The sequence below is a fragment of the Chenopodium quinoa genome, unplaced genomic scaffold (assembly GCF_001683475.1).
Source record: "Chenopodium quinoa cultivar QQ74 unplaced genomic scaffold, ASM168347v1, whole genome shotgun sequence".
Lineage (NCBI taxonomy): Eukaryota > Viridiplantae > Streptophyta > Magnoliopsida > Caryophyllales > Amaranthaceae > Chenopodium > Chenopodium quinoa.
The window spans coordinates 3,348,870-3,420,958 of NW_018744537.1; the positions used below are offsets into that span (position 1 = coordinate 3,348,870).

The 72,089-nt window shown below is 32.9% G+C and overlaps 7 protein-coding genes and 1 pseudogene across 7 annotated transcripts in view; 4 read left to right on the forward strand and 4 right to left on the reverse strand.

Moving 5' to 3' along the window:
- The first annotated feature begins 2,553 nt into the window (after positions 1-2,553).
- LOC110698822 (protein FAR1-RELATED SEQUENCE 5-like) lies at positions 2,554-4,482 on the forward strand. Its single transcript, XM_021876341.1, has 3 exons — positions 2,554-2,604; positions 3,216-4,336; positions 4,425-4,482. The coding sequence occupies exons 1-3, from the start codon at positions 2,554-2,556 to the stop codon at positions 4,480-4,482; spliced, it is 1,230 nt and encodes a 409-aa protein (XP_021732033.1).
- Positions 4,481-5,927, forward strand: LOC110698823. The gene is made up of 2 exons (XM_021876342.1): positions 4,481-5,225; positions 5,305-5,927. Exons 1-2 carry the CDS (start codon positions 4,598-4,600, stop codon positions 5,925-5,927), a joined length of 1,251 nt encoding a protein of 416 aa, XP_021732034.1. The 5' UTR covers positions 4,481-4,597.
- Positions 5,928-6,151: 224 nt separating this feature from the next.
- LOC110698698 (protein MAIN-LIKE 1-like) lies at positions 6,152-9,984 on the reverse strand. The gene is made up of 3 exons (XM_021876199.1): positions 9,281-9,984; positions 6,515-8,221; positions 6,152-6,427 (listed from the first exon to the last, which is right to left on the reverse strand). The coding sequence occupies exons 1-3, from the start codon at positions 9,347-9,349 to the stop codon at positions 6,305-6,307; spliced, it is 1,899 nt and encodes a 632-aa protein (XP_021731891.1). The 5' UTR covers positions 9,350-9,984; the 3' UTR covers positions 6,152-6,304.
- Positions 9,985-20,408: 10,424 nt separating this feature from the next.
- Positions 20,409-22,111, forward strand: LOC110698824 (annotated as a pseudogene).
- A 161-nt stretch (positions 22,112-22,272) lies between these two features.
- LOC110698699 lies at positions 22,273-25,972 on the reverse strand. Its single transcript, XM_021876200.1, has 3 exons — positions 25,841-25,972; positions 23,378-23,890; positions 22,273-23,030 (listed from the first exon to the last, which is right to left on the reverse strand). Exons 1-3 carry the CDS (start codon positions 25,905-25,907, stop codon positions 22,489-22,491), a joined length of 1,122 nt encoding a protein of 373 aa, XP_021731892.1. The 5' UTR covers positions 25,908-25,972; the 3' UTR covers positions 22,273-22,488.
- Positions 25,973-39,008: 13,036 nt separating this feature from the next.
- On the reverse strand, positions 39,009-43,260 carry LOC110698825 (boron transporter 4-like). The gene is made up of 11 exons (XM_021876343.1): positions 43,156-43,260; positions 42,974-43,056; positions 42,566-42,755; positions 42,190-42,328; positions 41,900-42,068; positions 41,522-41,688; positions 41,222-41,395; positions 40,894-41,115; positions 40,180-40,502; positions 39,616-39,904; positions 39,009-39,511 (listed from the first exon to the last, which is right to left on the reverse strand). Exons 1-11 carry the CDS (start codon positions 43,257-43,259, stop codon positions 39,260-39,262), a joined length of 2,112 nt encoding a protein of 703 aa, XP_021732035.1. The 5' UTR covers position 43,260; the 3' UTR covers positions 39,009-39,259.
- Positions 43,261-50,845: 7,585 nt separating this feature from the next.
- On the reverse strand, positions 50,846-56,262 carry LOC110698896 (boron transporter 4-like). Its single transcript, XM_021876402.1, has 12 exons — positions 56,057-56,262; positions 55,652-55,734; positions 55,174-55,366; positions 54,906-55,044; positions 54,599-54,767; positions 54,229-54,389; positions 53,797-53,970; positions 53,467-53,679; positions 53,051-53,364; positions 52,655-52,931; positions 51,868-52,086; positions 50,846-51,704 (listed from the first exon to the last, which is right to left on the reverse strand). Exons 1-12 carry the CDS (start codon positions 56,158-56,160, stop codon positions 51,681-51,683), a joined length of 2,070 nt encoding a protein of 689 aa, XP_021732094.1. The 5' UTR covers positions 56,161-56,262; the 3' UTR covers positions 50,846-51,680.
- A 10,167-nt stretch (positions 56,263-66,429) lies between these two features.
- The window catches only part of LOC110698700 (coatomer subunit delta-like), a 7,793-nt gene continuing 2,133 nt past the window's right edge, over positions 66,430-72,089 (forward strand). The window contains exons 1-7 of the mRNA XM_021876201.1: positions 66,430-66,611; positions 67,008-67,078; positions 67,787-67,826; positions 68,511-68,734; positions 68,980-69,222; positions 69,341-69,509; positions 71,828-72,089. The exon at positions 71,828-72,089 is cut by the window's right edge and continues 40 nt beyond it. Of these exons, the coding sequence (XP_021731893.1) occupies positions 67,076-67,078; positions 67,787-67,826; positions 68,511-68,734; positions 68,980-69,222; positions 69,341-69,509; positions 71,828-72,089 (941 nt within the window). The 5' untranslated portion in view covers positions 66,430-66,611; positions 67,008-67,075. The remainder of the gene's footprint in view (positions 66,612-67,007; positions 67,079-67,786; positions 67,827-68,510; positions 68,735-68,979; positions 69,223-69,340; positions 69,510-71,827) is intronic.

Sequence of the window (72,089 nt, forward strand, 5' to 3'; positions counted from 1 at the left end):
TTTTTTTTATGTACAACTTTTGCCATTTTAGTCCGCTAATTATTATGTGCAACTTTCTATTTTCTTTCCTCTTTTAGTAAAAAAAAACTAGTCAAATGTCAACTTTACCCTCACTTAAAAAATTAAAACACAATTTACTAACTATAATCAGATTTTATTAATCACTAATTCTCACCCAATTTTCACCCCAACCACCCCAATCTAATTCATCAACTCTTCATCTTCCATTCAAGAAACCCAAAATCATCCTCATTCATCTTCATCTTCCCCATATTTTCTCTCTCCTCTTTCAAAACCATCTTCATTCATCTTCATCTTCCCCCATATTTGCTCTCTCCTCTGTCATCCTCATCTTCCCCCATTGATCTTCTTTCTCTCTCTTCAACTTCAACCGGTGGTTTCGTGGGTTTTCGTGAGGGTGGTGGTACTGGTGGTGGTGAAGCCCGCATTGACGACGGCGGTGGTGTTGGTGAAGGCGGTGTGGGTCGTGGTTTTGGGTTTGAGTTGGGGGTTTAGTTTCTGGTGGGTTGGTTTTCGTGAGTTGTCGTTTCCGGTGGGTTGGTTTTCGTGGTTAGTTCCGTTGATGGGTTTTGGTGGGTGGTCGTGGATTTGGGTTTTGGTGGGTGGGTGGTCGTGGATTTGGGTTTTGGTGTGTGGGTTTTGGTGGGTGGTCGTGGATCTGGGTTTTGGTGGGTGGGTTTTGATGGTTCCATCGGTGGGTTTTGGTGGGTGGTCGTTGTTTTGGGTTTTGGTGTTTGTTCGTGGAAGTGGTGGTTCCGTCGGTGGGTTTCGGTAGGGTTGTTTGGAGGTGGTGGCCTTGGTTTTTGTGGGTGGTACGGTGGTGATTTCGTGGGGATGGTGGTGGTTTCGTGGGGTTGGTTGTGGTGGTGGTTTCGTGGGGGTGGTGAAGGCGGCTGTGGTGTTGGTGAAGGCGGCGGTGGTGTTGGCTAGTTTTGGTGGTGGCAGTGGGTGGTTGATTAATTATCCAAACATTCTCTCTCCACTTTAATTACATACCCTTATAATACATTAATCACCATTATTAAGTTTTGCCTCGTGAACCGTAAAGTCTACCAAAGTTGCACATAAAAAAAATCGGAGGTGGTATATTACATTGTTCACTAACAATGAGCTGAGTCAGCTCAAATATTAAGTGAGAGGAAAGTTTTACTGATGTTGAGGAAAGTACATATTACAAAACATATAGTGACTATTGACTAGGTTAAACCCTAAGGAATTTGCATAATACTCACAAAACATAAAGTGGAAAAGACCGAAAATAGGCAAAAAAAATGAGAAGGTTTTGTGTGAGACCGGACTACCGTGAGTCCAATATGTCTGACAATAATAATCTAATACCAAACAATAATAATCTAATACCTGACATTATTTTCTCCTTCACCATTGACTCTCTTCTTCTTCCATGGCTATAATATTTTCTCTCTCCTCATTACATCCATGGAAACCCCTCCAGATTGGGATTTTTCACATTAAATCAAACAAAGCATCTCTTACACTCCAACTGTAGTGTTGCCGCCAAAACCACCACCATTTTCTCTCTCCTCCGTACTTGCCGCCACAAATCAAACCCACAAAACCTAACTCCATGTCTTCTCCGTCGGAAAATGCCGCCGAAAACGCTGCCGAAGAAACCTAGAACAAAGAAGACGGTGGAAGTGGTGGTGGAGGAAGACGGCGGAAGTGGGTAACGAGGTGATGATGGTTGGAGGATTTCGATTTTAGCGAGAGTTGATTAATAAATGGTGTTGTGAGTGTTGGCGGCGGACTCACGGTGAATCCGTCTCACCCAAAAGTTTACCAAAAAATATAAGTCGTAATCCACCTAATAACAAACACCGTATGTTTAGGAGTGTTGCACTGAATACCCATCGATGGCCAAATGATAGTCTTTCAAAGGGGACAAAGCATTTCAAAGCAAATTCTAACAGGCACATTGTCTAAGATTGCATTTTTTTTGTCTTACATAAGGCGGAAATTTTATATGCAGACCCTTGTTCGATGTGAGCTATATTCACCCATTTGAGTTAAGAAACTCGCCCCACGTAAATGAATAAGTCTTATTAGTGCGAGCTTTCATATAACATATCAAAATTAAAATTTAATTATCTCACAATATTTTAGTCTATTTTTTACAAGTTCAACGTTTGGAATTGAAGGGAACGAAAGGATACATAAGAGATCATCAACCAACTTCAAAGTACTTAACTTGCTTGGTTCGAGTGAGGTAAAATTGTTGTAATATTGCTTTTTATTTTCTGAATTGCTATTCGTCGCTCCCTTTTTACTAGGTATCGCTCCCAATTTTGACTGAAATGACTATTTTGCCCTTAGGTGATTTTGTGCTATTTAAAGGTTCACCGACTAGTCATAAAGAATCACGATCATATTAAAAACATTATCGAGCGGTTTCACTCAAAGTTTCCTTTTTAAAATTCCCGAGTCCAAAAATCCCGAGTCCCAAAATCCCGAGTAGTCGGTTTTTTTTAAATTTTCTTCACAAATTTTTTCTGGAGGTGAATTTACCGGCTTAAGATGTGGAATGACGGCAACGATCGCACACCGGAGGCATCGTCGGAAGATTCTGTAAGTTTCGCAAAAATTTTTTTTTTTCTGTTTTATGTAACATCCGGACAAAATTTCCGGATGATCCATGGAAGATCCGGAAATTTCATCCGGATCCTCCATGGAAGATCCGGAAATTCCATCCGGATGTTACATAAAACCGTTTTTTTTTTTTTTTTTTGTTTTTTTTAATATATTAGTGTTATTGTTGATGTTTTTGATTATTATTATTAGTATTATTTTATTATTAGTGTTGCTATTATTATTATGATTATTATCATCATTATGGTTATTATTAATTTTTTTAATTTTTTGTGCATTAATGGTTATTAGTATCGCTATTATTGTTGATATTATTATGTTTACTATTATTGTTTTTATTATCGTTATGTTTAATTTTGATTATATTATGATTAATTTTGTTATTATTGTTATGGTTATTATATTAGTGTTATTGTTAATGTTTTTATTGTTTATATTATTTTTAGTATTGTTATGATTATTGTTAACTTGTTTTTAGTATTGTTGTGTTTATTGTTAATATTATTTTTAATATTGTTACTATTATTGTCTATACTAGAATTAGAAGTAACGTGTTTGTGTTTTATGTGTGTCTTCATTTTTGTTTATAGGGTTCGGAGTACGAAGATGGTGCCGACGATGTAAATTATAGTGCGCATTTTGCCACAGACACGTTGTTTCCAACGTTTGATGAGGCAGTTAATTGGGCGAATGCTGTTGCCGTAAATCTGGGTTTTCTTTTGGTTAAATCGTCTTACAACAAAACCAGAGACGGTCGGCCGTACCGGTATTTGAGGTGTGATAGGGGCCGAAAGAGCCAGCCGAGAGATCTTGAGAATGCAATTAGGAGGGACACCAAAACCAAAGCAATTGGTTGTCCTTTCTACATCAAGATTTATTATGTCTTCGTCACCGACAGTTGGAAGATCCGGGCCAAGAATGATGCAACTGGGACCCATAACCATCCAATGATTGTCTATCCGGAGGGTCATCGTAAGATCAGTGGCTTGAGCCCGGATGCGAAGAAGGTTGTCCAGGACATGACAAAGTCCAAGGTTGCACCGCGGAACATCATGGCGACAATTGCTGAGCAATTTCCCGATGATCATCCAAACATCCGACATATCTACAACTGTCGGAATAACTTGAGAGCGGAGATGTCTGATGGGAGAGGAGTTGTTCAGCAATTTCTGCATTTAGCGAGAGAGAGCCGGTATATTTACTGGGTCATGTCTGATGATGTCGGCGTTCTGCAGCATGCGTTTATGGTGCACTCGATCACGGTGAACATACTACGGACGTACCCGTATGTGATCGGCATGGATTCGACATACAAGACCAACCGATACGGGATGCCGTTCTTTGAGATAGTCGGTGTGACACCGACAAATCAGAATTTCCTCGTCGGTTATGTGTTCATGCGCAACGAGTGCACGGGAAGCTACCGGTGGGTTCTACAGAGATTAAGAGAGTTGATTGGGTATGATAAGGAGCCGTCGGTATTTCTGACAGACCGTGAGCTTGGACTTTGTGCGGCATTGAGAGAAGGGTTTCCCGGGACGTCGCATTTGCTTTGTCGGTGGCACATTAACAAAGATGTGGAGGCTCGGGTCACTAGTATGTTCAAGAACAAGAAGATTGGGGCGCAATTCAAAAACGGTCCTTGGAAACGTATCATGGATGCCACGGCTGAGGCGGATTATAACTCAGCTATAGACAGAATGAAAACCCGGTGGGCCAGTTTTCCAAATGTGATTAGTTATGTCGAGAGAACCTGGCTTTGTCATAAGACCAAATTCGTGACATTCTGGACGAACCAGGTTCTGCACCTCGGTAACACGAGCACTTGCCGAGTTGAGAGTCAACATTCGGCCATGAAGATGTGGTTCGAATCTTCGACAGGTATTTTGTTGGAATTTTGTAGCCGGTGTATGTACTTTGTTTTAATTCCATTTTTTTGTAAATACCAATGGGTTTTTTATAATTAACTTCAATGGCAGGTTCTTTGGATATCGTATGGGCCCGAGTACATAGTCATATTGGCAACCAGATCATTGCCATTCGTAATTCATTGGAGGCGTCAAGGTCGAAGATCGGTGAGAAGTACAGACAGTTGCCACTGTCTCGTATTAACGGCAAGGTGTCTCAGCATTGTCTGAAAGTACTAGATGACGAGACAAGAAGGATGACGGAGCTGAGTTACCAGGTGCATGAACGTTGTGGATGTGCAATGCGTGTGACCCACGGTTTGCCATGCGCTTGCCAGATATATGACTCGTTGGTTGCGCAAACAGGCTTGTATAGAAGGAAAATTCATCCGTTCTGGAAGACCTTGGTCATCGGCGACGGTGTTAATGTACCGGAGTTCGTGAACGATTGTAACGAGGATGCTGCACATTTCCGTTCCTTGGTTGATGAGGTCGTTGCTAGTGATCCTGCTGTACTTCGAAATGTATCTCGCATTATTGAGGAGGAGCTGCATCCGGATCATTCAAACCTCGAAGAACCGCAAGTGAATCACAACGTTCGAGGTCGCCGAAGGAACAACGATACTAGACGACATCACAGTTACTTCGAACATGTGGACCGTCGATACACTGAACGTCGTACGCAGCAAACAGGTACGGCTTGCTATTGGTTTTGTGATTTACACGTATTTCAATTTCTTCCGTACTCATAACGAAAACATAAAATGTGCAGTGACAGAAGATCAAGGTGACATCCGCCAATGCCGATATTTGCACTTGCTCCCAGGACCGATGTTGCCTTACATCACGGGATGGAAGGACGTCATTGGCGATGGTAACTGCGGATTTCGTTGTGTGGCCGACTTCTTCCTCGGAGATCAAGCGAAGTGGTATGACGCTCGGGAAATACTAGCGAACGAGGTCGCCGCTCACCCCTTCTTGTACGAAAGGATATACGGGATAGGAAGGGTGTGGCTGAATGTGGATCGCATTCGATGGGATGGTGGGGCTGTTGATTCACGGCACTGGATGGTTGCTATTCAAGATTTATTTCCCATTGCTACTTGGTTCAACGCAGTGGTTATAATTCTTGGTGTAGGTAACGACCCGACCTGCTATTACCCTTGTCTCACCATCTTACCGCTGCAGGCACGAGCCGGGGTCAGAGCACCAACCCGGGAATTTGTCATCGCTACAGTTGGGGGGTCACATTTCATCTGCATTGATCTAGTCGACAATTCACCTCTTCCTCCGATCGCAGGATGGTGGACAGAGAACCACGAGCCAAGTGTCGGTGGATGGGATCAGCTGTATATCGCTAGAAGGAACATGTGGGATGCATTAGTTGGCCAGTGAACATTATTAAGGTAATTAGGTTGAACATATTTATGTAATTAGGTTGAATAGATATATGTAATTAGGCTGAACATATTTATGTAATTAGGTTGAAAGACGAACTTATGTAATTAGATTGAACACATACATGTAATTAGGCTGAATACATAAATGTAATTAGGATGAACTTATTTATGTTATTATGTTGGAAGACGAATTTATGTAATTAGGCTGATCAGATTTATGTAATTTAGGTTGAACAGTTCTACGGATATAATATAAGGAAATTAATCAAATTAATGATACAAAGTTGAAACAAAACTCGCAATTACATTATTTTTATTTACAAAACAAAGTTTCAGATGGACTAGCTAATGGTAAACAAAAACAGAAGTGGATCACAGCCCCATCCTCGCCTGCCAGTCCAAAATCAGCTGCTCAGTCATCCCCCTCGTGTCAGGCGACATGCTGGGATACTCTGCCAGTGCCCTACGGTGAATCTCCAAGGAACGACCCATCCACTACAAATAAGAGAACAACACATTAGTTACATAATTCACAGTTAGCGTACATGAAAGTTAAAGTATAAATAAAACACAAGTGCTTACGTAGTCCGTGTTAGTCCTCTCTAGAAGTCTGTCCCCAACTGAAGACCCAACCGGAGAAATACGAGGATGCGAAAATCGGTAGAGCCACTGCATGTAACCAGGACCGACCGTAGGAGCTCCACCGCCGAGTCGGGTAAGGGCACCGGGAACAACACTAAACGACGATCCAGGGACAAACCGAGTCCACATCACTGATGTCATCTCAGTTGGGAACTCTACCCGATACATCTTCAAGTTCGTCGGCCTCTTAGCCTTCTCAGGCCTGATAATGGTCCCCGGAATGTCCAGCACAAATCCCAGCTGACGAACGACTCGATCAGGCATGTATGGCTCAATGATACCTCGATACTGGATGCAGCCAATGAATAAAGTGGCTGGCACGCGACGTGCCGGATCAATCCCGTACGGGAGCCAGTTAACCTCATTATCGGTCAGCTGATCCAATCTAGATCTAAATGCGAGGAGGCGCTCCATGCTCTTGTTGGGGCATCCCGATCCCACATCCCAAGCTGAGGCACGCGGAACACTAAGCTCCCTAGTCAAGGTACCCTGCTGAGGCCGGAAGCATGAAAAATACTCATAGATCCACGCCTGCAGAAGTGTGAGACAACCAGCGATAGAATCGGCATCTTTCCTAGATGCCGTACCCAAATGCCGATACAAATACGCTAGAACAGCTGAACCCCAAGAGTACTCATCGATCGGCAGATCATCCACAACAAGCTCGCTGAGGAAGGACGGATGAGTACGGTTACCACTCTTGTCCAGAAACAGACATCCGCCCAGCACTAACCACAGGTAGGCACTGTAATGGACATTAAAAGGCCTCTGCGACTCCAGGGTCGACTCCGCAATCCTCTCCGTCAGCACCCCACTCCCCTGCCAGATGGTCTTGGTACCGCTCTTCTCATTCAGCTCCTCTGCAGTCAAGTCCATGGTGATCGAGCATGCGTCCCGTAGGGTGTCCGTGCTGGGAGTAGCGGACACCATGCTACCATCTACACGAAGCCCTAGTATGTAGTACACATCATGCAGCATGACCGTAATCTCCCCAAATGGCATATGGAACGTGTTCGTATCTGGTTGCCATCTCTCAACAAAAGCTGAAATCAGCGGCCAATCCAAACGCCTGAACATGATCCCAGGTAAGTGAGACAGACCGCTACTGTCAATCAACTCCAGATGCTCCTGTGCAAGACGACCTCGCCAGGCGACCAACTCAGAACACAACTGCGTCCTGCCCAAACAGCGCAAAACATTACGCTCCTGCCCGCCCCATATATACGCAGCCACGTGCCCCCCAAAGCTAGGGATAACGGTCCCATCCTCAGGACCTCCTGGCATCGCCTCCTGCACTACCCATGCCTCTGCTGTGCTGGTGGAAGGGTGACTGGTTTGACTACTGCTGAAAAATCTCCCAGTCTGACCCCGTTGCACCGTATGATAATAACGAGGGTTATACTCTTGATCGCGGGAAGCCTGACTTGCCTCGTCGTCCTCATCGTCAGATGAAGGTGAAGGCACTCCACCCGACGAGTACATGGGGATGCTACGTTCTGGCTGCTGCTCCCCCGACCAGTTACCAGCATACCCATACTGCTGCTGGTGATCGAACGGTTCGGCCGTATTTCCTAAACGGCCTGACTCCCGCCTAACTGAGGCGTTCAAACGCCTAGATATTGCGTGACGAGTTCCCGAACCCTCAATCTATGTTAAGTACGTACATAATAAAAAAAACATAAACAAAAATAAATTTTCCCAAGCAAAACCACAAAAACAAACCAAAAAACATAAACAAAAAAAACAATAAAAATCACAAACAAATAAAAAAAAAATAACAAGTATAAACAAATTACACGAACAACAATAAAACCTCACTAACATAATAACAACAGAATAAAAAAAAAAACTCAATACAAAAAAAAAACATCACAAACTAATATACAAAAATTAAGAAACATAAACGAATAACAAAAAAAAAAAAAAAAACCTCACAAACATAGAAACAAAAGGATAGAAAATAAATCGACAAAAAAAAACATCACAAACAAATTAAAAACAATTAACAAAGATAAACAATTTAAAAAATTAAGAAATAAAAAATAATTATAAAAAAAAAAATTACAAAATAAAAACTAAACAAAAACATACTAATATAATTACAACAACAACAACAAAGACAACAACAACGACAACAACAACAACAACTCCAACAACGACAACTCCAAGAACGACAACAACAACACCAACTTCAACAACAACAACTTCAAGAACAACAACAACTTCAAGAACAACAACAACAACAACAACAACGACACCAACAGCAACAACAACAACGACTTGAACAACAACAACAACGACAACAGCAACACACAAAAAAACAGAAAAAAAAAAGTGCAAAAAAAAAATAAACTGAAAAAAAAAAAAAACAAAACCGAAACTGAAAATTATAAAAAATTTATGCAAAAAAAACTGCAAAAATAAAATACAACAAAAAAAAAAACGAAAACTGAAAAACGTCAAAAAAATCGGAATAAAGAAGAAATACAAAAAACGAAAAAAAAAAATAGAAAAAAAAAATTCTGGAAAAACCCAGAATTTCTGGAAATAAGGGGACATCCGCCTGAAAAATCCGGATGTCCCTAGAACATCCGGATTTTTTAGGCGGATGTTCTAGGGACATCCGGATTTTTCAGGCGGATGTCCCCTTATTTCCAGAAATTCTGGGTTTTTCCAGAAATTTTTTTTTTTTTTCGTTTTGATTACCTGTTCGCCGGAAAATCCACCGCCGCCACGACCACCATGCGTGAACCTTATGTGCCTCCGGTCAGCCATTGCAAGTCGATTGTGGTTGTTTTCGGTTTTGGTTTTTTTTTTTTTTGGAGAAAATTACAAATGTGATTTTTTAGAGAGATTACAGATTTTAGAGAGAGAAAATTCAAGTGTGAAATGTGTAGTTCGGGAGTCTCGTGGCTATTTATAACCAAGGGGCAATTTAGGAATTTCAAGCAAAAAATGCGAGCGACGCCCGGTAAAATGGGAGCGACGAATAACAACACCCTTTATTTTTCTTGTTTTGTCACATGATTGGTCACCGTGGTTGAGTTTTCCCATGAATATTTGTATCTCATTACTTTCAGGGACAAATATAAGATTGCGATCTCGGGTTTTGCTCTAGATTGTAACAACTTCAACCTAGTACTTTTAATTAATACTAGGAAGTAGGAATACTTATTACTATTAATTAATATGAGAATTGAAGGCAGCATATATATGAAAACTAAGAAAATGGGGATTAAAAAGGCGAATTAGTTATAAACTTGTACTTTCGGTATGAATAAAGATCATGTACCATGACGGAGGGAATGACGAAAAAGTCGATGGAATAGTAAATCACAAATCATAAGTTACGAAGTACGAACTACTATTTCCTAAAGTTTATGCTTCATATATTCATGGACAAGTTGTCCCTAAATTAATAAACTAGCTTGGTTTCCCTCTTAAAAAAAAAAAAAAAAGGTTTTATGCCTCATATAATAATACTATATATGGAAATAAAAATCCGAACATGAAGATGGCAATTGTATTAGCCTTTAATACGAGTGATTTTGCTATCGGTTTTAGATAAATCACAATAGTAGTCTAGAAACATAAATTAAGAAATATCTATGATGGAGAATAAAAAGATTTTATAATATAAATAGAAGTAGTTGAGTTATGTTTAGTAGTTTAGTTGGAGATAAGCGACTAATGTGAAAAGGAGACAATAATAAAATATTAACAGCTCCTTACTGTATAAGGAATTGTTGCCATTATTACAAACAAGTGAAAAATACAAGTATAATTGTGGTTATTATGAATAGGAGGATACATAATCAATAATAAATAATAATTTCATTCAATAATTTCTTCTAAAGGTCTTTGAAAATTGACCACCTAATAGGGGTTGAAAGCCTTTATGCCATTTCTTGGTTGATTCAATGTGAAAAGAAGAAAGACTCAAAACTATAATGAAGTCAAAAGGAAGATATAAGGACTTTTATGGCTACTACAACCAAAAGTATAAAAGCATTACACTGTTAAAAAAAAAGAAAATTATCATTAAATTAAATCAATATGAATCTAGTACTGAATTCGTTGTTAAAGACTGCTTTATTGAGTTTATTTAGACATTTTATTCCTTAAATGCATGTAAAGGGAAGAATGATAGGGTTCCCTCCTCTCAAGCCTCGAGGTTCAACCCTAACGCAAGAGTTCATTAGGAAGTATATACGAAATTGAACCATAAACAAGGTATATATATATGATAAGTTTCGTAGTTTCATACATCAATTAGTGTTTTGACTACATTAGGGATTGCCCTCGTAAGGAGGGCTTTCTAATGATTATATCTTGCCTTATAAAAAATATTGTTTGAACTTTTCTAATAGTCCTGGATGAAACATTTTATTATGGATTAGACACATATAGCAAATTACTCTTAATTTCTGATTAATTGTTAATTAAGTACAAAACACCATCAAACTTGTCTAATACTTCAATGTTTATGAGCAAATGTTCTATGGATTGCCAATAAAAGAATTCTTAATCAAGTAATTAATGTATCAATTCTTAAACCAAGGATGTAATTGTGTAAAGTGTAATGTCTTTTAGAGATTTTCATAGTTCATACGTACACATTTTGCTTTTTACACGTTAAAATTCGTTATCTTCTCACTTTTGCTTACATTGGACGGCAAAAAGCTACTAAAAGTTTAAGAACAAAAAATAGTACGTACCAATATCCATATAATAAAAAAAAAACTTGGAATCGAGTCCTTCCTATTCTATGCAAGAGGTTGACAATAAAATTGTGATAATGGTATACCACCAACCCCCTAACCCAAAAATTAAAAAAGGAAACACAATATATTTAGTCATCCCAATTGCTTTGGAATAAGTTGGTAAATTTTTTTGTAAGTGATAACAAGAAAATTGTTGGCATGCATGATAAGCATTGCTCAAGAAAACGACCTGTTAATTTAACAACATAGCTGTATTTAATATTTGAATTTAAAATTGGTGCATGATTAATATGTTTCAAGTACCCTTTCTTAATGGTTAAGAGCTATGTCAAAAAAGTTGTGTTGCAAGGGCTCTCATCAAGTCATCATCATGAAAATATTTCTTAGAGTTAGAAGAGGTCAATATATGTATTCTTCACATTTTTATAATAACATTTTTCTCATTTTCTTCTGACTTTATGTTGTTTATCTTCAATACTTATTAGCTTGTGAGAAATATGATTATTTTTAATATTTAAATAATTGGTTTTAGTGGAGAAAAAAGGAAGTATAAAACACATTAAGGACCAATTATAGTTTCACCTTTTTAACCTAACAATCTATAATTTTAAACCAAATAAAGAATTCTAAAATTTAATGCACAATAAACTTACCGTTAACCATATATATTAATAAATTTCACTTGACCGACCACAAGCACGCACGAAAGGAGAATATGACCATATATAAGCCTATAGGATTCCTTCTTATATAATCAATTATATAGTAGATGAATTAGTTCACCAATCTAATATATTAGTCATTTTCTCAATCTCTTAAATTAGGACTAGTCCCAAGTAACATGCGGATTATTTTCCTCATACAACCAATGCAACAATAATATAAGTGTGCAGTGTTTTTTAAAGATGTATTTCAACAAAACTGTCATAAAGACCGAAAAGTTCTTAATGGTGGATTGGTTATTCTAAATTTTTGCACATTACTTCCCAAAGAGCTTTCAACTCAATGGCCTCCAATACTACTCCGTGTTTGTTATCATATAGATTGACTTTAATGATAATAATTAAGCTCATTATTAAGGTCAATGTTATGGCAGTGACCACTTCAAAAACTTAAGAATTGAAAGACGAACAACTCTTATCACTAGATGACCGCTTCAAAGGGTTAGCCTATGAAATCATATACTAGTATGAGCATTTCCTTTAAATTTTTTAATTCATAATATTTGAAATTTCATACTTGTCAATGGTTAATGATTATCTTTAAATAAGAACTATAAAACCTACTTCCTCCAAATTTTTTTTTATAGTTGCAACAGTTTGATTTTTACACTATTTATATACTCTACTTTGACTAGCTTTAACGATTTATGGTTAAACAAAAAATAGTCATGTGGGATCTTGTTAGATTCGTCTCGATTTATACTATTTTAATATCTAATGTTTATAATTTTACATATTCACAATTAAAGATATTAACAATTGAAATAATGTACCGACAAGCGTACAAAGAGAAGTGTTGTAAGTATATAAAAAAAAAATAAAAAAAAATAGAGGAAATATTATTTAAAAGTATAGATTGATCAATATGAGTTTATCAAAATTCTCACCTGTCAAATCAAGATAGTATATGTAAATAGTGCAAATTAAAGCCTGAATGATGTATTTCCCCATTTATAAATTTTATTTCTCTTTTGCACACATTTTTAGACAAGGTACATAAAAAATTGTATTAGGATTTGATTGCTTAAAGATGAAATAAAAGTCAAGATACAATAAACAAAATAATGGGGGTTTATATATATTAATGTCTCGCGATTAATTTATTTTATGTGGAAAAAAAATATTAAAAATGAACTTTTTTACTCTATCATCAAGAACAACACTTATGAGTGAAATGTAACTTTTATTTGAAGACGGAGGTAACAATTACATGTATATATTAACATACTTTTGTCATCCCTTATCTTTTACATTAGTAACATCACCACATAGCTCATAATGCTCTCACAAGTAGGCCTATGATGCAAAAAAGAGATTGAGAGAATAGTTAACTAATAAAATATACTTCGTCCTAAAAATATAATTTAGTAGAACATGGATGCTTGACCTAAAAATAAAAAAATAGTGACCAATCATGCGCATCATGATTAAAAAATCACGTCATGTATCAACATTATAGTAGAGTTTTTAAGATGCAAACCCTATACTAATGAAATGTTTATAATAATACTACGTAACTGGTTATCTGTAATGCAAAGAGTACACGTCTTCGATGTTTTTGATACTTATCCTTGGGTATAGCCAAGCTTCAAAAAAAAAAAAAAAAAATTTCCAGGAAAAAATGAATTTTACAAATTGACAACTTTAATATTAAGTCAGTGGTTTAAAGATTAAAATATTAAACCGTCCTCTGTTTTAAAACTCAAGTAGTAATCCCAGCTATTAGACTTCTAACTAGTGTATGTTATTTATCGGTCCAAAGTTAGAATGGATTGAAATTCAAATTTGATTTAATTAGAAATTTTAATATCAGACTGATTATATTTAGATCGAAACGATTCAAAACAGTAAAATCGGTTTTAAGCCTGAACCATACTTGCTGGTTTGGCTGTATAGAATTTAAATAATCAACTACGGAGTACAAACCAATACGATTGTCTTCAATCAACTTCGAATTCGATCAGCCTATATTTCTTGTTCATAGAATTATCCTCTTTTTGAACCTTTGTAATTTATATTTATGGATTAACTTATTATGGAAAAGGTTTGTCTAAGACATAATAATATAACTACCAATATCGTAAAACTTGAATTGTGAAAGATGTGAGTATTAAGATAACGTGACCACTAATTCTGAACCAAAAAAGTGTACAAGCTCGACCATCATTGCATAGATTGATGATGGTAATCTTTCTAATATAAAACCTAGTCTATGCCATTGGTGCCGTCCATGCCGTAATTCATAGCTTCAGGATTATGAAATGAAAGCAACCCTGCATACATGATTATCGAGCATCAATTAAATATTGTTACATTCGTAAACTTTGATCCATTAATTACGTACTTCTCTGATAAATTATGTTTGGAATTGGTACGTTCATTTTTTCCGCTACAGCATTTTGGACGTAAATTAATTAGTTACGTAAAAGAACGGTCCTTTATGTTTAATATAGCCTCTAAATTAACAACCATGAAGTAAGGTTTGTTGAGCAATAATGTCCATTAATCACAAACTAGCATCGCAATGGACGAAACATAACTTATAGGAATATGGTTGGGCACTTGTGCACACCATGTCAAGCTCTCTAACGAGCTAAGTCATAATGTATTTAAGTTATTGTTGCAAACTTCCAATATATGTTGCTGTTACTTATTATAGTCAGATCAGATGTACGTACAATAAGTATTTAGACCCGATAAACGTATGCAGGACCACTTGACTATATGATAAACAATCACGACGTACGTACGTACTACATGACTTAATTTTTTTCTCCAATTTAATGGGTTCCTGCTCCGACAATCAAGAACAGCTAAATCTTGGGGGTAACAATAAAAATGAGAACTTCAATAGAAGATATAGTAGATCAAAAATGGCGGTGGCATGTAAATTAGGCTAAGTACGTACAAAATGAAGTATGATTTACTAAACTAATTAAAATTAAAAGTACGTACAAACTTAGTTGTTGTATTTATTAGACATAGAGAATGAGTTGAAGTTTGAACAACTAACGTAAAAAACACAAAACATGAAGTGCAGCTTTTCAGAATTAAAGAGTGGAACACCATGTTATCTGTTCGTGCATTTCATTTAATTTATAAATCAAATTTATTTAAGATAATTAAATCCTCATTTTGTTCCGTACTCTTTTGTGTTTCTGATTTTCTCAAAGATTTTCTTTTAATTTCCCAATGTGCATTGTATTTGTAATGCTTTCATTAGCTAGATGAAGGAGATTTTATCTCATGTGAAGAGGGATAGGAATACTCTATCTCATCTCGTTGCAAGGTGTGACACAAAAGTAATTCCAAATTAGTTTGTATGAATTCTCTTTTTCAATTAAAAGATTCTTGTTTTGGTGAAATATGATTTGCAATAACATTTTCAATTTACTTTTTTTTTAATTTTATTTTGTTTATGGGATAATGTTAATTTACTATTTTTTATTTCTAATATCATATGTTTTCGAATAGACTAATTAAGAGTCTTCAAATGTCTTCAATCTTGTGCCATTGTACATCACAAGCTTCATTTTGTTAATACATTTAAAAAAAAAAAATCAAAACATATAAGAATTTAGAAAATTTTGGGAAAATAACATAACGAAAACCTGTCATCCGTCAATAAATTAAAAAGTCAAATGTAGAAAAATCACACCAAAATAAAAGAGAGACGGATCTCATATAACTCTTTAATGTGTACTCCGTATTATATATGATACAAAAATAAACATGCAATAGGGTAACACATTACACTTAATCAAAAGAGTATATTTAGTTATTTACACTAGCACAATAAGGGAAGTAATAAGATAGATTTTACCATAAAGAATATAAAAATTAAATTTTGCCCATAATGTCTTGTTCCTTGGCAACAATATTTGTCCTGGTGCCCTTGTTTGCTGCCTGACATTCATGCCCTGAAAAAGTCTAGTAATTTGCATCGATTGCTTAATAATGTTATATTAATAATTTCTTAATTCATTCTTGTAATCATATAGCTAGCTTTGTGTACGCACATACACCAATTTATCATAATGTAGTTTAATTGTCGAGTTTTTTCATGCATTGATATCACATTGTCTCACGTAACGAAAATGAATGAGTGCATGGTATTGGATAATTTATGATATAGATAAGTTAGCAATTTTTATTTTTATTTTTATGTGTATCAATATGTATAATTATTTAAAAGTATTATTTTTGGCAGTTGAGAAAATGATCGTCTTAAATATCTCATGCACTATGCACATAAATTTTTAATCTTGCTCTGAGTATACTACGTGAATCATTGGATTGGATTAAATTTTAAGTTGATATTATTGGGATCAAATCAATAATTTTGAAGTTAAACATTCTAATATATAACGTGATTTATCATTTAGGAATTGATAAAGTTATAATTATATAAATTTTTAATTGCCATTGGGATTACATTTATTATTGAATCATTTCATCATTTCATGTGTAATATATTGCAAGTAGTCTTTCATAAACTAAATCACTTGTAGAAAATAATGAATGCAACCAACTAACCAATTAAAATCTAGAATGCATGTGAAAAAATATACTTCCTGAAACTTTGGTTAATAATAATACTAAATTCCTCAGAAAATAATAATACTAAATTAACCAATGAAATAATTAATGAAAACTCACAAAACAATATAACATTTGTCGAACGATAATTAGAGTATATAATTAGGATAACATATCTATGAAAGTTGTCATAATTCTATTGAATTTCCAATAGTATATTTTAAGAATTGACAAGTGTCTGGCTAAACTGCATGTTGGGAGACATACCTTGTCAGTTGTACGTTGTGATGATGAAATGGAGGAGTTTACAAACATAAGAAGCTCTTCTCCTACCAGAAATGGAAATCTCTATTATCAAACAACAACAAAAGAATTTTAAATGATTAAAATAAAATAAATCTACAAGAATAAAATATTGACCATTACATAAACAAAAGTTTTACGAGAATTTTATTAAAGAGTAAAGAGTATATCTTGGATTTTGCATGAGTTAATGTGACTTGTTCGCTTTTTGTATAATTCGTAGTAGAAGAAACATTGAAATTTGTTAGAATGTATGTCAATATATTCTGTTATTGTATATTTGCAAATGTATGTTCGTTGTGTATTATCTCCTTAATTGTACGTAAGGTAACTATCAAGGAGATAAATGTGCAATGAACATAAATAGCAACTATACAATAAACTAAACAAAATATATTGACAATATATTCTAACAAAATTGTTTCTTACAAGAGTACGGAAACTTGAATTGTCCCGAGAGGATGAGAGATAGTACAAGATTACAAGTTAATAAGAATTAGAAAAATAAGTTTAGCCTTTATAGTTTTTATTTGTTTCCTTGTGTCAAAAAATAATATGATGTATAAAATAAAGATTAAGGATTATTAGAAATAATATCTTCTTTAGAATCAAAAATTTGATTTACTATCTTAGATTACTTGTTCGATTGTTCATCAATTTTTCAATTTGATTCTCGGACATTATTTTGTACTCGTAAAAAAACCACTAAAAAAACACGTATTTTTATTAATGATGAAGTCATTGGGACAACTCCTATCATATCATATCATATCATTAATAAATAAAGGCGGTCTTGCAGCCAGGTCACGAGACAGTGATACTTGGCATTCCAGTTTTTCGCCAAGTGTCGAGCCATGTAGGCGACAAATAAATATTATTGTGATTAGATTAGATGCCACATTAGATTAGATTGGATAGATTTGTTTAGGATAAAACTAGTATACATAAAATAATTTATAATTCTTTTGAAAAAAATTAATCTTTTTATTGACAATAAAATTTTACTTATAGCAACACACACATTAGATTAGATGCCAGATTAGATTGGATAGATTTGTTTAGGATAAAAAAAAAAAGTATAAATAAAATAATTTATAAATCTTTTGAAAAAATTTATCGTTTTATTGACAATAGAATTTTACTTATAGCAACATACCACATATTATAATTAATATGAATATCCAATTAGCAATATAATTTTACTCTATACGAATAACCACATAATTATAATTATACATATGGCCATGTATCATTAATTTTTTTAGTTTACCATTGATTTACCATTAAAATTTTTGAATCAGGTATTCCTCATATTCGGTTGTAATATTTTTGTGTATGTTTGTGATTTTGTTAATGAAATTAAGAAGTCAAAAACTACTAAAATTAGGATACAACAGAAATTGTACAATAAAAGGGAATCTTGAAGTGAATTCAGATCAATGTTAACAAGGTCTTAGAACTTTACGAGTTTTACAAAGCCTTCGTAGCCCATTTACCAGCCATATATTACAAATGGTCCAATTAAACCAAAATATAATCTGTTGATTTTACGTATTAAAAAAAAATTAATTTTAAAATTTTAACTTTTTATTTATTTTATTATTTTTTTTTCTAATGCACTCTTCTTTTCACAAAATTATACTCCCACTATTATTTTTAGTGTCTCATTGAAATTTAGCCCTATGTCGACATAGAACTTTGATAAACAATATCTTAATTATATATAAAAAAAACACATAAAATTAAACCACAATAAAACTGAACCACCCAGAACCACCACCCACGCCACCCAGAATCCACCCACCGTTCAAACCCAAAACCACCACCGACGAACCTTGAACCCCCAGCCACAAACCCATAAGCCAAAAGCCACGGACGAACACACCCACCATCGTGAACCCACAAACCCACGAACCCAGACCACCAGCCACAAACCTAGAACCCATAGGCGAACACACCCACCACCGTGAACCCACAAACCAAAATCATGCACCTAACCTACGGACCCACCTAGACCTACGAACCCAGACCCAAGAAACCGAGACCCTCGCACCAAGACCCAGACCAGACGTACTAACCCAGAACTCACAAACCCAAAACCCACACCCACGCAATCGAGACCATTTCTCCGGGTCTGAAATTGAGTGTTTTTTGCTTCAATTCATGAGAAGTGGTTGAAGGAGCAGAAAGAAAGTTAATTGGGAAGAGGATGAAGATGGAGAAATTAGATTATGGGATCGGAAGAGGAAGAAGATGATGATGGAGGAGAGAAAAAGATAATGGGGAAGATGAAGAGATGAATATGGAGAAATTGATTATTGTTGAAAGATAAAATAAGTTTAATTAGATTAGATTAGTTTTTAATCAATTATGTTTTAAGCATGTAATTGATGTTATAAAGTTTTAAGTAAGGTTTTTGTAATTTCATTAAAAAAATTTCATTAAAAAAATTACTAAAAATGAAAAGATTTGTGAATGTTGCAAATAATAATTAGCGCCGTTTTTTGATAAATGTTGCAAATAATAATTAACGGAGGTAGTATAAGAATAAATAATTAAGTGAGCTTAAGTGAGATGATATAGTATGGGCCTTTAGTAAAAAAAAATATATATAGTATGGGACTCCACTTCTAAGACCCATTTTGGACTGCTATTAAGCCCATATACTGAATTAATGATGCTGTTGGCCCAACGAGGGATTGGATTGTTTTCTCCTGTAATTGAAATGGAGTCTCCATCCAATTTAAAGCCCAAAACGTAATGAACTAATGATCAGCCCAGGTCTTATGACTGTGCCCAAAACTCATTCAACAAGTACAAAGTACTTACACACGCGGCAACACACTGTATAAAGCGGTCTATGTATGATAAGTCATAGGTGTAAATCGCCCACCTATTTGAAATTTGTATTGTATGTTAGTTCATTTGCACAATTGCACATAGGACTAGGAAGGGAAAAAAAAATGATTTCGACAAAAATTAAATATTGCAATTATTATGATCATAAGTGTACTAATACATTCTACATTTGAAAAGTAAAAAGTCAACTTTCTAAACTCTTCTAGAGAGCACAATCAACATTTTAACTCCCATGCACAGGGAAGTGCTTCGTAACACAGAAGGTGGCCACTTTATTCAATGGAAATCTAATTACACGTCTACTTCCTAGTTCGAATAATCTCTCGCCTCTATAGTTCGAGAGTATTAGGCAAACCCCTGAAGTTTCTTAGAGCAGATGATTGTGTTATCGCTACCAATTCCAAGGTAATCGTAAACTTGTTGTGTAGTTTGTCTATCACAAAGGATACTCCCTTTGTCCCATATTACATATGCGGTTTGACTTTTGGTTGTCTAAACTCATCATTTTGACTTACTTTGATACAATTTTTGAGATTATAAACTTATAATCTAACGAAAACATATGTTAAAGATAATCTAATTGCATCATATCACTTATAGGTAATTTTAGGCAAAAATACCTTGACACTTAGTTAAATAAGTAAGTTCGGCTATTAAAGTCAAATGTGACCAGTCTGTAGGGGACAAATGAAGGTAAATCATTGGTATCATGGATCAAATCATCAAATAATGTATGACAAAATCAACCTAGTAAGAAAATCAACCAAGAATCCATTAAATTGAAAAAACACATACGAAGTACAAGTTTAGAACTAGTACTTATCTGTAACAATGATTATCGCCTACCAAATAGACCGTAAGAATTTATGTTGTTAAGAACCCTTGTCATTCAGCATTACTCATCGCTCAGATTAAACTTCATTTATCTCACAGTTAACTCTGGATACTGCAACTCCTATATCAAAACAATTTTCCAAAGTATTCGCGCTAGTTGGTGCAGGAGTTACTGGACTAGTCAGTTTTGCTACTGTGGCCTCAGCTGACGAAGCTGAAGAAGGCCTGCATTCTGCAAGCTATCCATGGCCTCACCAAGGCATCCTCAGTTCCTACGATCACGCCTCGTAAGTAGAATTACTAGACTACTCTGCATTTCCTAATGCCTTATTTATAGAGAATTGATCATTACACCTTGTCCTAATTAAAGTTGTAATTTGGGGCTATTGTTGTTTTACTGAACAGGATTCGTCGAGGACACCAGGTGTATCAGCAAGTATGTGCATCTTGCCATTCAATGTCACTGATTTCCTACCGCGATTTAGTAGGTGTGGCCTACACAGAGGACGAGGTCAAGGAAATGGCAGCTGAGGTTGTTGATGGGCCTAACGACGAGGGAGAAATGTTTACTCGTCCTGGAAGATTAAGTGATCGTTTTCCTCAACCTTGTGCAAATGAGCAGGCTGCTCGGTATACTAATGGAGGGGCTTATCCTCCTGATCTTAGTCTCATTACCAAGGTTCATGCTTCAATATATTTCTATCATCATTCTTTGCACTGTAACTTCATTAATAATAAGTTCAAATAAGGGCGACTATTTTATAGTATTAGGAAAAATTAGCTTGATTAGAGAGTATATAGATGAACTTCCACTGTAAAATTATCTAATTTTTCGTATTTTAAGGAAATTTTCCACTCAAATAATCTGAATTTTCATACAAGGGCTACTTATCGTTTGTGCATTATTTTCAGGCCCGGCATAATGGCCAAAACTATGTTTTCTCTCTTCTTACTGGCTACCGCAATCCTCCTGCTGGTGTTTCGGTAACATTCAACTGTCTGAACTGTTTTTTTATGCTGTTTTGTCATTTAAATACAATTGAATCTATGTATTTGGGCTTATAAAATTTTTATCATAGGTTCGGGAGGGGTTGCACTACAATCCTTACTTCCCCGGAAGAGCAATAGCCATGCCTAAGATGCTGAGTGATGGTTCTGTAGAGTATGAAGACGGAACACCTGCAACAGAATCTCAGGTAAAACTTCTGTATACCTGTACTAGTCTGGTTGAATTTCTAGGCACTGGAAACTTATTTGATATCGAATATTGTCACAGATGGCGAAAGATGTTGTAACGTATTTGACATGGGTTGCTGAGCCAGAGATGGAAGAGCGAAAACTAGTAAGTCCCGGTTACTTTTATCCCCTGAAGCTAAGCACTATGATGAAAATTTCTCATGAAATGGCTCCTAATTTGGTTGCATTATTGGTAATTTCAGATGGGATTTAAGTGGATTTTCGTGCTTTCGCTTGCTCTACTTCAAGCTGCTTACTATAGACGACTAAAATGGTCTGTGTAAAAGTCTCGAAAGCTAGTTCTGGATGTTGTCAACTGATATCCTTCTGTTCCATACCCTGCTTCATGCTCATAATTCATACTGTAAGATGCAGAACACTGCTTGTAACAATATGGTCTGTAAGAATAAAATGACACAAAAATAGGAAAAATATATGTAAAGAAAGAAAAACTATATTTTAAATTGGTATTTGAGCCTTATTAAGAACAAATGAATAATTTTATTATAACAACAAATTTAAAAAAATTGTAAAAATAGATACATTGATCCTGAAACATACACTTAATGAACTCTGAAACCAAATTAACATCTAGAAACCTTGTAAAACCTCCTAGATGGGGTTGATGGGCATATAAAAAGTACTACTAAGTACTAGTATCGCGTAATAAGTAACAACCAATTATTTAAGCATTCTATCACACATGATTTGGAGTGTTACGGTATGAATGAGCATGAAGAACCTTGACATCGTCGAGAACAGGACCACACATAGACCCATCAATAGTCATGGTGTAGAATGTGCTCAAGAACCTAATGACTGTTTTATCCTTGTTGGCCTTAAACACAAGTTTACCTCTTGTAAATCCACCAGTACCCTTAGAGTTATATGTGACCCTAGTGGTTGCCCTTTCAGCGAATGCCTCAATCGCCAAAGGACCAACACACCCATTTTTGCCATCACCAACCATGAAAGTAAGAGCGTATGACCTGCCCGGTTGAGTCCTAATGGTTTGAGCAATGGCACTTTCTTTTCCTCCAACAAGCTCAACGGCTCTTTGGCCTTCTGGCACGAAGAAATGAAGGGAATCAATGTACTTGACGGCCTTAGAGGACTCGATCCTCCAGGCTGGTAGCGGGGAGTGACTGTCCTCGATGTTAGGAGGGATTAGGACACCCCATGATGAGCTATGGAACACGTAGGGCCCTTGTCCAAAGTCTCCATTCTTTACCAAGTTGCCTACAATAGATCAATAATTATTGGTCATTTAGTCATAGTAAGGCAAAAATGCGGAAGTTTCCCTTCCACATGGAAAAATTAGGATGCTTGGTCACTTTTTTGTTTAATCATGTGCTTACTATAACAATCAAATCTTCTCACATGTCATCAAATCACATGTTTTTAAGCTAGCCAACTTTTACATCATTAAACAGTAGTGGATTTGCGGTATCAATTAAAAAATAATTTTAGTTTAGTAAGAATTAGGTGATAAAAATGAAGTCTTATCTAATTACCTCAAACGTGCATATGTTAAACAAAGAAACGAGTTATATAGGGAAAAAAATAAAATAAAAACGTAATAGTACCTCCGGTAGGCCTGACTGAATCCAAAATGGTAAGAGCAATGATATCAAGAAGAGGTCCACAGGCAGGGTCTTCACCAGGCTGGCCAGGGTTGTGGAGGGTAACCTCGACGGCATTGGCCTCAGCACGGAAACCCCAAGCATAGGAGTCAAACCCAACACTAGAGTATACGGTTTGTAGGGGCAAGATCCCGGAATGTCCCTTAGAGCTAGGGGTGATCGTAACGTTGAGTACTTCCTCTTGTGAGCAAGTCCTTCCAAAGCTGAAAGTAAGGGCATAGAATTTGCCTGCTTGAGTAGACACCTTTTGCTTAATAGAAGCATTGGAGCCTAGCCTTACGGCGTGTTTGCCCTCAGGTACGATTAAGACCATGTCTTGTTGCTTGGTTCCTGATGTTATGTACTCAACAAACCCTGTTACCTCCCATTTTGGGATTGCGTACTTGCCCTCTATTTTTGTTCCGCTAATTTGAGTTGGGTTCGGCTTTGTCTCAAAGTCGCCATTTGGGAGCAAAGCTGATCAAAATAAGTAACGTTTATTAGTTTTAAACTAACATAGTTATAAAGTATATGAACAATGAATTAGTTGTTACACTTTAAAAAAAAGTCACAAAGAACAAATAATGTAGATGGTTAGACGGGTTGAATCTCGAGCTCTCGACACCTCAAGGACAGTCGAAATCCAATTCAATAGGCACTTATTAAGCGTACTTAAAATATCATCTACTAAATGAAATGAAATTGAATCACATAAGTTAATTTAACGGACCACTGACAACCATGACCCAGTTAATTATGAGTTTATGACCCATAATTTAGTATCTATCCATATTTTTGTATCCAATTAAAGTGTAGTAGTATTACAGCCGCAGGACACAGTATATTAGTAGTAAATTTAACAACATATTAATAGTAGAATAGTATTAAACGTAAGTGAGCATGTGATTAAAGAGATTATTCGTCCACCCAAATCTAAAATGTCTGACATCCCACATAATAACAACATGGCTTGCATATATAAAACTTCCCAACTAATAAGAAATTAAGAAGGTACCATGCTCCAACTATACGCATGTTGCGTTGTAAGCTAATCAATCATTTTTGCTGGATTGGATCCTAATAATTTGGTTGGTTAGGGTGGCTAGTGGTATTACTACTCGAAACTTGAGATCAAATCATATTTACATTTATGCTTGATTAATATTTTTTAGTTCTTGACTCGTGTAATTTTATAATTTGTGTAATGAGAAAATGAAAAATGTTTCAAATTTACTGACTATAGTTTAGAAAAAAAAAAAATACTCCATTATTATTAGCTCAGTTATCCAATACAATTAAAACACATTATGTTAAAATTACTCCATAGTTCATACAATATTTGACCATGATTTTAGCTCAATGGTTGTATATATTTTTCCTCCTAAAAATTACTCCATAGTATATTAGTCATTGTCCTCCATGTGCTTGGTTTCCTTCTCTCAACCAACTCTCAACTCAATCGAGCACATATTAAATATCAATAAAACGAGTCTCTTTCACACTAATTATTGTAAATCGATATATATAAAACTATCCCAAAATAATAAAATATCTCTTGCACACATAAGACTAATTAAAATTCACTTAGTATGCAAGAAACGTGTAGTATAGTGTTACTATCTTACTATATGTTACTGAACAGTAATATTAAACTCACTAGTTAGATCTATCCACTCATAAAGCTTGATAATCGAGATCTACTTAGTAATTAGAATAATAATACTCCCCATTTAGTTGTATAACTAATTAAAAAATGTTTTAAAATAGAGTATAGGATTGCAACCACGTTTAATAACCTAATCTTTCTCGAAAGTCGAGAGAATTGAAAATGACGACTAATCTTTTTTTGCTAATAAAAAAGATGACTAATCTTAACCTCATCGTGAACTTCCTATGATGAACATGTAGTAGTTGCATATTTCTCGGCCTAAATTTCTAAACTAATGTTATTTCATTGTAGAAGTTACCTAGAGTCAAAGATTCTAGATAAAATGGACAAAGGTTTTGCCACAATGATCGATTTGTTAGAATTACATTCATTTACATTGGCCTAAACTAGCAAACGACTACAATAATAACAATCGACATTTTAATCCTAAAGATGGAATCGACTTGTTACATGAACCAAGATTCTACCTCCTATACTTATCAACCAGAACTAAACTAACACATGTTATTATAAACTCAAGACTACAGTTAAATGTGACGTACCAAACTCTAGACTCGATATGATTTCACCCAGACTAATACTTATACATTGAAAAGAATATGTTATAAATATTGGTTTGTAGCATACATACTACAAGGTCTAAGATCATCAACTAATTAACTGTGATGAAATCTAATATCACTAGCTATCAATTTAGCATTGATGATGAATTGAAATGAAATAAAAACTTAGGAATATAAATAAATAAATAAACATACCTCCAAATGTAACACAAAAGCTAGAGGCTAAAAGTAACACCACTACAAGCCCATTGAGCTTCGACATTGTATGTTAGAGAGAAAAAGGAGGAAGCTAAGAGAGAGAAAGTTGATTTGAGTGTGTGAAAAATAAAGAGGGGGTGGCAAGGAGTTTATATGTGTTTTGAGTTATAAAAAAGGACTTAATATTATTGGAATATTACATAAATGCCATTGGTTTTGGACTGACAATAATCAACTGAGACCAGTAATATATAAGTGGTAGTTTTTCAGCTAATTAATAATTAAGTGTTAGTAGTACTTGTTAACTGTTTAGTTAATCAGAATTGATGATGACAGTTACTGGTGTTAGTTGAAAGTTAGGCAAAAGCACCTCACCATTTTTCCTTAATTACAAGATACCAGGTAATTTATAGAACATGCTGTTAGAAATATGCCTTGAATATGTTTTCAGGTCTTGGAGTAGTGAGCGGTAGCTCAGTAGTTCGTTGGCAAGGTTGAAGGTTGCGACGAAAGTGGAGCTATAGCTCCTAGGCGAGCGAAGGTATTAAGGTGCGGCTGGATTGAGCGAGAGCTCACTTGACAGCGAGCGAGAGCTCAGTCGCGCGCAACACTGGGAGTCACGCGCGGCAAGCGCGCGCAAGTCTGAGAGTTGCGCACGGAGGGTCAGCGCAACTCCGTGAATTGCGCGCAGAGTGAGGCGGTCAGCGTTTTCTGGGCGTCTATCTATCTTATTCTAGAGTGCTATATGTATACCCCCTAGGGTTATTTGTAGCTGTATGATTGTGTCATTGAGTGATTATTTAGAAATCTGAGAGTCTTTTGTGTATTTCTCATCTGTGAGATCTGAGAGAGATAACATTAGAGATCCGAGAGACAATCAATCTGTTTACTGTAATTGGTCTCAAATATGTTCTGAATCTGTATTCTGTTTTCCCCAATATCAATAAAATTATTACTCTCGTCTGCCTGTGGACGTAGCTAACACTTTGTTGGTGAATTACGTAAATCTGTGTGTGTTTTTCTTGTCAATTTTACATTCAATATTTGTTCTTTCTTGCATCCGTTATAACACATGCTCAGTTCATGGTCTAAAACAGCTCTAGTATCTATCTTTATGAATACATCATACAGTTAGTTTTATGTTTGGAGTTCAAGTTTATTTATTTCTATTATTGATGAATTTTGAAGTGATTATAAGATAGTGTGGAGTTTCGGAGAGACTTTTAACGGTTATGATATATACAGCCTTAAGATTAAACGATGCGCACAGTAATTATCTTTTCTAAGATATTTATGACAAAATCACGTGTTCTCTAGTGACCGTGCTATAAACTCTTGACTTTTGCTAAATGCTTTCATTTTTAATGTCATTTTCCTTTAAATAAGAATAATTAAATAAAAAGGTTATAAACTACAATACTTTAAATTGCATGCACTTCTTATAGTATGAAATAACAAAAGATTTGTATGATATATTAAGAGTCATTTTTAAAGGAGGTGGAAAATTTCAAGATGTGTTATATTTTTCGAATTATTTTTTGTCATATACAACAACAGTGCAATTGTTGTATATCTTATATTCCACAATGAACTATATGTAAAATTTAATTAATAACATATTCTAATTTATTAAAGTATTTATTTTATCAAAATCTCATATCTTTCAGGTTGCAGAAGAGATTACTTTGTTAACGTGGTGTAACCATAGAATAACTTTTGCGGTTTCAAGAACTGTGGTGATATATTTTAGACGTCATAACATTAGGAGGTCGGTAGTGAATAATTGGATATAGCCTATATATAGGAAACCAACCTCCTCAGTTGTATATATCATAGCTTAAATAGCAAACTAAGATATGATATATAATGTTGAATTAAATGTCTAGACAGAAGATAAGTCTAATTTGAGCTCAACATCTTTAAAAAAAACGTTGCTTAATTTGTGTTACTTCTTAAGTGGAATGACTAGAAGAAGAAGGGGGAATTTCAAGGTAATTAATTCATGGAATCCTGCGTAATAGAGGCGTAAAACCAGGGTTTTCTCTGGTGAAAATTTAATTAATGGACAACACCATTAAAACTCAATCACATGCATTATGGCTAGGTTACTATCCTTATCTTCTGCTCTTCTAAGTATATCTGTCTTCTATAAGCTTGACCATTGTCAATTTGTCATTAATTTTCTAATTACATATTACAATCTTTTAACATTAACTATTGGTGGTCCAAAATGCCATATGTTTATGAACTTGGTACAATTTTAATTTGGTGATTGTATGTATGTGTAACTAATGTAAGGATAGGGCTAATTTACTTATATGGCAATCACGTTATGTTAAAGTGAAACTAGTTAAGCACTATGTATATAATATAGCATTATCGTAAAAGACTTTGTAATTAACCCTATAGTAGTAACTAATAAAGAAAACAATATACAGTACAATGCACGGGGTTTTAAAAGAATTAAATGATTCTATTCAATAGGAGATTATGACATATGAGCCGGTATGAAAGGATACAAGATTGACAATATAATAACCCATTAAAAACACTTTTAGGGGTGAATTGAAATATATTTAATTTTCTGCATATATAATAACCCACGATTGTTTTGAAAAAAGAAAAAAAAAATTAAATAACCCACGATTATATAATATATATACTAGCCATTCTGCACCACTTATATTGAACCGGGGATGCAAATTAAACTATAGATCGAACCATAAGAACTAGAGAGTGAGGATCTGATTTGCACATACAACTCTCATACCAACGAAGTCGAGAAATTAAAATTTCAAAATTTATAGGTGATCAATTAGTTGTAGGAAGGGTTACTTGGAGTAAATGAAAAGCAATGACTATAATGACTTGCATCATTGGTAAACTTTCTTTATTACCTTTTTTGGATTTGTCATTGCTAATCAAATTAAAATAATTGAAGGAGAAAATTAAAACCAATGAGATGTCGAAATAGCCACAATATATGCAATATAATTGATAATCACCGAAAAAAGATATAATCCATAAGTCACTATTTCACGTGCATGAGGCACATGGAAGTTTAGATTTGCAGAAGTATTTGGATTTTTTTGTGAACCCTCTAAGAAATTGCAATAGATTCAACCCAAAAATTATTAGATTAATTAAATATAACTTAGGAATCAATCAATCCCACAAATAATTTGATTAATTAATTCAGAAAAAATCAAATTGGGGTCAACATATAGCAGATACGAACGAAACATAAAACAGGTATTATCTAATATTCAACTTTGAGACATTAAATTTATAAATTATAATTAATATTAATACAAAGATCAGTGAATCAATTAAAGACGTTAATCCCTTAAGCATTCCATGTGCATTGGAGTGTTAGATCATGGTTTTTATGTATATGTGTATGCATGAAGTTATTATTGAGTTTTAATTAATTTTTTTGGTGTAAAAATGATTGAGATTTCTTTTTATTTGTATTTTTTTGTCTTAATTTTATGCTCCATATTGTTTTTCTGCCTTCTGGTCGGCAATAATGTATTATGGGTGGTTTATTTATAAATTGTGCCATTCTACGTACATGCATTTTATGTTTTAGCTAGAGGTGATAGTTGTGAAGAAAGTATTATCTCGGCTTGAAGTTTGGACTACGCTTGTGCATTTGACACCTAATTGTTGAGTACATTTTCCCTGATTTTGATAAAAATTGTGACATTTTATTTTTTTTACTAAAATCAATATATATTTTTCTAGTGGCAGATTTAGTGTGACGGTATGGGTGGTTCAATGGGTTTTACACTATATTTTGTATAAAAAATAAACTAATATATAAAATTAAAAGAGAAAAAAAAAGGGTATGTATCAAAACAAATTGAACAAATTTCTGAATCCGTCACTTAACTAGTTTTTCAAAGTACTCTCTTCCATTAAGCCACTTAGAACTTAGGAGCACTGATGAGTAATATGCAATAAAAGAAAGAGAAGGTATTGGGTGCGGACTGTCGCATGCAAATTTCCGTGCTACAGGCTTGGCTGATATGTTTTTCTTGTTGGCTGATATGTTTCATGTGTTGGCTAATATGATTTTTGTGTTAACTAATATATTCTTTTTGTTGGCTGATATATTTTCTTTTTAATTTTTGATAGGTTCCTTTTGTTGGCTGATATCAGACATCATTTGGCTTATATGTTTCTTTAGTTGGATGATATATTTATTTTCTTGGTTGATATGTATATTTTAATTGTTGGCTTATATGTTTCATTTTGTTGGCTGATATGTTTATTTTGTTGGCTTACCTGTTGCTTTTGTTTACTGATTTCATCCTTTTGTTGGCTGATGTGCTTCCTTTGTTGGCTGATATGCTTCCTTTGTTGGCTGATATGTTCCTTCTATTAGCTGATAAGTACCTTTTGTTGGCTGATATATTCCTCTTGTTGGCTGATATGTATCTTTTGTTGGCTGATATATTCCTTTTGTTGGCTGATACGTTTTTATTAATGTCTTTAATGTTGACTGATATATTACTTGTATTAGCTGACGTACAAAGTATATACAAGTACAAAATATTTTTATTTCATTCTTTCTCCTCTTTCCCCCTCTTCCTCTCTTTCTTTCTTTCTTTCTCTTGTTAGCAGATTCATAAAATCATATCAGCCAAGAGCCCAAAATCAGCCAAGATTTCTTTCTCTCTCTTCTAATCCTATCACCACCAACACAAACCACCACGGCACCACCACACTCTCTCTCCTTCCTGCCGCAGCCCCCACCCACCACCAACACAGCTACGCACCACTACACTCTCTCTCTCCTTCCCGCCGCAGCCCCCACCCACCACCAACACAACCACGCACCACCACTCTCTCTTCTTCCTGCCGCAGCCACGCCGGAGCCCAACCCAACCACGCAAATCAGACGCACCACCAGCGAACGCCCCCACCACCAGCGAACGCCCCCTCCTCCACCATAACCTCCGCATCCGTCATCTGCTTTCAAACAGAGCAAACTATCAATTTCGATTCAATAGCAAATTTCGAAACAATACCCCCCTTTGGATTAATTATGATGGTTTTATGCAATTGATGTGAATTTTTTATTTTGATTTTGATTGGAAAAAGGAGGAGCAGAGGAGAGAGAAAGAGAAGGGAAGAGAAGAAGGAGGGAGAAAGAGAAGGAAAAAGAAAAAGGTGTGCCGCTACCGCACAAACTGTTGAGTGCCGCACCCAATAGTTTGTGTAAAAGAAATTATAGTATATCGTTATAAGAACGTTGGGACATTTGACTTCAAATATGGGACTATGATATAAATATATAAAGAAAAAACCATTTTCTTTAGCAACTCTTATACAAATCTATACTATTATTTTAAAACAGGAAGTTGAAATGACATGTGTCCACTTCCTGTTTTTTCTGATTAAAAAAAGTAATTAACAAAAAAATAATAATAATAATCTCATGCCTTTACATATACCTTAAATTTCAAACTAACTTTATACATGAAAATTGATCCTTTACAAATACCTTAATTTTCAAACTAACTTTATACATGAAAATTGTTCATGCCTTTACAAAAAAAATAAAAAAATAAAAAAAAAACTAACTTTTTTCAAACTAATGTAGATTTAAGTTTAACTGTTATTTAAAGAAAAATTGTGTAAAAAAAGTATTCTCTAACTTACAAAGGTGTCACTTCAGTTCGTTTTAAAAATGTAAATACAGGATGCTAAACTCAAAATTAGTGTCCTTTTTTTTATGAAAGATTAGTGTTTATTTATAAAGGGAAGTTAATTGTTCATAGACCTATCACCCTATTGAAAATAGTAAGTTCATTTCTACTTTTCATTCCACTATATATGTATTCATATTTTAAGTTTCATTTATGTTATTATGTATGATCAATTTGTTTTTCAAATTTAACAAAATTGTTATTTTTAATTTGCACAAGGTGAATGTGGGTCAACAGTGAAAGTGAAGATTAAAGCGGGCTGCAAATTATATTTAGGTGAGCCTATTTCTTCAATTTGGTGTATAATGCAATTTTAATAACTTGAAAATTTTTAATTTGTAGCCCTCTTATAATACAAGATTTTTTTTGCATGCATGGTTGATACTGCATATATATGGCAGAAGAATGGTATAGGTAGAGGCTCAAAACTTATCTGCCCTTATAAGTCACAATATTGCATATGGCAGAAGAAAAAGAAAGTTAAAGAAACCTTACATATATGCAATGCATATTATAGAATACTAATAATTAGAGAAAGTTAAAGAATATTAATATTGAAAAATAAAATTTGCAAGTTCGACTAAACAGCTATAAGATGCAGTTTTTCTCAATAAGGCATACTTTTATTTTTATTTTTTTGTAAATGTTTTGATAGACTTTTAACTATGTTTTACTTTTAAAATACATTTTTTTTATTAGTTCTTTTAAAATACGGAGTTCTTATGGTTGCATGGTTCATACTGCATATATATGGCAGAAGAATGGTATAGTTAGTGGCTCAAAACTTATCTGCCCTTATAAGTCACAATATTGCATATGGCAGAAGAAAAAGAAAGTTAAAGAAACCTTACATACATACAATGTATATTATAGAATACTAAAAATTAGAGAAAGTTAAAGAATATTAATATTGAAAAATAAAATTTGCAAGTTCGACTAAACGGCTATAAGATGCAGTTTTTCACAATAAGACATACTTTTATTTTTATATTTTTGCAAAAGTTTTGATAAACTTTTAACTATGTTTTACTTTTAAAATACATTTTTTTTATTAGTTCTTTTAAAATACGGAGTTCTTATTTAACACTACTATTAAAATATGTTTTACGGAGTACTATTCTTATATGAAATTGAAATACTAAGCAAAAATACAAATAAAAAAACAATTATTATAAAACATTAAGCAGTCGTGCATCGCACGGGTTTAAGACTAGTTATATTAAAGAATAGAGGAAGCCCCCATAAACGATTTATGTTAATTAATGGAATAAAACTCGGTTTTACTCATGAATAGTAAAAAATTTGAGCACTTATTTACAATATTACCACTAGATACAATTGTTGTTTATTTTGAAGATCAACTTGTATTTTCTCTAAAGAATATATATAGAACTAGTACATAGTACAATATAAATTGTTTAGGGGATTTTTCCCCGCCACGTGGACCAATCAGCACCTGTCACGTGGACCAATCAGCACCTGCCACGTGTCAGCCACGTGGACCAATCAAAGACTGCCTCGTGTCAAACTCCAGGAGCAAGCCACTCCACGTGGCCCATAACCTACCAACTTGGAAAACAGTCGTCAAAGGCCCGAATCCCGAGACAAGCCCAATCAGTCCTAGGTTTTGCCAAAAAACCTAGTATTGGGCACGTACTTCAAGGCTATAAATACTAGTAATTAGCCTCCATTAAAGAAGAGATTAACTCATTCATAGATTACCCCACGTGCATACATGTTGCTAGACCTTACTTAGCATTAATTGCACTCCTTCCAAGGTTGCCCACCGCAACTAGCCTGATCACTCCTCCCTTTGGAGGAACCAGATTACCTTTACTTTCCGCACCTTTTACTCCTAAAACACGTTCTAACTTGATCGTCGGAGGCGGAGCTCTCACCAACCGGAGTCTCCGTTGTTTTGCAGGTACAGGCGCACGGATCCAGTCCTAGAATTGTAACTCTCTCGCAGGACATCAAAAAACCCCGAAACAGAAATCATAGTTATACTCTTTATATTATACTTCCTTTTTTTTCTTTGCAAAACTTTGGCTTATATACTATTCATATACTTCTTGATTAGATTTTGAATTTTTTTGATGTAGCTATTGAAAACTATAGATTGTCATGTGGAATCTTACATTGTTGATTCGCCTCAATTTATACTTCCACAATATCATATTTTAATAAAGTTTTAATGTATTGATAATTAAAACGTTTTTTTCACCATATACCCTTGAGTTTTTTTTGTTTATTCACCATATACCCTTAAAAAATTTCAAATTCACCATATATCCCTGAGTTGTTACAAAAATTTATCATACTTCCTCCATTCTTTTAATTTTGCATCACTTGCCTTTTAGGGAAGTTTCACAAATATTGCATCACTTGCCTTTTAGGGAAGTTTCACAAATATTGCATCACTTCCATTTTAGGACAAAAAATATCTATGTTCACACTGGAAATACCCAACATACCATTACTTTTTCACACTTACTTTTTATTTTATCTTTACATTACATGGACAATTTTGTATTTTTACGTTTCTCTCTCTTACTTTTTTCCACTACCAAATTTTGCCTCCAAAACCCCTATGATGCAATAAAAAAAGAACGGAGGAAGTATAAAAAATAGTACAATATGATCAGGAGATTAATATGAATTTAAACGGATAGTTTTGTTATGACTATAATAATGTTTTATTCACGGTTAAATTTTGATCAAAATCATTGATTTTTTTGGCATATATACAAATATTGAATATTACTGAAAATCCTTCCATTTGCAATTGAGCAAGCAAGAGAACATATTTAATTCACATACTGTGACAAATCTTGGTACAAATAATAACGTAAAAGCTTGTAATAGAAATGAGGCATCAGAAAGCATAATTAGCTAATATACAATTGTTTAAAGAAATGATGAAATGAAAAAGCGTGTTAACTCTTAAATGTAGTTCGAAATAGTACGAGTACAACTAATATCGATATGTAACTATCAACATCCATAGTGTCTACTACAAGTCAACAATGCAAATCATTCATTGAACGTTAGACACATGACAATTGTAGTTTAGAGCTAGAGATTTAATAATGTTTGGTTATGTATGCTCTATTAGTTTGGTGTTAAATTAAGGACGATAATACTCAAAAGTGGGCTTTAATAGATGCAATGTTTGTAAATTGTAAAGATAAGAAAGTTTGGGTTGCAGTTAATGAGTACTATCGGCCCAAGTCTATGACGTCCAGGCCCAAGAAAAAAATTGACTCTATTGCTATATTATCAATGTTTCGTTTTACGTCAATTTTTATTTGTTTGGACAGCATACATCAACCTAACACAATCATAATTCATAACTGGACTATGTCAAACGAAATCAAAGACTAATCATAGTTACACAATCAAAACTAGACTTGACAAAATAAATCCGATCCCAAATACTCGAGTCGACTTAACAAAATCAAAACTAGACTATGTCAAACAAAATCAAAGACTAGTCATAGTTACGCAATTAAAATTAGAGTTGAAAACAGATCCGATCCTAAATACTCAAGTCAAGATCTCATTTTCAAGGGTTTATAGAAATTTCACTTTTAAGCGTGGGATTGCTATTGAAATTTTAATTTAAATTTTTTAATAACAAATTAATAATAAGAAACAAATTTACCGATATACTGATCTTAAATAATACTAGATGAAGCTCGTGCGATGCACAATTTATTTGTATTTTTTTAAAACATATATTTTTTTCCTATGTTTGTGATAAAATTTGTTACTTTATTTATTCATTGTACGTAGTATATCATATTATCATTTAATATTTTTATTTTATTTATTTTAAAATAATAGTGAATTTTCTCTCATTCTTTATATATTTAGATGAAATTCCTAATATCAAAAGATAATATTTTATATTTATTAGTTTAAACTTTAAAATTTCATTCGCCAATTTTATTTTGTTAACATAAAACTTAATTTTAGGACGAATAAATGATAAACATTATTTTTTTTTTCTAGAAAAAGTGAAAGGATATATTTTTAATTTCAATGATTTTTTTTTTTTTTTTTTTGAGAGAGAAAACTGATATTTTTTTTTAATTAAATGTGATTTCATTTTTTTATTAGTATATTTTTATAAAATATTTTATTATAATCACTTGTCATATTTTCATTATTTTTTTTTAACTAATCCAATTTTTTTTAAATATCAAATGAACATGAATTCCTTTTTTTTTTTTAAGTTAATAGTATTTTTTTTATATATACGAAATAAAATAAGTTGTTATGTTCTCTTAGATAAAATTCCTAATTTAAAAAGATAGTATTTTATTTTTATAATAAATTTAGTTTTTTAATTTTAATCTTACGAGGTGCTTTAAAATAACAATCCTACGTGGCATAATACTATATGTAACGCTCTTAAAATACTAATCCTACATGGCGCTCTAATAATTTTTTTAAAATCAAAATTCTAGGTGGCTCTCTAAAATCTTGGGAAAAAACTCCCCTTTATATGATTTAACGTGATTTTTTTTTATTAGTGTAATTTTATAAAATATTTTATTATAATCACTTGTCATATTTTCATTATTTTGTTTTATCTAATCCAATTTTTTTTTTTAAATATCAATTGAACGTGAATTTCATTGTTTTTAAGTTTTATTTTTTTAATATATATAAAGTAAAATAAATTGTTTCTTTTCTCTTAGACAAAATTTCCAATTTAAAAAGATAGTATTTTATTTTTATAATAAATTAAAAATTTTAATTTTAATTTTACTTGGCGTTTTAAAATAACAATCATACGTGGCATAATCCTATAAGTAACGCTCTAAACATACTAATCTTACATGGCGCTCTAATAATTTTTTAAAAATGAAAATCCTAGGTGGCTCTTTAAAATATTGGGAAAAAACTCCCCTTTATATATATACAAGTTTTTATTTAAAACATTACGTAGGATTATAATAATAAATTAAAAATTTATCAGAGCGACACATAAGATTATTATTTTTAAAAAATTATCATGAATAAAATTAAATAATTTATTTGGGTGATTAATGGTTATAATAAAATTTTACAAAAATTAAATAAATGAGAGTTTTTCAAGACATTTTTGAGCATCACATAGAAAATATTAAATTTTAGCCAATGAAAAAAAATTGCAATTTATTTCAGATCTAAAATTTATATTAATTATAATTATAAAATCAGCACATTTTCCATGTGGCTGGTCATATCGTGTGGCCGGTTGTGATATACTAAAACACTAACCGGGTAACCCCTCACTGTCCGAGTAACTCCTAATCGAATATCCCTTGACCTACCGAATAACCCCTGACCAAGTAATCCTGAGCACACGATGTGACCAGCCACATATGCAACTTTGTGAAATAAAATTAAAAAATTCAAGTATTATGCAAACGAATATCACAAAGTTTAGGAGATAAATATATAATTAGTAGAATATTTTATTTGAAAAAAAACAAACAAACCGTGCATCGCACGGGCTTCATCTAGTATGTTATAAATGGATGTTATTTTAAATAAGTTTTTAAAACGAATTTTATGATGGAAAAAGAATCGAGTTATAGGATATTTATTAAAAGTTATGGTTAATTTTGTAAACAAGAAATATTAGAAATATATTGACAATAAAACTCTATACAACAATTTAGAAAATCTATCTAAAATTCGTTTACTTAGCATCATAATATGTCTCACAATAATACTTATCGATATTAAAACTCTATACAACTTTTTTTTATCTTTAAATATATACTAGTTTTGTGCCCGGGCGATGCCTAGATGGTGGATAAAATTTTAAAATAACATTTTTAGTTGAATGTTAAATACGGTCAAATATTCTTTATTTGTATATAGATATCTATATTATTATTAACTTAAAATTATTTTTATTGAACTTATATTATTTTCACTAAACTAAAAGTATTTTTACCAAACTAAAATTATTTTTACTGATTAAAACTTATTTTTACCGATTCTCTAATAATTTTAAAATAAATTAAATAACGATGCATTTTGTATGCGGCTAGCCACACCACCTGGCCGGATAAAGTAACCCCTCTAAGACTGACTAAGCAATCCCTATCTATAACACTAATATAATTGAGTAACCACTATAAGTCTATAACACTTACCAAGTAACCCCTATAGCACTAACGAAGTAACTCATGTAATAATTGGTGACACGATTTTGCTAGCTACGTATAAAAGTTTGTGATCAAATATACTATTATAAATGGATGTTATTTTAAAGAAGTTTTTAAAATGAATTTGATGATTGAAATAAAATGGAGTTATAGGATATTTATTAAAAGTTATGATTAATTTTGTATATATGAAATATTAGAATTTTATCGATAATAAAACTCTATACTACGATTTTATCTTAAAAAATCTATCTAAAATTCGTTTACTTAGCATCATAATATGTGTCACAACAATACATATCGATATTAAAACTCTATACAACTTTTTTTTATCTTAAATATATACTAGTTTTGTGCCCGGGCGATGTCCAGATGGTTGATAGAATTTTAAGATATCATTTTTAGTTGAATGTTAAATACGGTCAAATAATTCTTTGTTTGTAAATATATATCTATATTATTATTAACTTAAAATTATTTTTATTGAACTTAAATTATTTTCACTAAACTAAAAGTATTTTTACCAAACTAAAATAATTTTTACTGATTAAAACTTATTTTATCAATTCTCTAATATTTTTTTAAAATAAATTAAATAACGATGCATTTTGTATGCGACTAGCCACACAACCTGGCCGGATAAAGTAACCCCTCTAAGATTGACTAAGTAACCCTTATCAATAACACTAATATAATTGAGTAACCACTATAAGTCTATAACACTTACCAAGTAACCCCTATAGCACTAACGAAGTAACTCTTGTTATAATTGGTGACACGGTTTTGCTAGCTACGTATAAAAGTTTGTGATCAAATATACTATTATAGCATTAATTTGATGATGGAAATAAAATTGAGTTATACGATATTTATTAAAAGTTATGATTAATTTTGTATATATGAAATATTAGAATTTTATCAATAATAAAACTCTATACAACAATTTCATCTTAAGAATTCTATCCAAAAATCGTTTACTTAGCATCATATGTGTCACAATAATACCTATTTATCTCCTACGTGGCGAGACATTTGGCGAAAAATTGGAATGTCAAGTGTCGCTGTCTCGTGTCCTGACTGCGAGACTGATTGTATATATTAGTGATATAATATCTAAACTTAATACCTATTTATTTCCAACGTGGCGCGACACTTGGCAAAGAACTGGAATGCCAAGTGTCGATGTCTCCTGACCTGGCTGCGAGACCGGCTTTATATATTAGTGATATAATATGATATTAGATTGTAACACATTTTGTGTTATTTCAAACCAAAAGAATTGATACAATTTATTTACATGTACTACGTATAACAAATTTCATTAGTTTCCCGGAACTTCAACTTAGGCTATCAATTTTTTTCAACTTTTCATTGTCGTCATGATCATCAATATTGTTTACCCTTGTCAAGATTGTACTTCTAAAAATTCTTCTTCTTTCAATCATACAATGTCTTCCGGATGAACCTGTGCGCAAATATTATATATACTATCAGCCACTTAAAGCTTATACAGAATATTACTCGTAGTATTATTTAGAGACAAGGAGAGTACTTAACTCCTTCGTACATACCTTAAAAGGTAAGTCATGTCGGAAGCTCATAGCTCTGGGCTTCACTTCTTTCCTACCACTCGAAGCCCATCTTTCACTACGAAAGCTCATAGTTCTAATCTTTAGCTCTCCTCTATGAGTTGTTAACTCATCCAAAACTTCTGAATCAGAAAATTCTTCTTCCATTTCTTCTTCATTGTCAAAAATGCTGTGAATTGGCGTCCCATTTTCCTGTTCATAATATTAACAACATAATTATTACGTGCTTATTAAAATATATATTCGTACATATATACGTGTGTATGATAACGTTTGATAACACTATAGTATAGTACCTTAAAAGAGAATGACATACGACGGAAAGAACGCCTTGAATTCCCTAGGACTTCCTCGTATTCGTGAGCATCGAGTTCGTGCAAGTAATGTGGCTCAAAATACCTTGTTAATATAAGGTGTCTTATAATTATAAGAAGAAAAAATGGCAAAGGAAAGATTATTCCTACTAAGGGTATCCATGTCATGCCATAACAAATGATCAAGTATGTTAATTGGAATATAGTAAATGCCGCGATACATTTGAATGGCACTGTTTCCACATAGGAAGCGTGATTCCTTTGCAAAACCCTGCCAATTAACATATACAACACACTAATCAGTACTTATGATCATAGAGAAATAAACTTTAACCCTTCCTAATTTGTTACATTTCTCTAGCACAAGTGCTAGATATTAGGATTAAGCGTGTTCACAAGTCAAAATTGTACGTTGATGAGGCAATTTTTTTTGTGGAAGACTATACGCAATAATCACTTTAGGTTCATGTAACCGACCCCACTTATGAGATTAAGGTTTTGATTGATTGATTGACTGATTGATTTTATAATCTAAGTAGGACTTACTTGTGTAATCTACTTTTATTGACAAGTAGTAGTATGATTCTTTCCCAAAACTGGTTACCGGGGAGACTATCAAAGGCCATATACGCTAAGTACCCCCAAAGAAGTGAAGATGGAATTCGCTTTAGGGCAGGCATCGCAAAAACAGAAATCGCGAGGAGAAGGGATTGTATTAGATTGCTCAATCTTTGCTCGTTAACACGCACCGGTAAGTAGTTCTCGATGTGCTTCTCGGGGTCAAATGTTGCATTCCCATTTTTCTCATCAATCTCTCCTTTCATCACTACTTGTTTTAAGTCTTCAAGCTCCTTAACCACTCCATTTGTCTACAAATAAAACCCAAAGATGACATTAGATTATTTTCATGTGTTACATGCACTTGGAAATACCTAAAAGATATAGTGTCGTGCTAGTGTGTTTCTCAAATGCACGTGTATACTACACTAGCAAAACCGTTGGTTTTTTTTTTTTTTTTTTTAATGTACTACCTCTGTTTCTTATTATTTGCAACAAAGGAATATTTTATGTCTCGCAAGTAATACCCCTTTGTTGCAAAGAATAAGAAACGAAAGTAGTAATTAGTTTTGTATGGCTCTAAATCATTTAATTTCTACTTATACGAGTAAGATCTTAGACCTACTCTTTGGTATGAACTATGTATATACTACATATGCTAGCTAGCAGCGAAAATTGCAATTAATGAAAATTTAGTAGTGCAAAACTTACCAACTTGTTCATGTCCATTTGAAGGAAAATTGCTTGCATATTGCCATAAATTTCAGTGCTGCTAGCCCGTTCATGTATGCTTGCTTTGGCACTTTCGACCATCTTTCTTCGAAGAAACTGTCTTTTGAGGACGGCAAGTGCCTTAGTGTGCATAGGAGAATGTGGAATAAGGGCATAGGAAGGAGGAAGTCCAAGTAACCCACAAACCAAAGTCTGTTTAAAACATTACACTAATATTAGTAATAATCAAGAAGACTATATAAATATGTTCCTTCTAGGAAAAAAAACTTTAGACATAATGTATGAGTTAGTGACAAACCATTAAGCCAAGAATAAAGATGTCATAGTGGTAAGAAGAAGGGTTCTTAAGATTGAAATCTCGCTGTTGTGTCATCTTCGAAGCCACATTTTGCTCGAAAAAGAATAGTCCTGCTACCATTAATCCCGGTATGAAGGCCCCTGCTATATATATTCGAGGCACATCCCCCATTTTCTGCAAAATATATGCAGTCTCTATAAATTAGGTAAACTAAAATAAGTTTATCTTAGAATAAATTTCCAAGCTATCTACTCGTAGTTCGAATTGAGTGACCTTGAATTGGAGTAAAATCAAGTTTACCTTAGCAATAGTCCAAGGGTGCAACGAGTCTGTATCCCAAGGATGAGGACTAAATAACCTTCTAGGAACTTCTGAAGGAACTTTGCTAGGTACACCATATGACAATGCTGTCCATCCCAATACTATCAAAGGAACCCCAAAATTCGCAATAAAATTTCTAATACAGCCTGAACAAAAATCAGCCAAAATTAGTACGTTTATGACATTGAATTGATGTATGTACAAAAAATCAACAACAACAAATTTATGTGAGACATCCAAGACTTGCACCTGCCTATATATTTAGTATCAATAATTATCACTTAGCTTGCTTGTTTATTAAATTTTGTTAAGTGGACAATTAATTAATGTTAAAGCAACTGATTTCAGTTAACTAACCTGTTCCATACCACCATGATCTTGCATTTCTACTTTTGAAGGCAGTATAGATAAACCCTAAAGAGAATATGACCGCGAGCAATCCATTGGAGTAAAGCCACTCGACTTCGTATGCTTTAATATCATCTACATCCTTCCCTTTGGGTACATGAAACTCACTTATGATCCCCTGTGATAATTAGATCTATCAAGCTTAGAGGCTAATTATATACTTTGTATATTATTAATATCAAAGTACTCGTATTAATTTCCAATTTTTAAATTTCGTAGTTTGTTGACTTGTATAATACCTTGATAGCCTCTTGGATGAAAAGAACAGCTATTAACATTTCAATAAATTCTTCAGCTATCCTTGTAAATCGGTCAATGATAACACACGCGTTAAAAATTGCCATTAGCACCAGTAAAACCGATGCCCATACACAAACCCTACAACATATAATCAAAGGTCGATATGTTAGCACAAATTCGATCACTGTTCATTTTGACACATGACACTATTAATATACTCTTGTTTAACCATGAATAATCAAAGATATAAGTACGGTCAAAGTCATACAGTGACAAAGTAAAAAAAAAAAAGAGTTGATGCTACCGCAATTTTATAACTTTCACATGATTTCCAATTAATCTAACACGTAGTTACGTATATTTGAGTAAAATTACCATGCGGTCCAAGCCAAGAATAGAGGTTTAAGATCATCCTTTTGTTTAGCAAAATTGTACAAGAACGTATACATAAGAACAGTTGGTTCTGCAACTCCTTGTATTAAAAGCGGTTGTCCACCAATTACTGATTGTAACACACCACAAATTGCTGCCGATGATATAGTTTGCACTGAGCCCAGGCTTCCACCTATCAAATTATTCACATTCGTATTATTATGACAATATAGAAACGAACACTAAACATTTAATAACATCAAACGACACATGAAGTTGTATTAATAGTAAAGCCTTATCATCATTACATAATTATTATGCTCCGTTTTACATTATTCCGTACAATACTAGGAATCTAGGGTATGGTGACCTAATTTATTACACAAATTTATAAGATGAGAGAAACCAAACCTGTTTTCTTTTTCAAAAGCTCTCCAAAGGCTATAGCAGGAAGAGCCGAAGCAAAAAAGATGGAGGCAGCGGGTGTAAGTATCCTATAATACATTTAGAAGCACAATTAGATTAATTAAGTAATTAATTAAGTAAATTAAACAAGATTAATAAGTTAGATTTGCAACAAATTAAAGCCATACCCAACTCCATATTTGAAACCATTCGTCCAATCTTGTTTATAACACGAAAGTCTTCCTCGTATATCACTTGTAATTCCCCTAAAGGGAGCCTTTATATTATCCATATTTCGCCTGTAATATAATTCATGAAATATGAAGATAAACTAGTTTGTAAGATAAATCAAAGTAATAAAGTATTCAATAATGTTCGTCGTTATATATGATGAGCAAGTACAAGTGCAAGAAAATATAGTTAGTCTAGCTCATGAGTTTTATGCAAGCGAGTTATAAACGTCTAAAGCTTCGCAAACATCTCATTTTTTTTTAATTGCTAGGTCAACAAATCCTACATGTTAGAAATTATTCAACTTTAAGTAAGGATGTGCTTGGAGTTCAACATTTATCGGTTGAGTACGAAATTTAAACTTGAAAGGAATGATAGGCACAACACGGTGTGTAGATGCAAAGTCCACGCATCTACACTTGTATATACATTGCTAAGAAATGATTACTAAAGAAGTTAGCGTACCTTTGGGCCAGAACTAGCGAAGTTGAAGGCTATAATCTACGAATGAGAAATTTTAACAAAAGTTTATGTGAATTTGGAGAAGATTAGCTAAAGTTTAAGGGACTAATTGTGAGTTATTATGAAGAATGCAAAAGATTATTGCTTTATATATAGTGAAGACGAATGAGCTAGTGGACACCAGAAAGATTTTCTGTCATTAGTCAATGATAATTACTTGCAATTTATTAATTACTTAAGTTGTATAATTAAGTATTGTTTTGCATGGTTAAGCCCTTGATTAAGCAACTAATTCATTATTTGATCCAATTTTTTTGTTTTTTGGTGCCTATTTTTTTCCCTAATTATATGAAACGTGGGCGGCATATTTGTACTGCGTAATGGATAAATATAGTAAGAAAAAGCGTTAATGAGATAAAGATATACTTCGTACATGATAATAGACAAGAATAGTACTTTATGTTTTTAGATAAAATTGTTATTGCCATATGTTTATTGTCCATATATTCATTGGAAGTATACTACGAGGGTAGGAGTAATCTTTATGATTACTAGTGAAATGTATTAGAACTACTCAGTAATTACGTAGTCTGTATAATATAATTTCAAAATACAATGAAGAGAGTTCTTGTTATTAGCTAGCCTTAGTGTATAACCATTTAATTTTTGAAGAATTTGATGTTACAATATCGCTAAATATAAAGCTAGATCTAGTGTTACCTTATTATAGGTATTACATACATTGATTAAGTACATATTCTAATGTTGCACCGGTACCACATTATTCTAATGTTGCACCACATTACATCATGTGTGCATAATCAATAAATACACGGAATATCTATGTATAAAATAATTCTTACGGATCAGAATTCATAAGGCAATTCAATCACAATAGAGAAAATTTTATAAAGGCTTTGCTAAGACACTATTATTCAATCTAACAACTTTAGTTTACAAGACATGCGTTATTGTTCAATCTAGCTAACAACTTTGAATAACCTATAGTTTTCTTCTAATAATCATCAAATCATTTAAAAGGGGTTTAATTACTATAGTGATTATGATATATACAATCCTAATTAATAAATAAATGTCTACATTAATATGAGTTTACTAACTTATGATATTATCATGTATTGATCGTAACCCTGATCAATCGGCGGGCTGGGCCGGGCTAAGGCTTAAAATATCAGCCCATTTTGCGGGTCGAGCCTAGCTTTCGGCCTAAAATTCCATGTCCAAACCCACCCAAAATGGTCGGGTCATACGGGCTTTTCAAGCCGGGCCAAAAAATGAACTAAATAACACAAAAATGCATTTCCAAGCCTGTCAAATTTTTTTAAAAATAGAGCTAGGCCGGGCCCGACAAAAGCTGCCCAAAACCCGCCCAAATTCGGGTCAGGCCATCTTTGATAAGCACTAATTGATCGGTATTATGAATGTGTGATAATAATGCTTAATATACTCTTAGGCCAGGTTTGTTGTGGGACGGAGGTAATAGCTTATGTAATATGACCACCTCTTTTAGTAAAAGTCAAAGTTTAATAATATAATCATAAACTATAGACCATCCCACATCAAATGACTAAATTAGCTCCCATGTTTCTTCGTCTTAATCTTAATTATATACAAGCCACCTAAAATTAAATCACGATTATAGTGAGATTAATCAACCAAATTTGTCTTATATATATTGTATTGTCATGATAAGATGGAGACTTGTGAAGTAATGTACAATTTCATGTTTCAAGTTGATCTTTTTCTTTTTTTTTTTTTTTTTTTTTCTTTGAATACAATTTCAATTATTTATTTTATCATCAAACTTCTGCAAGATGTGTTAAAATCATGATTATTTTGTCTTCATTTAGCTAAATTTTGGTGTCGTCTCTTTTCAATCACCTTGTTCTCATTCGTACTTTACTTTTGGAATTAGTATAATAAAACTATCAATGGACTAATTTAAGCAAAAGGTTAAACTCTCAGGATTGATTTTATATTTTTTATATTATGCTCCTCGCATACGAGCCTTTAAACTTGAAGAGTAGATGCAACACATATTGGCCTCTCTATATATACCCAACGAATATCCGATCCTACTTTACAAGTGAAGGGTGAATGAGATTTGAACGAACCCGTAATATATTTTCCTGTTACATTGACTTTAATAGTTATGTTTGAGCGAAAGTAGTTTAAGAGAACAAGCAGTTAATACATAAAAAGTAATATTTTGGTATGCAAATAACATCGGCTGAGTTACACAGCTCAATTTTAATTATATCAAGCAAAATAGACAAAAATGTTAAAGGACCAACTCAACCAAAAGTTTAAGCTGATGGTAGAGGCTCAGGAATATGTTTTATACTCTACCATGCCCCCTCAAAAGGACCAACTAAACCAAAAGCTTAAGCTGATAGTAGAGGCTCAGGAATATGTTTTATACTCTATTATGCCCCCGTTCTTGATACCATGTTAAAGGATCAACTCAACCAAAAACTTAAACTGATGGTTGAGACCCAGAAATATATTTTATACTCTATCAAAAAACAATAATTGGGCTTATTTTAATTTTTTTTTTTCCACTTGTAGATTTGTTCTGGTGTGTTAATGAAGCATTGCTTGGTAAGATGTCTTATCTAGGAGTCTGTCTGATGTATGGTAATTTGACATTTAAATCAAAGAAATGTAGAGGTCAACAATATTAACATCATAATCCCTTAATCATGGGTATAGTATAATTAGGTTAATAAAATATTCAAGGTACGGTCAAGTACATGTACGTCTTGCATATATCTCACATGTATGATAACGTATCATTTATCATCTCCAAGAGAAAAAAAAAATGAAGATTATTTAGATTAGCAGTACTTTTTCAGCTTTTTGTTTGTAAACACAAACTTTTATAAAAAATTGGCTATACAATAATTATAGTATATATGTTGTAAAATTGTCCTAAAATAATTAAAAGTTATCTTTAAATGAATAAAAGTTACTTTAATATGACAATATGTATTAAAGTTTTCAACCCAAATAAAAGTTAATTGCAATTTATTGGTAATGTAACACTCTTTTAATGACAGAAAAACAAACCTTTTTTTTTTTTTTTTGAAGAAAACAGAAAAGCAAACCTTAGTGTTTAAAAATAATTATATTACATTATTACCCTTATACAATTTAGTTTGTTGCTTATCATATCACTAATAAATAAAGCCGGTCTCGTAGCTAGGCCACGAGACAACGACACTTGGCATTTTAGTTTTTTGCCAAGTGTCGCGCCACGTAGGATATAACTATGTATTATTGTGACACATATGATACTAAGTAAGCGATTTTTGGATAGATTTTTTAAGATAAAATTGTTGTAAGAGTTTTATTATCGATAGAATTCTAATATTTTATATATATACAAAATTAATCATAACTTTTAATAAATGTCCAATAACTCAACTCTATTTACATAATCAAATTCGTTTAAAAAGTTCTTTAAAATAAGATCCATTTATAATATATTTAATCACAAACATTTATACGTAGCAGGCCAAAGTGTGTCACCAACTATTACAAGAGTTACTTCATTAGTGCTATAGGGGTTACTTGGTCAGTATTATAGTGGTTACTCAATCATTGTTATAGATAAGGATTACTTGGTTAGTGTTAGAGGTTACTCATTTAGTATTACAGAGTTACTCCATCAGTTTTATAGGGGTACGGTTACTTTGTCCAGCCAGATGGTGTGGCTAGCCGTATACAAAATGCATTGTTATTTAATTTATTTTTAAAAAATATTAGAAAATCAGTAAAAATAAGTTTTAATCGGTAAAAATAATTTTAGTTTGGTAAAAATACTTTTAGTTCCGTGAAAATAATTTAAGTTCAATAAAAATAATTTCAAGTAATAGATATTTATTTACAAACAAAACTACAAAAAGTACACTATTATATAAATATAAGCCTGATATCGTATGTCTAAATATCCTACATTATCAGAACGAATTATTGACCGTATTTAACATTCAAGTAAAAATATTATCTTAAAATTTTATCAATCACCTGAACATTGCCCGGACACAAAACTAGTTTATATATTATACTCGTATTAAAAGCGTATTGGGCATAAAGTTGCCCAAAACATGCAAAAAGTTACCCAGATTGGCTATAAGATACCTTAATATTTGTTAAATGTATACTAATATTATTGTAAATCAATGCATACAAAACTTTTTGTTTTTTAAATTGTATTTTTATATTTTTTTAATGCAGCCTTACCAAAAAAAAAAAAAAAAAAAAAAAAAAAAAAAAAAAAAAAAAAAAAAAAAAAAATTATCCGCCACTAAATTAAATAAGCCTGATAAATTAATTATGTAAATGACTAATAAATCTACTTGTATAACAATTGACAGCCTACTTTGTATACCGTTAATTTGTTTCTTGTTTCTGTCAAAAAAAAAAATTTTGTTTCTTGTAGAAGCTGAGTTCCTACAAAAGTTCAATATTTCAATGAATACTTCATCTTGATATAGACAGCAAGCTAATATAAGGATTTTTTTTTTGTTCCTTTCTTATTAGGATGATCTTGTTGAAATTTTTATACCATGCATCATAAAGTAGATTGTATTTGTTGACCATATTAAATTGCATATTTCAACCTCACTCTGTACTAATAAGAAGTAAGCCAAACGATATTGATTAGGGTTGAAACTAATTCGGTTTAAAACCGAACCAAACTGCAAATCGAATCGAATTAGAAATGCGGTGCGGTTTTTTTTTCTAATATGGTTCGGTTTGGTTTGAGAAAAAAATAAATATTGCGGATTGGTTTCGGTTTTAGGATTTGAAAAATCGAAAAACCGAATTCCAAACCAAATATGTCCCATATTCAAATTGTAGGTCTTGTAAGACTTATTCACTATCATTACTTCACTAGAAGTTAGAACTTGTTATTTCATTATTTGCTATTATAAATTTGTCGGCTTTATTTTTTGATAATCAAACCCAAAAAAACAGGTTTTGAGTAATTAGGCCCATAAAAAGTTGCAAATCAAAGTCCCAAATCACTAGGCCCAAAAGGCATGATGGGAATGAAGTACATTGTAGCATTTAATAATTGATTTATTCCAATTTATGTGATAAGCAAGAGTGCACTTATAAAATCTAAGTGCATGCTCATTTATGTGATAAGATGCTTATCAATGGTCATCTCAAAACGGTGAACCTCTTATCAATTCAAAAATATTAAATTCATAAGCTGTTTATGTGATGTCAATTACGTACGTACGTACTATGTTAGATGATCGTATATTAGTTGTATAAGTACATGGGAAAATGTTTATATTTTAGTAGGTAATGCCTGTAAATATTGACATCGTCAAAGAAAATCAAGCTTAAATTTGATTCAAATTATCAACTTTAAATTATTAATCTATTAAGTATTACTAAAACAGAAAATTGCTGACATTATACATCCCCTCCCTATCCTATGTGTCGCTTTCTCATTAAGAATTTTCCTACCATTTTGTTGTATGATGTCATCAATTTTTTTTTTTAATTTTTTTTAAAAAAACTACGCTTTATATGTATCTATTAACTATTACTAAAACAAAACGTTGGTGAAGTCATCATTATCCACATGTCACTCACATAATAAATTTTTTTCCCATCTAAATGCAAGGATGATGTCATTTTTTTTGTGGACCTACCATATTTAACAATTTTGAAATTTGAATATTAGAAACTTCTACATTACAACTACAACCTATCAATTTATCTTTAAAAAATAAAACAATTGTAAATAGCACACTAATAAATAGACTCCTACATTGAAATATGTATTAGGCGCGTTGAATAGGTATTATATCCTAATTTTGATGAAAATCTAAAACTATAAAAATTACAAATATTTTTGAACAAGGTGCATAATTTTTTTATATTTATTTATTTTTTTTAAAAAATGTACAAATTATAAAAATCGATTTATATAAACCGTGCGAAGTTCTAACGTAGTTACTTTAATCATTGAAAAAATTAATGAATTAAATTAATCCTTTGGCTTTATTTGTTTGTACCATTCTTTAAGTAAGACAGTCCAAAATGGATGCTATGCGTGTGGATGTTTAACGGTAAACATTAATTGACGATTGATAATTTAGGAGATAACTTGATTTCGAATTTTAGCCACCATCATCTCTAAGTCTCTAACAATAAGCTTGTTGGTTGATTTGATAATTTTTTATATTATTTTGCGCAACATGTAGGATCTAGCTAGCTAAGCATGATATATAAGGTCCATTCTAAAAAAATGCATAAAATATAAGGTGGAGGAGTAATCTTCTTTGACTTATAAACAGATAATTAGAAATAACTTTTATCATACAAAGTATAAGTGAATGGAAGGGTGGAAGTGATGCCCACCTAAACTCAATATATGCTACCAATTAATGAGGTCTGATCTTGACTTTGACTTAATAGTCAAGAGTAAGGGTCTGTATACGAGGTTACGGGTTTAAAATTTTCGTACCTTAATTTGTAATTTATTTATTTTTTTTTTTTTTAGAAAAAACCTTAATTTGTAATTTGTATTGCCTTTGTTGCTGATTGAATTTTGTTTTTTCTTTTTTTTTGAAACACATAATATTCTCTTATTGATAGGCAAAGAAAATGGTAATAATAGCTGCCCAAAATCGAGACAAAGATAAGTAGAGAGTTCCCTCTTATGGCTTAGGTTTTCTCCTTCGAAGGGTTTTCTTAGTTCCCTCTAGGTTTCTCCCTTGGAAGGGTTTTCCTAGCCTCCATTGCTAGCTAGGTTTTTTATAGGGTTTTTCTAACCTCCATTGCTAGCTAGGTTTTTTCTGTTTTCCTTCACTTTTCTCCCTTTTCTTTCCATCTATGCTGTCGAATTAGTACTAACTCACAGATTGTATTGCTTCAGATGAAGTTTTTTATTAAGGCAATTGTTGATCAAATCTACGATGTATTTAGTTTTAAGGTGTTATGCACTTGTGCTGAAATTCTTGATTTCTTAGGAATTATATGTAAGTGTCGTTCGGCTATATTATACTCCGTATTAATAAAATCGCTTTTCTTCTTTTCAAAAAAAACTTTAAAAAGGGAAGTATATTGTTTCAAAAAAAAATAATTAAAGTATACAACAAAAAAAAAAAAAAAAAAAAAAAAAAAAAAAAAGGTTAATAAGCAATCTTTCAGTATTTGTTGACTCGTGTTTATCTACTCAGCCAAATCATAAAAATGAATCATATATATAAAAAGAGTAATCACGCTTTTATTAAGCCTAACTGCCTAATAAAAAAAAAGGAGCCAGATAATATTAGTATAATTCTTTTGCCTAACATTGGCATGTCAATAGTTAGATTCTAACCATTGCAAAACTAAATTTGAACTAAGGTAACACCTTTTAATTAATTCTAATCCCGTGTGGCGTGTGAGGAATTTGAAAGAAAAAACCTGCCCCTTTGTAGGGTTTCTTTATTGGAATTATTACAATCAAGCCTATACATAAAGTGATAAAAGAAAAGATCATCACCACCAATTGTATGTATATATACTTTGTTTAGTCATATATACAACTTCTTTCATCTCAATTTACTTGTTACATGGTCATTTGTACTCCGTATAAGATTTTATGAAAGTAAAAAAAAAAAAAAAAAAATACAGAAGAAAAATGAGTGGGGTAAAGTGGGCCCCAACTCAAGAGAAAAAAGTAATACGTACGAAGATAAAAATTTTCCTAAATAAATAATACAAGTAACTATGACAATAAAATGGAAATTCTGACTATAGAGCAAGCAAAATGAGACGGTGACTCGGTGAGTGTATTGTTACTTTAAAACACCGTTGCAACACCGTTGCATTTTCCTCTTGACAACTTCAACTGAGTCACCGTTGCATTTTCCTCTCGACAACTTCAACTGATGAGTTAACTAAGTTTAACATTTATTGTAACTTTGGTTATGACTCCATTGCCAAGGCCCAAGGGTATCTCCATTGTCTTGCACTCCTTAGCTTTTTATACAATATTTTCTGGAAAGATCTGCTCATGTACAAAAATGTTATGCTAATTAACAACCGTACCACAAGAACATGTAAATATGTGTTATATTTATAATAAATATATCTTAGGTTATAACTTATAATGTTAATTATAAATTAATAAGAGGAGATATAACAAATATGATGTAGATGATGATAATTACCTTGAAGTCATGTCTCAAGCTTGCAGCTCTAGGGTCCATCTCTGTACTTGCAATGGGAGCCCTTCTTTCGCTACGAAAGCGCCGAAGGCTTACACTTCTAATCTTTATCTCCCCTCTATGAGTTGTTAACTCATCTAACAATTCAGAATCTGAAATTTCATCTTCTGCTTCTTCTTCTTCTTCATTTCCATTGTTGGCTTCATTGGTATTAACATCTTCCTGTTTATTGTATTAATAGCATTATAGTGAGCAAAACATATATGGATGATGGAGTGTTGATAACTTTTAATAATGCTATAAAATCAATTCACTTTGAAACGGTAGAATTCAGTTTTGATTTGTAAAAGGTGTAATCGATCAGTGAAAGTGATCATATAAACATTATGTAAGAAAAATTAGTGATAATTCGGAACATAACAATAACTTATTCAATAAATATATACTTTAATTTGTAAGTTTTAATTCCTTGGTGAATATTCATATATTCATAAAAATTGGGCACAGAGAACAAGACTTCGTTTTAACATTACTAGTGAACGAATAGTAATGTTTAAATTTATTCCTAGCCCGTGCATGAGCCACCCTATCTGACCTTTCGAAAACATCAACATGACATGGCATATAGCGAGTGACCTTAGCCATGGGCCAAGCCGAACAGGCATATAGACTAAACACAACCCACAATCATCTTTAAAATGTTACTTTTAAGTGCGCGTAAATTTATTAAGGGTGTATTAAAATTAAGTTTTAAAGTAATTTAATACATTTAACAACGTTACGAACATACCTTGAAAGAGAGGGGTATACGCCTTGAAGTGCCTAGGATTTCTTCATACTCATGAGAATCGAGTTCGTGCAAGTAGTGTGACCCAAAAATTTTGGGTAACAAAAGCTGCCTTATGATTATAAGAAGAACGAAAGGCAAGGGGAAGATTATTCCAATTAAAGGTATCCAAGTCATGCCGTAACAAATGAGCAAGTATGTCAATTGGAACAGTGTAAAAGCCAAAATCCATCTAAATGGCACTGTTTCCACGTACGAAGCATGATTCCTAGCCAAAATCCTGCCAAAATTTACAAATCAAACATTATTGGTCATATATGCGGACTAGCTTAATTGACAAGTATAATTTTTGTTCACATTCAAATACTACACGTACAAGAAAAATGTAGGACAACTCACCTGTGTAATCTGCTTTTATTAACAAAGATAAGTCGGATTCTATCCCAGAACTGGTTTCCAGGGAGACTATCAATAGCGACGTACGCGATGTACCCCCAAAGAAGCGAAGATGGCAATCGCTTGAGAGCAGGCATCGCGAAAACTGCAGCTCCAAGGAGAAGAGATTGCAATAGATTGCTCAATCTTTGTTCATTAACTCGTACCGGTATGTGGTTCTCAATGTGCTTATCAGGATCAAATGTTGTTTTCCCATCACTTTCTCCCTTCATCACTACTTCTTTTAAGTTTTCTAGCTCTTTAACCACTTTATCTATCTACAAAATTGTTGCCAAATAAAACTTTTTATTAATCATTAATCACAAAATTTATTGCAAATTAGACTTCCTTTTAGTACTAGTGTACAAATTAAATCTTACCGATTTGTTCCTCTCCATTTCTAGGAAAATAGCTTGCATATTGCCATAAATTTCAGAGTTACTTGCATTTTTATGTATGCTTTCTTTGGCACTTTCGATCATCTTTCTTCGAATAAACTGTCTTTTGAGGACGGCGAGGCTCTTGATGTGCTTAGGAGAATGAGGAAGAAGAGCATAGGAAGGAGGAAGTCCAAGCAACCCACAAACCAAAGTCTGTTGATGATAACAATGTATTAAGCATTATGATATCGTTATTAGTTCTAATAAGCGCGATTTTGTAAAAAGAAAACTAGCTAGTATTAGATTACTTGAGGAGATCGAGTGACTAACCATCAAGCCAAGTAGAAAGAGGTCATAATGGTAGGCAGAAGGGTGTTTAAGATTGAATTCCTTTTGTTGTGCCATTTTCGAAGCGACGTTGTGCTCGAAAAAGAAAAGAATTGCTACCATTGATCCTGGTATGAATGCCCCAAAGATGTATTTTGTGGGCACATCCCCCATCTCCTGCAAAATTTAAAGCAGCTTGCATGATTATGAGATCTAGTCACCATACACATATCATAAGTACTAATTATTAATTTTGGCCATTTAGTTAGTTATGACTAGCTATCTAGTCCAATTTCTTAATGAGAAATTTCACGGCTCATTTGATAGGTGATAATAAATTAAATGGATGATGTGACTCATATTAATATCAGAATGTCTCGTGATAATGTTCACAGTGATGAAGTAACATATACGAAAGAGGAAGAGATTACGTACACTGGCAATAGTCCAAGTATCCCAAGAATCCCAAGGGTGAGGACTAAATAATCTTCTAGGAATTCCAGAGGGAACTTTGCTAGGTACAGCATATGATAACCCAGCCCATACTAATATCATCATAGGAACCCCAAAATTTTTTATGAAATTTCTTATAAAACCTGCATGCAAACACAAATATAAATTAATTAATTCCTAATAATTGTGTTTTTGACTCATTTATACTAACACCTCTATTTCATATTATTTGCAACAAAGGGGTATTATTTGTGAGACATAAAATTCTTTTGCTGCAAATAATAAGAAACTGTAAGTAGTATGTAAAGTTGTAAACTGTATATAAATTTACTGATTTTCTTAGTGAACTAACCTGTTCCATACAACCATGACCTTGCTTTTCTAGTTTTAAAGGCAGTGTAAATAAAACCTAGAGAGAATAAGATTGCTAGCAATCCGTTTGCGTACAGCCACTCGAAATTATATGCCTTGTTTGACTCGTCGTCCTTTCCCTTGGGAACTTGAAACTCGCTTATAATCCCCTGTGAAGAGAATATCAATTATTAAATCACCTCTCAACAATATAACAAGCATGTACAGTTGTCCTGCTAAGACGACAGACCATTTAGTCACAACGAAAAATATAAGAGTGATTGGTTACACATAAGTATATATAGTACCCTGATAGCCTCTTGGATGAAGAGAACAGAAATCAACATCTCGATAAGTTCTTCGGCTATCCTTGTGATTCGATCAATGATAGCGCACAAATTAAATATTGACATGAGTAGCAACAAAAGAGATGTCCATACACAAACCCTGCAATACATAATCATGTATAGGAATTAATTTGAGTTGAATTATTCAAATGTGTATAAAGTTGCCAATATAAATGTATACGTATAAGTGTATAGATATACATAGTATATGATAAGTCTCGTAAATTACCATGCTGTCCAAGCCAAGAATAAAGGGTTAAGATCATCCCTTTTTTTAGCATAATTATACAAGAAAGTATACATAAGAACAGTTGGTTCTGCAACTCCTTGTATTAAAAGTGGTTGTCCACCAAATATTGTCTGTATCAGCCCACAAATTGCTGCTGAAGTTAAAGTTTGCACTGAACTTAGGTTTTTTCTCCCTGTCAAGTTATTAAACAAAATGAAGATATTAATGTTGTAACAAAATATGATCGATATGACTTTGAAATGATGCTCATCATTGATTTGAATCTGTGTCCTATTGTACACACAAGACTTTATTCTTAAACTCTTAATATATATAACCATTAGGTCCGTATAACCTAATTGAATGTTAGGTTTGTCAGTGTACATAAGTATTTCACGCTACTGTATGTGATACCACTATGTGTAATAACCCAAAAAAAAAAATTAATAGAGATTATATTTAAAGGAGCCAAACTAACCTGTTTTCTTGTTCAACAGCTCCCCAAAGGCTATAGCAGGAAGAGCCGAAGCAAAAAAGATAGAGGCAGCGGGGCCAAGTATCCTACGCCATTGAAAGGCATTAAATTATTAGACCAACCAAACAAGTTTTTCGAAGTTAAATAAATTTTTAACGGTTTATCTAACGTTAAAACAAGAATATAGAATCAAGATAAACTAGTTGTTGTTAGTTTGCGAAATAATTACAAATTTAAATTCTTTATACAACATAGCATACGACATCCTTTAAGATATCAACAATAATATATATTATATTGTTTAGAAAATAGGAAAATATACTGTTGTGATACATTTCCCTATATGTTAGATATATGTTTCAATTGAACATACTTGATAAAACATAGCAAAAAAAAAAGAGAACATACCCAATTCCATGTTTGAAACCATTCACCCAATCCTGCTTGTAACATGCAAGTCTTCCTCTTACATCGCTTCGTATACCATTGAAAGGAGCTTTTATATAATCCATTTTTCACCTGTAATATTTGGAGAAATTAAATAGAGAGAAATTAGCTAGCGAGTTCAATAAGTCGTGTTGAGTTAGTTGAGCTCGATCAAGCTACTCGTTTCATTAGCACCCCTATATATAGCCCTATTTATGACATCATATCGTGTTTGCACTTTATAACTCTCAGGTTTGGGGTACCAATCATGCTTGCGTACTATATTTGGTAATAGTGTAAGATATGTCAACACACAAGAGTTGTGTGCGTCCAATAATGCTACTAGCCTACCACGACATCATATCATTGATACTCCGTAATATATATAGACACTCCTTTCATGAAAGATTGTGTGAGAACATACGTATATATCGACATATAACTTTGAAATTTTATGTTATATGGGAAAAGTCAAAATATTTGAATATATAAACACTACAAATTATGAGAATTGTGCAAAAAGAGAAAAGTAAATGAATACTCGGTGTTTATATGAAAAACATTATTGTATAATCCTTCTATTTCTATTAAAAGTATAGTCTTTCTATTTGACTTATGGACAAGGACAAATCTAGCTAAGTGCGGGCTTACCCTGGTCGTGACTTGCCTCATCATAACCTTTAATCTTCAGTTTTATATATTAAACGTTAGTATATGTTACAGTGTTACACAAAAAATAGATAGAGGAATTATTGGTTTATACTTTCATAAATACCATGTTTATTTTATGTTTGATTTTTTCTTTTACTTTATTTGTTATTACTCCGTACTTTTTACGCCCATCCTATGCATGAATCCTAGCTAGATTATCCGTCATTGCTGATGTAAGTACAAAAAAAAAAAAGAAATTGCATGCATGCAATGATGCAAACATTAACTCTTCTAAAAAGGACAAATTTTACTTTGTAAATGTCAACAAATTAAAACGAAAAAATCATGTTGATATTGAATTCACAAATTTGATGAAACTTCCCTATATAATTCGAAGTAATTAAAAAGCCACCAGCTTCAATCAAAGAACTTAATGGAGTAAATGTACGTAAATCCATCCCTATCTAGCTTAATTAGAAAACAAGCTAAGTTTAATCCTACAAGAACTACACCCATCTTTCTTATAACTTGCCATTAATCTAGCTACAATAACGTCCATTTATATACAATGTGAAGCATTAAGCATGTATAGCCTTTGCTACAATGACAAATACTACACATGCAATCAACATAGTATCCATTATTGAATAACTTGCTCGATATGCATACAGATAACATATACTTCATATCATACGATTTCAATGTGCTCGATTGATATATACATATATAGAGACAACAACCAACATCATATCATACGATTGTATAGCTTATATGTTAGAGAGAATCAACTATCATACGATTGTATAGCTTATGTTAGAGAACCAACGTCATATCATACGATTTCATAGCTATGTCATACTTGTAAATTAATTATGCTCTAGTCAAAAATTTTAGATAATTGTATGGTATATAAAAGTGATAAGGAAAATAAATTAAAGCTTACGTATAATGCATACCTTAATTCTCAAGGTAGGTTGAATTGAAGACTATGGAAATAGCTTTGAAAAAGATGGGAATTAATTTTGAGGAGAAGATAAACGAACGAAGGTGTGAAAGTGTGAAGAATGCAAAGGATCTTACATTGGTTTATATAGACTGCAGATACCAGGTTGATAGCGGACTATTATTAGCAAATTCTTTTAAATGACTAGTTCTACTACGTAATTTTAAAATAACCGAATTAGCCCCATACGGCATTATTAATCATTATTATTTTCTCCCACTTCTAAGGAGTCTTGCCCACTAACCCAGGGTCGGGTTTATCTGTGCAAAGTTCAGTCCGGTTGAACACCTTCTTCTTAATTACTTACTCTTTATTTTTTCTTAGTTGCTTTATCGTAATTTTTAATGCAAATAGTTCTAATTAATTACTTGATTTTTTTTTTCTTTTATCAATTCAATAACTTATATATGTATGTCAATATGTGGCTGGCCATAGGCCACACCGTACCGTGTGGCCTGCCACCATAGGACAGATTGCTTGGTTAATGTTATAAGGAATATATATTTTGTTACGGTTATAGGGATTACTTAGTTAGTAATATAAAGGTTACATACTCTATCACTATTGTTAGTATTGTAGGGGTTGTTTTTTAAGGATTGCTCAATAATTATAATAAGGGGTCGGGTTACTCTGTTAGTATAATAGGAGTTATTTTGTTAGTTTTATAAGGGTTACTCTGTGTTATTGTAAGCGGCCACGCAATATAGTCAGCTGCACAAAAAAATGCGCGGTTTTTGAATACTATCATTGCGCAATATTATATAAAATGAAATTTCGTATTTCATCTAGTCCGTGATTCTTTTTAATATTTTTGTTTGAAACAATTTACAACTTGAATTATTTTCTGACTTATTTTCAATATTATACGGAGTATTAGAAAGAACGTAGTCATGTGGAGTTTTTTAATTCTCTTAACGAGTGCATTAATATTACATGTGCAATGACCAAGTATAATAATATTTTTCTAATATGAAGTGTAGTAACTTTAGATACTAAATCATTACATGTGCAATGACCAAATATAAATAGTCACTTTATTTAGGAAATTAAAATTCATTATATTATGAAATTCGCAAAGCATTACAAAACGAGTGCTTTGAATTAACGATATGACAAGTTTGAAATGGCTTTCAAAAAAAAAAATAACATCAAATAATTTCGTTTATTGAAAAGTACATATGTTCTCGAAAAGCATAGAAATATTAGAAAGTTAAAAAGCTGACTAAATCCATCTTCTTGGGAAAAACTACTATTGTACAAAGTTCAATAATTAGTTTCATTAACTTGTATTCAGCCGTCACTTTATGTAGTTAAACTTACATTAAGTTGATAATTATCGTACTCTTTCATACTATAATTAGCAATAATTCCAACTATATAGCTCTATTCCAAATCGGGAATAGCCTGTAATATATACAGGGTATAATTGTAATTTAGGAGAAAAAATAGTAAGTGTTAGAGCCGTGTGTAGAAGAGATACAAGTAAATATTTGCCGTTATAAAGATTTTTGGCGTAGATTATTCTATATTTTTTTTTTCTTTTTAGAAAGCCACAAGGACGGAGATGATAGTAAGTGTAATGGCTTTATTGTTGCATGGGTAAATTACATTGCTTAGTTTCTTACATCACAACTACATCATAGCATATTTATAGTTGCATGTATGTCGGTTAATGCATGTTCACCGACTTACATTATAGCTTTCCTATGCATGCTCTAGAATTATCTAGGTTCTAGCTTAGATTAGTTATAGTCTAGATTTTTCTTAGGTTAGTTTACTTCTAGATATTTCGTTTGACATAGAATAGGCTTAGTCCTAGATTTTTTTAGATTATTAATATTTTAACCATTTGAGCTATTTCTCACCCTCACACTTGTGGTTAGGGATGTACAGTGTGCGGTTTACACCGCACCAAACCGCAATTTTGTGGTTTGGTACGGTTTGCGGTTGGAAATTTGCGGTGCGATTTTTAAAAATGACCAAACTACGGTTTGCGGTTTGCTGCGGTTTCAAAAAAATTTAGACCAAACTGCCCTTTAATGCGGTTTACAGTTTTTATACGGAGTACTATATTTTTATTAAAAAAAATATAAAACTACCTCCGTTTCATATTTTTTTGCAACTTTGGAATATTTTATATCTCACAAATAATACCCCAAAGTTGCAAAAAATATGAAACGAAGGTAGTAAAATATATGACTATATGAGCTAATCTTTGACTATTAGCTAATTAAAGGTTTAAAAAAAGAGTTTAACATTTGAATTATAAATTAATGATTACAAAAATAAAATAAAAGTTTTGTTTTCAAAAAATAATTATAATTTTTTAAGAAATATGGTTAAACTGCACCGTACCAAATCATACCGCAAAATGCGGTTTGGTTAGAAGTGCGGTTTGGTGCGGGTTGAAAAAAAATACAAACCACAATTTTGCGATTTGGTGCGGTTTTGGATCCAAACCGCACTGCGAACACCCGTACTTGTGGTTGCTATGAAAAGTAATCATATGCTTCAACCATCCGTTTAGAATTGTTTTCTTTTTTTTTTTTGGAAATATGAAAACTAATAATTCCGCCTTTAGTGTGTCTTCCAAAAACAATCTCACCTTTTGAAATTCCGAAAACAATCCCACCTTTTGAATTGTTAATGGAAGATCCTATCAAAGGTGGGACTATTTTGGAAATTTCAAAAGGTGTGATTATTAGTTTTTATTTTCCTTTTTTTTTTTTAAGGAGCGCTTAGAATTGGTTTTTATACAAAGTACTCTAATAACTGCCTTGCTCATTGGTACCATTAGACCACATATTGGTACCATTTTTACATTTTACAAAGTATAAAACCAGATTCTAAATTATTTCTAAGCGTAACATGTACTTGATTTTTTAAGTATTTGCTCATATGCCTTGGAAAATGACTAAAGTCTGTTCTCTTTAATTTTTTATTATTTTTTTTTTGACAATTGTTCTCTTTACCTTATTTTTCTTAAAATAAATTATTTTTGTTAAACTTAAATTTTAAACTAATCAAATTTATTTTTACAAACTCTATTATATTTGTTCACTAGATTAGTGCCTTTATGATGCACGGTAGTAATAAATTTTTTTCCCATAATTAATTTGTAATATCATATAAAATGAGGCAACTCATATGGAATAAACAAATGCAATGCATATAAGAAAAATGAAATAATAAGGCAAATATTATTAAAACTTCAATTGAGAAAAAAAATATATTTTTGATTGGTTATGCTGAAAATATTTTAAAATAGTGTACATTATATTATATTAATGATGCATGTTATTCCCAATAAAACTATACAATGTACATGTCGTATGTCTTTTTATAAATAAATTAATTTATTCGCAAAAAAAAAAAAAATTATAATGTACTTCCAAAAAATAAGCTAAGTAGAAAAAACTTTTTTTAAAAAAAAAAAAAAAAAAAAAAAAAAAAAAAAAAAAAAAAAAAAAACCTTAAAGCTAACATCATATATTTTATTGGTGAGAAATTTTTTTTAATAATAGCTTGACATATTTCCAAAATGATCGATGTAAGCATGGCCTGTTTTAGTAATAGTTAATAGATTTTTTGAAGGGAAAAAAATGTTATAAGTTGGTAAAATTATTATAGAAATATTTAACAGAAAACTCACTTAATTATTATTATTATTTATAAGATTTCAAATCAACACAAAGAATAGAATTGTTTTTTTTTTTTTTTTTGCCCCACTATTTTATACTCTCCATCATTTTTCAACCTTTTAAATTATAGCTTATTCTCCCTTGATTAAAAGGTGTCAAAATCTTGTGTAACCATTTTAAGTAAATAGAATACGAAATAAAAAGGAATACAATTATTACAAAGATAATATATACGATTAGGAATAATATATTATTATAGTTGTATTATCCAAATATTCAAAAAATAAAAGATTTTTGCTAAAAAGGGAGAGGGGAGTGTTGGAGTGAAAGCAGCCCCAGAAAGTGACATGTGTCATTCCTGGTATCTATTTTAGTATTATGTTATTGAATAAAATTACCTTTTTTTTTGTTTACTGATTATTAAAACTATATTTACTGAACGCTATAATTTACTTAATATGTTTTAGTAAATAGAAGTAGGATGATTAAAGTTTGTATTATTTACAAGAATGTCATTACAAAAAAGTACAAACATATATCAAGTATGTGCTCTCCAAACAAATTTGTTTTATTTCCACAAATTTTAATGTATACATGATTATTTATATATATATATAATTTTAATATTTTGAACTAACAAATAAACATTAAGATGATTCCAACAAGATCCTGAAAACACAAATATTGTATTTTAATTCTTACATACTATCTCCATTTTAGAATGACCGATATTGTTTGATTGACTTTCTGCATTGTTCATATACTAACTCTGATTTTAGTTTGTTTTATTTTTGGGAAATTCTACATGGTGGCCTCATAGTTTTGAGTTTTCTACGTGGAAAACGGAGTTTTTTTCAGCTCTCTTTAGTGGCACCAAGGTTTAGAAAAATTGACCATAGTGACCTTTTTTAGATTTATGGCTAACTTTTTTAGTTAAAATGGTTAACCTTTGATTTTTTTTATTAAAAAATTATTTAAATTATATTTTAAAATAATAAAAAAAATTTAAAAAAAAACAAAAAAGTTCCCAGCCACCCCGCAAACCCTAACCTTGCTCGGAATTCGGCCACCCCCAACCACCGAAACCACCTTCCAGCCCAACCCACGACCATCGAAACCACCAAAACTGGTCGTCCGACCTTCCACAACCCCACCCGACCTAGCCCCGACCCCCAAAATCGCCACCCCGATCCCCAAACAACTCGAAGTCCAACGAAACAACCGCCACGCCCACCGCGAACCCTAAATTCAATGAAAATTGGTCGGCCGCACCCCTTGACCACCAAAACTCGTCGGCCGACCTTTTAAAAGGTCAACTAACCTATCCCTGACCCCCGTAACCGCCTACCCAGCCACCCCGATCCCAAAAACCACCAACAAGTCCGACGAGCGCGTGGTGACTTTAGGTGGTTTTAGGGGGTCAAGGTTGGCGGTTGGTGGTTTTGGAGGTCAGAGATGGGTTAAAGGTGGTGTATAGATCCATCCGTTCGGTTTCGATCGGTAAGAGGGGTGGTTTGCCGGTTTCCGGCAAGGCTAGGGGTGGGGATAGGTGGTTGGGAATTTTATTTTTTTTTTAATTTTTATTATTTTAAAATATAATTTAAATAATTTTTTAATAAAAAAACAAAGTTTAACCATTTTAACCAAAAAGGTTAGCCATAAACCTAAAAAAGTTCACTATGGTCAATTTTTCTAAATCTTGGTGCCACTAAAGAGAGCTCAAAAAAGCTCCGTCTTCCACGCAGAAAACTCAAAACTATGAAACCACCATGTAGAATTTCCTTTTTTTTTTCCTAATGGAGTATCCAAAATCAATGTTATCCGGTAAAATAATTGACATAAAATTTCACAATCCGTTTTTAAATTTCTTTTTACTAATATTTAATTATGGTAATAATTATCAAACCAGTGCATAAGCAAATGTGTCATATTTGATTGTGTTAGTAATTCAGGAATTAATAGAGTATATTGACTTCTACTCATGCTCAATATTTCTCTCTTATCCAATAGAATATTCAAACTAACAACTTAAAAAAAAAATTAAAAAAAAGGAAGTTATTCATTTTCTAAACTAACATTTCTAGTGGTTGATTATAGGGAAATGCTTGTAATATACTTCATTTGTTCCAAATTAGATGACACGGTTTGACTTTGTGCAGTATTCACATAACTTGTTTTGACTTTGTTTTGTGATTTTGTGTTTAGAAAAAATATAGTCATGTGAAGTCTTGTTATATTCGTCTCATTATCTATATTTTAAATATCAAAATTTTATAATTTTTGCTAATACGCATTATAAAGTAGGTATTGACAAATAAAACGTGTCTAAATAAAATGTGTCATCAAATATAAAACAAAGGAAGTACCGATTAAATTAAATTTCTAACTACGAGTTTACCATTAAAGAACCAAAGAAATAAGTACTTTTACCCAATATAGTCACACATACATTTACACTAGTGGAAAAAGACCTTATATACACGGTAAGAAATGGGCTTAAATGCTTAATTTTGTATTTTTGTGCCATGTATACTGTTGGCCAATAGCCATAGCAGCACAACACTTACACCCTTCACAAAATGTTTTGGTTCGAACCCAAAATCATAGCAGTTGGTAGTTCATATGTTGCGGTTCAAACCAAAAACCCTAGCATAAGAGGCCTTAAATAAACTTTAAGGTTCAAGCCAAAAATCGAAGCATTTAAAGCCTATGTGTGTTGCGGCTTTTAACCTAAATCGCAACATTTGCATGATAAGTAGCAAATAAATAAAAAAATAAATATAAGTGGATATTCTATGAAGTACTTGTATTTAACACTTTCTTTTGTTTGCTCTACTTTCTTGATTTGTCCTTTTTTTTAACTTTATCTCGTGCTATAACTAGTTTAGGCTGAATCATATCGCTTTGCTTTCACATACCATGTATGTGAGGAGTAGTTCCAAAAATTTACTCTGATCTAATCTATCAATTTTTTCACCTAATTAAAAGTCAGTTAAGTAATAGAACCTATATTGGACAAATGAAATAAACATATGGATTGGGTTCGAGACCGTGGCTGGGACCAGGATCGAGACCAAGCACTAGTGCTTTTCAAACTACACCCTTTTCCTCACGTTAGAAAAAACTTGAGGAAAATTGTTAAATTGACTATTGAGGCATGTAGCCATGTAGGCATGTAGCACCATGATCTCAAGTAGCAAACACGCTACGCTGATTAAGCACCTTCTTGAGTCAAATGCATGAACATGGCTGGATATGCAAGAAGGCCCTCGGCATAGGGCCCATTTATTTGAAGGGCCCCCGGTATCAAATCGATAAATAGTCCAATATCCGTTTTCCAACCAAAGCCCATTTTCCTCCCCTCTCGTGTTAGGAGTACTCTGTCAGTCTGTCCCTATTTTTTTGCCTCATTCCAAAAAAATGAGTCAAAATTTAAAATCTTTTACCGTAAATTCTCATTAATTTATAAGAGATAATATAATCAAGTGCGGTTTTGTTGGATTTGTCTTATTGTATATTTTATTTATATCAAATTTTTATAATTTTTACGCATATAAAAATGAAGTTATATGCGTTCTAAGACACGCGTTGGAGACCATGAAAAGTCAAATGGGGAAAAAAAAATAGGGACTGAGGAAGTAGCGTATGTTTATTTACTTGTACATTGTAAGGCTCTATTTTTTTCAGTTAACTAAATAATCTCGAAGTAAACGTTTAAAATTTAAATTTATTTGTAATTTATAATTAAAGAAATATTTTTGATATAATAATAATAAATTGGCATTATTTAATACTTCCTCCGTATTTAAATAAATGAAACATTTTAACTTTTATGGAGTTTTAGGAAGGTTAGTTGAATTTATTTATTAAAATAATAGGTAATGGGGATAAGTTTGAGGCGAGAGAAGAGAATAAGGGGTTTTGTGAGGACCATTAATTAGTAGTAGAATGTTATTAAAAAGTAGAGAGAATGTTATTTAAAAAATATAGAGAGAAGTTGCTAAAAAAGAAAACGTTGTATTTATTTAAACACGACCACAAAAGGAAAACGTTTCATTTATTTAAACACGGAGGGAGTATCTGTATGAATGTATTTTTATTATAACCATCAAAAGAAGCATTTTTTTATAAACCACCACCAGAGGTGGCTGAGGCCAAGGCCTTATTATTTGCTCTTAAATTGAGGAAAGAGATACGGGTTCAGGGAAGTTATCTTGGAGTCAAATTGCAAAATCATCATAGAAAGGCTGTCAAAGGCTTCGCTATCGTTGGAGATTGATACTGTCCTTGGCGATATTCTTGATTTGTGCTCAATTTTTTTGTCTATTAGTTGGTCTCATGTGAAACGTGATGGGAATTGTGTAGCCCATAACCTTGCTAAACTTGTTCCTTTTGGCCTTGAGCAAACTTGGAAAAACTATTGTCCCCAAGAGGTTGCTCCTGTTGGTAAAATACCTGTCGATTCGAATAACAAATAGAGAAGATGAAAGGGAAAAATCTCGATTGATGATCTCAATAGTACAGTTGTGCCGCAGAACAGAATCTAGTGCATTAGAGGCGAAATACGCCACCGTCGGTACAGGTTTCCCGATGATGCACGCCCCCAATGTTAACACAACTCTCCTCGTAATTCGTGTACCCGAACTCGAAGAGTGAAATTACTCAAGAACTGTTCATATCTCAAACGAAGAGTGGAATTACTCAAAAACTGTTCAAATCTCAAATTGATGGTTGGAAATATATAAGAATATGACAATACTTTGTTTGGGTAGTGGATGGGAATAGATGGGGAATAAATAACAAAAATACAAAATTACCCTTATTAGTCTTTCTCCTCCATTCTTTTCATTAATGGCAAAAATGTCATTTTCCACTTATTCTCATTTCCATCCATTTATTACCTACCCTCCATAGATAATAAATTGGTGGGAATTCACCCCATTTATTCCCAATCCCATTCCTTTCTTTATTCCCAATCTCATTTAACAAATAAGAGATTTTTTTTTTATTTGAGATTAAAAGTCCGATTCCCACCCTCAATTCCTATTTACCAAACACCCCTGAGAAAATAAAAAATGTACAATACAAGTATTAATAAAATAGAAATGAAAATCAAAATAATAAAAAGGTGCAGCTCCAAATCTCACAATCACTTCTGAACAAACTCTCTCTCTTTCTTCCACACTCGCTCTTTTGCTCGGAGATCTACCATTTCTCCACCCTCCGATTCGATTCATCTCAAGTAAGCCATTTTCTCTCTCCTCTTTTCTTCTTCTCGCCGAATTAATTTCAGTTTGAGATCTACCATTGTTGATTTGATTGATTATATTTATGATTGTTTTATTGGATCTGATTTTTCGTGCTTCGTATTGTTTGAATTTTGTGATTTTCAAATGAATTTGTTTGATTTAGTGTTAATTTGATCAAAATTGTTTGATTAGGGTTTTTTGGATTAGAAATTTCCGGAATATATCGTAAATCAGTTAATTTGGTACTGCATTTGTGATTTGTAATCGGATTATGGTGTTTTTTTTTTTCAATTGTTTTGGTGATCTAGAGATTACATTTATAGATCTTCTGCATTGCTAATGGTTAGGGTTTTAAATTATGCTTATTAATTTATGACATTGTATTGCAGGAAGTTTGCGTGAATTTGTCGTTCGTTTTCAATTGATTTTGAGCTTTGGGATTTTGTGAGGCGTAATCATGGTAAGTCAAATTCTTTGCAGTTTCCTTTTTATTGCATGAAATTGCCAATGTTTTGTGGCCTTTGCGTTTATCTATAATTTGCTTGATTTCGAAGTGATTTTGGATGAAGCTTATGAAATGGTAGTAAGCCGAATTATCTTGATTGTTTCTGTTTGACTCAACCGAACAGCATATGAAGTCTACTTTTGCATCACATTAAATCTGTTGAACATCCGATACTGCTCTGCTGCTAAAAAGGTTTTAGTGTGCAAGTAATATTGCTTTTATACGTATTTTAGACAAGAATGACCGTTGTATTATAACTTATTGCGATCTCTAGCTATATTGTTCGCCTTTCGCCTTCTTGTACGACGTGCACTAGAATTGGGGTTAAATTTCTCCTTGTTGTGCACATTCTATTTTCAATTTGTTGAAAGTTGAAGCATTTTATATAATGCACATGACCTTCACTTTGCGGAGCGCATCCTTAAGTTGTTTTGGTATCTGGGGGTAAATGAAATGGAATCGAGTACCTTTGCGTTATTTATTTAGTGAAGAAAAGTTGAGAATTTCTTTCCTTTTTTTTGGGGCCATCAGAGTGCCTGATTGTGTGATTGACAAACAGGATTTTGCTAGCTTGTTAGGTGATGTGACAAATTATATATTGAAGTTTCTTTCTGCATATTTTATCTGGCATTGTGATTGATTGTATGATTCTTGATGATGCAGGTTGTTCTTGCCGCCTCCATCATCAGTAAATCTGGCAAAGGTAAGATACGTGTCTCTGTTCAATTAGCATGCATTCATTGAATCTCATGCGCCTTTTTTTGTTTGCATTTTTGGTGTTTTTTTTTTTTTTTTTTTTTTAAAAAAAAGGAGTTCAAGCTATTGTCTTCAGACGTCTCATACTCCAGTTCTTTATTACTTTTTCAGTTATATATCTTTGAGTTTTCCACAATTCTCATGTTTTTAACTTTCTAGTGGTGCCCACACAACTTCAGTAAATTTTTATAGTTTATATTGTACACCTCATTACAAAGGGACACACATAGGCGCAGAAGGACCTTTATTGCTCTAGTGCACCTTGAGCTTTTTTTTATGTTGATGATGTATGCAGTCCCATAGATCCTTTGTAGTTTTGAAGTTTTTGCATTGTGTTTTATTTTAGTTAAATTATAAATCAAATGCAGATTTGGAGGAATCTCACTATTGATGCTTAGTCTAGATTTGAATTAGTGCCTGCATATAGCTAAAATATGCTTTTGGCTCTTTAGTTTCTGTTCTTTGCTCATTGAAGGTATCGTAGGACACGGTTTGTGGATAGTATGGGAATAGATGTTGCAAGCATAATTTTTTTGCAGGGAGTCTTAGAGTATTTGATGAAACTTTGTTTCTGTGTTTACGTCTGACTTTTGTTGTAGTGGCATTAATTCTTTTTCCAACTTCCTTGCAGCTCTTGTCTCCAGGCAATTTGTGGACATGAGTCGCATAAGAATTGAAGGCCTCCTTGCTGCCTTTCCTAAGCTGGTTGGGACTGGAAAGCAGCATACTTATGTTGAGACTGAAAATGTCCGATACGTTTACCAACCTATTGAAGCTCTTTTCTTGCTTGTGGTTACTAACAAGCAAAGTAATATTTTGGAGGACTTGGAGACTTTACGGATGCTTTCTAAACTTGTATCCTTCATATGTGCTTCCTCACAGACTATAAGCTCACAATTTACTTCAATTTTTGTTGACTGAATTGCTGGAAATTAGATTGATTTCCTTTCTTACATGTGTGCATGTCCGTGCTGCTGTTATTCTTGTTTTTGTGTGTTCTATTGCTCCTTCAGTACTGTAAAGCTCCTCCTCTTTCATGTTGCTGGATGTGGTAGTTAAATCTTACTGTCTAATGAATGTTATTCCTTAAGCATACAAAGGTACCAGAATATGCTTACTCTTTGGATGAAGAAGGAATATGTAGAGCAGCATTTGAGCTCATATTCGCCTTTGATGAAATTATTGCCCTTGGGCACAAAGAAACTGTCACCGTTGCACAGGTGAAACAGTACTGTGAGATGGAAAGTCATGAAGAGAAGTTGCACAAGCTGGTGATTGCAAGTAAGATTAATGAAACCAAGGATATAATGAAGCGCAAAGCTAATGAAATTGAGAAAAACAAGGTATCATTTTCTTTTGCCTCTCTCCCTGCCTCTATGCTGTTTCTATCAGTGATAGACGGGCAACTGGATTGTTGTATACATGGAAGTTTGTCAATAAAACGATGTTTGACCTTGGCAGATGGAAAAGAGCAGGGGTGACAAAGGTAATTACATGTCGTCCATGGGTTCTTCAAGACTGGAAAGTACTTTCAGTGACATGAGCATATCTAGCAGCACTAGTGGATTTGGCAGTAATTCTGGGTTTGGACCGTCAACTGATCTGGATTCATTCTCCACCAAACCAAAAGGTATGATTCAGATACTTTATTTGATAGCTCAAATACTTAATCTTTTGACAGTATCATCAAGGTAAGGGTAAGGTTGTGATTCCTTATGAATATTCGACTCCTTCTAGTAATTAAGGTAGGTGGTTCTTTAGAAGCATTGGGGTGATTCTCATGTTGATTGAAAGCTAGCCAGAGTTTTTTTTTTAAAAAAAAAATTACCGAGTATTTTGTACTTCCTCTGTGTCACAATTATTTGACATATTTCATTTAGGCATGTTTGCCAATGCATAATTTCAAATATTAATATCTTTGATTATGTATAACAAAAAATACTCCCTCCGTTAAATATTATCTGCAACTAAAGTACAGTTTACGGTTGCCAATGCAAATTTTAAAGGGCAAAGATTAGTGAAAGTTAAGTAACTTGTGGCATGTAATTAAGGTGAAGAGAGAATGTAATCAAGTGGCAAAGGTCAGCCAACACCGCCTTAACCAACACCACTACCAACCCCACGAAGCCACTACCACCACCAGCCCTACCCACCTCCAACCCAGACCACCCCACCACCCCAGACCACCCCACCACCCACCCAGACCCACCTCCAACCCAAGACCCACCTCCAACCCAGACCACCCCACCACCAAGACCCACCTCTAACCCAGATCACCCCACCACCAAGACCCACCTCTAACCCAGACCACCCCACCACCCACGCCACCAAGACCCAACCCTAACTCAGACCACCCCCACAAAACCACCACCACTACGACCCCCACGAAACCACCACCACTACCACCCCCACGAAAATCGAAATCTTGAAATTAAAAACCCAGAAAATTCGAAATCAAAACCCACAAATTCGAAATCAAAACCAGAAATTCGAAATCAAAACCTTGAAAATCAAAACCCAGAAAATTGAAATCCAAACCCATAAAATTGAAACCAAAACTCAGAAAATCGACGAAGAGGAGAGAGGAAGACGAAATCAAAACTCGGAAAATGAAATCAAAATCAGAAAACCCAGATTTGCTGTTTAAAGTCCCGATTTGGAGAGTGAAGGATGATGAATTGGAGAAGATGAAGGATGAAGAGGAGAGAGGAAGACGAAGAGGGTGATGAATTGGAGAAGATGAAGGACGAAGAGGAGAGAGGAAGACGAAGAGGATGATGAGGAGAGAGGAACCGGAGAAGACGAAGGACGAAGAGGAGAGAGGAATTGTTATGAAGGATGAATTGGAGAAGATGAAGAGACGAAGAGGATGATGAATGGATGAGGTTCATCAGGAAGAATTTGAAATTATTGGTGGTTGGGGTTGGTAGTGAATGGAGGGATTAATTAAATTAGGGAAATTTGATTAGTTTTAGGTTAATGTGGTTAAATTAAGTTAAGGGCAAAATTAAGAAAATCAGAATTTTTAAGTAAGGGTAAATATTAAATTTTAAGGGTTTTTGTTTACTAAAAATGGAATAAAAACAGATAGTTGCACATAACCCTGATCGGACAAAAATTACAAAAGTTGCAGATAATATTTAACGGAGGGAGTATAAAAATTTGATATTTGGATAATAGATGTTGAGACGAATCAAACAAGACTGTTTATTTCTTATGAATAAATCACGCAATGAAGTCAAAGTAACATGTGAATAGTAGTGCTAAAAGTCAAAGTTGTTGACTAAAAAGTAATGGAGGAAGTATATATAATGTGGAGGGACGATTACACACTTTTCTCATACTTCCTCCGTTCTAGTAATATTGCAACAATTGAACTTTTACACTATTCATCATGCTTGTTTGACTACACAAATTATGTTTTATACGTAAAGTAAAATATAGTCATGTGGGGCCTTGCTAGATTTGTCTCGTAAAATACTTTCACAATACCAACTTTTTATAATTTTTACTCTTATATAATTATAGATATTTAGCATATAAAATGTACTTTGGGATGCGTAATTTCATCATTGTTGCAATATTTGTGGAACAGAGGAAGTATTTTTAAAGCTGACTTTATAATTTCTGACTCTGATGTTGGTTTGTTGTCAATAATTGCATCATTAGAAGTATATGGCTATCCAATTGTTACACATCTAGAAAGTACTGCCAACTGTATACATTAAGGTCTAGTTCTTTGGGGTCTGATATAGGCTGCTGATATTGTATCTCTGTCATATCAAAGGTTGACATAAATGAATCGTAGTCTTAACTGTTGATCTTGCCTGTATGATGTTTTTTCTGTACATGATGTATTCTTTGGTTTGTTCTATTATTCTTGGTAAAGAGTTGACCTGATTTTCACTCTACCACTGCTGATTCTCTTTGTTTGGTTGGTGGTATCAGGTCGTCCAGCAGCTCCTGTTTCTGCTCCACAGAATATTGGTATGAAGCTTGGTAAATCACAAGGAACAAACAAATTCTTGGAATCCCTGAAAGCAGAAGGTGAAATGATTGTTGAGGATGTCCCACCAACATTAAGCAAATCTAAGGCTGCTGCTCCACCTCCTACTGATCCTCTAACATTGACTGTGGAGGAGAAGCTCAATGTGACACTCAAACAAGATGGAAGTCTCAGTAACTTTGATGTACAAGGCACTCTGTCTCT

Bases quoted from the DNA above. Each gene is read 5' to 3' on its own strand.
- LOC110698822 (XM_021876341.1), top strand. From the start codon at position 2,554: ATGTGGAATGACGGCAACGATCGCACACCGGAGGCATCGTCGGAAGAT. The intron at 2,605-3,215 runs GTAAGTTTCGCA...TTTTGTTTATAG, and splicing joins AGGCATCGTCGGAAGATTCT to GGTTCGGAGTACGAAGATGG. The intron at 4,337-4,424 runs GTGGGCCAGTTT...TGGACGAACCAG, and splicing joins ATAGACAGAATGAAAACCCG to GTTCTGCACCTCGGTAACAC.
- LOC110698823 (XM_021876342.1), top strand. From the start codon at position 4,598: ATGGCAGGTTCTTTGGATATCGTATGGGCCCGAGTACATAGTCATATT. The intron at 5,226-5,304 runs GTACGGCTTGCT...TAAAATGTGCAG, and splicing joins ACGTCGTACGCAGCAAACAG to TGACAGAAGATCAAGGTGAC.
- LOC110698698 (XM_021876199.1), bottom strand. From the start codon at position 9,349: ATGGCTGACCGGAGGCACATAAGGTTCACGCATGGTGGTCGTGGCGGC. The intron at 8,222-9,280 runs GTAATCAAAACG...TACTTAACATAG, and splicing joins GTGGATTTTCCGGCGAACAG to ATTGAGGGTTCGGGAACTCG. The intron at 6,428-6,514 runs GTAAGCACTTGT...TCTTATTTGTAG, and splicing joins AGAGGACTAACACGGACTAC to TGGATGGGTCGTTCCTTGGA.
- LOC110698699 (XM_021876200.1), bottom strand. From the start codon at position 25,907: ATGTCGAAGCTCAATGGGCTTGTAGTGGTGTTACTTTTAGCCTCTAGC. The intron at 23,891-25,840 runs GTATGTTTATTT...TATTTTGATCAG, and splicing joins CTTTTGTGTTACATTTGGAG to CTTTGCTCCCAAATGGCGAC. The intron at 23,031-23,377 runs GTACTATTACGT...GATCTATTGTAG, and splicing joins TTCAGTCAGGCCTACCGGAG to GCAACTTGGTAAAGAATGGA.
- LOC110698825 (XM_021876343.1), bottom strand. From the start codon at position 43,259: ATGGATAATATAAAGGCTCCCTTTAGGGGAATTACAAGTGATATACGA. The intron at 40,503-40,893 runs GCACTACTAAAT...TTTTATTTGTAG, and splicing joins TGAACAAGTTGGTAAGTTTT to ACAAATGGAGTGGTTAAGGA. The intron at 39,905-40,179 runs GTAAGTCCTACT...GTTAATTGGCAG, and splicing joins AATAAAAGTAGATTACACAA to GGTTTTGCAAAGGAATCACG.
- LOC110698896 (XM_021876402.1), bottom strand. From the start codon at position 56,160: ATGGATTATATAAAAGCTCCTTTCAATGGTATACGAAGCGATGTAAGA. The intron at 55,735-56,056 runs GTATGTTCTCTT...TCAATGGCGTAG, and splicing joins GGTTTCAAACATGGAATTGG to GATACTTGGCCCCGCTGCCT. The intron at 54,390-54,598 runs GTTAGTTCACTA...GTTTGCATGCAG, and splicing joins GTCATGGTTGTATGGAACAG to GTTTTATAAGAAATTTCATA.